Raw genomic sequence first — 71879 nt, 5'->3', positions numbered from 1 at the left:
GTACATAAATAAGTGTAAACCAGATAAATATTTGGGGAATTTGGGGAAGGTCCTAGGAGCTGGAAGAGAGTAGGGTGTCAGGAAAGGTTTTATGTAGAAGTTGGAGCTGACTCTTGAAGGAAACAAGTGATTCTAAGAGGAGGATGCAAGGAGGGAGTGGATTCCAGGCATGAGGTCAGCCCCATGTGAAGGCATTGAGATGGGAGATGGAACATTTTGTGTGAGGAGTAGCAAAGCCAGTTTGGCTGGATCATAAGGTGCAGGAAAGGGAGTGATGCATAATAAGGTTGGAAAGGCGTATTGGAGCCAGCCTATGAAGAGCTTTAAATGACAAATCAAAGAGATTGTGTTTAATCCTGGAGACAATTTTGGAGCCACTGGAGTATATGAATAGAGAAGGGGAGTGACAAGAGTTGGGTTGGCACTTTAGGGAAATCACTTTGTAGCTGTGTGGAGAATGAATGGAGAGGGAAGGGATTTGATACCGGAAGACCAATTAGAAGGCTACTGCAATGGTTCAGGCAAGTGGTGATGAAGGCCTAAAGGGGGGGGGGGGTTCGGTCATGTGAGTAGAAAAAAGGGATTACTGTGAGCTGTTGTGGAAGTAGAAATAAAAAAATTGACAATTAAATGGATATTTGGGATGGAGGATGCCCTAGGATCTGATTTTGGTATTGCTGTGTTCAATCAATCAAAAAACATTTAGTAAGTGCTATATGCCAGGTTCTGTGCTGAGATAATTCTCATCCTGAAGGAACTTATATATTCTTTTTTTTCTTTCTTTTTCTTTCTTTCTTTCTTTTTTTTTTGAGGAGGGGAGAGGGGGGAACAACATGTTTAAAGAAAATTAAATAAAACATATGCCAAGTAGGTACAAAATAATTTTTGAGGGGATGGGAAAAGCAACTGGGGAAGATCAGGACAGGCTTCTTGTAGTAGTTGGCACTGGAGCTGAGTCTTGAAGGAAGCCAGGGATTCTGTAGCATGGAGGGGAAGAAAAACTATATTTCATGTTTAATCTCTGTTCTAAAGTTCATTGGTATGGGATTGTCCCTATTGGTGGAGATGAAGGCCCTGCCCTGTGTGAAGGGTGGGAGGATTTGGTGAGAGAGCTACAGCCTTCTCCAGTTCTCTTTTGGGGCCAGTCCCCTTTAGGACTCTCCAAGCTTCAAGTCTTCTTTGGGACTCTTCAAGCATCAAGTCACTTTAGGGGCTTCTGGCTTTCAGTTTCAAGATGGAAGATGGCAGAGGCTAACCCCATTTCAGGTTGCTGAAGGAAAAGACTCTGGGAAAACGTGAGAGAAGCTGGCAGCCTCCATCATATCCCTATCTAGCTATACAAGAAACTCTGGGGAGTTTTCGTCTTGGGTGAAACAAAGACACTCTGAGCTGAGTTCAGCTGAGTGATCTTGCTCCAAATGGGACAGCTCCTTCACTTAAATATTGTCTGGTATATATTCTCCTGTGCATACCTTCTCTGCTTTCTGTTTTGCTACAATTGGGAGAAATGAGGTTTTTTTTTTCTTTTTTCTTTTTGCTTTTCACTATGTATGTTCATTGTGAAGCTTGTATTTAGCGGAAAAGAGGTCAAGCCTTAAATACAGAGTTTGGAGTTCTCCTTTCCCGCCAAAATGTCAGAGCCATCTGATGTTCACTCAAACCTGATCATATCCTAGATGAACAGTATTTAAGGGGGCAGATAGGTATACTTCTGCCCTGTCTCGGAGGAGAGCAGAGTGGCCCCAGAAAAGCCATCCTGCTTTTCCTCCTGGCAGAGAATGAACGTCTCCCTTGTTGAAGAGTTGGGGAGGTGTCTGTTCTGCCTCCCATTGAGTCTCTGCTGACCCCTAGTTTTTCATTTTTCACTGCCTATCAGACATCTTAAACTCAACGTATCCAAAACTGAACTGATTATTCCCTCCCCCTTCCAAATTCCCATGTTATTGTTCCCAGTCACTCAAGCTTGTAACCTAAGTGTCATCTTTACCTTCTCACTCTTTTTCATCCCCTCCACCCCAAATCCAATCTGTTGTCAAGGCCTATTGATTTTATTTTCCCAACATTTTTTATATATGCTCCCTTCTCTCCTCTGATACTGCCACCACCCTGGTATGGCTCTGATTACCTCATGCCTGAACTGCTGCAAAAGCCTGCTGGTTGGTCTTTCCCTACTTCAGTCCATCTTTCACTCAGGTGTGAAAATGATTTTCCCAAAGCATAGGTTCAACCATGTTATCCCCCTACTCAGTAAACTCCAATGGCCTCCTCCCACCTCTAGGATCAAATATAAAATCCTCTGGCATTCAGAGCCCTTTATAACCTATCCTTCCCCTTGCCTTTCCAATCTTCTTACACTTTACATCACCACATTGTACTCTTTGATCCAGTGACACTGACCTCCTTGCTGGTCCTTGAAAAAGGCACTTCATCGTATTTTCATTGGCTGTCTCCAATCCATGAAATGCTGTCTCTCTTCATCTGTTTCCTAGTTTCTCTGGCTTCCTTCAAGTCTCAGCTAAAATTTGACTTTCTTTAAGAAGCCTTTACCAATCTCTCTTAATTCTAGTGTCTTCCTTCAATTGATTATTTCATATTTATCCTGTATATAGCTTGTTTGTACATAGTTGTCTATATGTTTTTTCCCCTTTTAGGTTATGAACTCAAGGGCAGGGACTTTTTGCCTTTCTTTGTATCTCTAGTGCTTAGCACAGTGCCTAGCACATAGTAGGAGTTGCCTGACACACATAGCATTTCCCAGTGAGGCAGGTGCTATGATTATTCCCGCTTTACAGATGAGGAAACTGAGGATCAGAGAAGTTAAATGACTTTCTAGGGTCACATACCTGGTAAGGATATAATGTAGGATTTGAACCCAGTTCTTCCTGACTCTAAGTCTATCCTATCCCTTATACTGGGGCTCTCTATCAGAAAAGGATAATTCATGTAAACATTATTGCAGTTTTTCCCATTGCCCAAAAAAAAAAGATTAGCTCACCCCCAGTTTTCCCAAAATTGGATGCCCAGATCTTTTATAGTCCCTGATCTACAAGAGAGTTTCTGACTGAGTAATGATTGACCTGACCTCTCATTCTTAGTGAGCCATTTACAGGGTTCTTTATGGACCTACCTAGGTCCACAAGCTGCTTAGCTTCCAACTTTCCTTTGGTAATCATTAACCACTGAGACCATAGTGTGGAATGTGATGAAATGACAAGTAGGGGTAAAAAATCATACTTTTCATGGAATTATGCGTTACGGAGAAAAAAAATGGAATGGGTAGTTTTTGTATAATCTTGCTGTGGGCAATTTTTCTAATCAATTATTTAATGGTGATGAAAAATTTGAGTGTGCTTTTTCAAATCATAGTTTGTGCATTCTGCTTTTGCCTGTCTGGCAACGGGATAATATGTTACAAAGAGGTAAATGTTTTGGAGGAGAGTAAATGTTATGGAACCGACAAGCAAAAAACTGACAATAGTAATCAGAAGTTGGATGAGAAAGCAATTATGGCACTAAACATCTCCCTAAGGAACAGGAAAGTGGGCTCAGCGGAAGTAATGGGCCATAGCTGGGCATGAAGTATATTTTTAACATGACTACTGGTACGGGAGGTTAGTAAGTCAGTGACAAATTCCAGTGTTTCAGGTTTTTAATGACCTGAAGGCCACCAAGTATGGTGGTAGTAATCCTACTGGCTTTCTGATGGGGTCTTTGGCACAGGTACATTTAACTACATGATCTTAAGTAGTAGTTGACATATTTTCAAACTTATGACAACACAGATGATCATATGCCAGGTTTTTATGATCCCACTGTAGTGTCTGGATAGGCTATGACATACACAGAATACTTCCAACAAGTCTCTTCAGTGAGGTCAGGCATATAGGCACAGAAGCATACTGGAAATTGATGCCCTGGGTGTGTGGATTATATCAGTTCAGATGGTGGTCAGCTAGGTCTAAGTGTAGGCTTGGTTGTAGAGAGAATTCTAGTATGTCTAGACAGGGCTGTACCAGTGTTCAATAGTAGGAATGACTGCAGTGGTAGCTACTCAGTAGGAAACATGTGCTGTCTTACAGGACAACATACTGACTCACTAATTTTCTCACGTGATGTAGATGGTGAAAGTCAGATAAAAGTTGTGTTTATTGGATCTACTGGTTGAGTTTATAAGTGGTTTGTAATGCTCCCAATTTTTGTGATGTTTGGATGCTAATGGGGTGCAAGGTACCTTCCAAATGGTACCCCTGGGGTGCTGAGTGTAATCTTGACTGCAAGGAGTTTCTTTTTCCCAAGATGGAACCAATATCTACCAGGGTTCTTCTCTAACCCCTATTTGCTCCCCTCCTCCAATTAAGTTAGATTTTTCCCTAAAAGACAACAGAGACTTGACTGGCCCAGGGTAGGACAAGGTTTTATGCTATGCTTCCCTTGGCAGCTTCCTGGTAGTCATAATAGCAATTTCAAGTCTCTTCATTTTTACCACTTTCCTTTTCCATAGGAAAAATTGGGGACCCTCACAAGAGGACCCTGTATGCAAGTTTGTCTCTGTGAATAACTGAGGCTCTGATCTATTGGGAAGGAGTATACTCGGCTTTCTCGGATAAGGAAGCCTGGGACCAATAAGATGGTGTAGCTAAATTGCCGGAGAGGTGGCAACATACCCACTTCTATGCCCAAGAATCTTGGTATTGACTCAGAAGTCTGGTATTTACAACCAGGGGTGGGAGGGAAAGGGAAATGTTGGCTATAGTAAACCCTTCTCCTGGCAGTACAGTAGGCAGAGTAGAACCTGGACAACTTCGAACTCCAGTTCTGTTCTGCCTCCCATTGCGTCTCTGCTGACCCCTAGTTTTGCATTTTTCGCTGCCTGTCAGACATCTTAAACTCAGCGTATCCAAAACTGAACTGATTATTCCCTCCCCCTTCCAAATTCCCATGTTATTGTTGAAGGTATCAACCTCTTCCCAGTCACCCAAGCTTGTAACCTAAGTGTCATCTTTACTCCCTCACTCTTTTTTCTAAAGCAGTCTACCTTATACTTAACATGAATGTCTAATAAGAAATTACAACTTCCAAGGTTGAATTTGAGTTTGCTTAAACTCCTTGAACTCATATGGCTTGGTTTCATGCTGTGTTCATGTTCGTGTTGCCCTGTTATACTACTGTAATTTGTCTTTGCAAGAAAGCAAAATTATCTAACCTGATGGGCATTTATACAACGTAAACAGGCCAGTGACTAAAAAACAAAACCAAAAGCAAAACTGAAGGAATGACTGGTCTCATGTTATTCAAAGCTAACGATGTGTTGTAATGGAAGCACTTGTGACCCGTCAGGGTGTACCTAATCATTGTGGTGATGCTAGCCAAATCAAGAATGTAACTTCAAATGTGAATGCCCCATAAGAGCTTGTGACACACCTGAGGATGTTGTATCTTTCAGGGTGGCTGGAGTCTCCAAACCGTGGCTGTGTAGCTCCCCAGTATGCATGTCATGTGAAACGCTGTGGTCCTGTTATCCCTGTTCACTTCCTCAACATGCTGCTTCTGAAATGCTAGTAAAGGGAAACATGGGGAGAGTTCTTATAATTCCAGACCTCAAGATACCCACGTGCTCACGTCCCGTACTCAGAGCAGATCGCAAGTCCTGGTATGTGGAAAACGCCTTTGGAACTGTTCCAGGAGTGTTCAAGCAGATACGTAACAATAATAGACTGGGAGTCTGCGCCTCTGCTGCATGCAGTCAGCAATGACTTATGTTTACTTGCTGATGAGAGGATAAAGGAGTCAGAAACTCCCTGACTTTGATCAGTTATGACCAACTTTGAAGCGGCAGTGACCCTAGCTGTCGGAATTTAATTTCTAATTATGGAAACTTCCACTGTGGATGCTCCTTCACTTCTGTCCATGTGTCCAGGGATGTATATGAGCCTGCAGCTTAAACAATATGATGAAAATGATTGCACTTCACTTGGAAGCTTTGTCCCAACTCCAGTAGTGGTTGCTATTTTAAAAACACTCTACCTTACCCAAAGAAACAACGCAACAATTGCCTACATTTATATAGTGCTTTAAGGCTTGCAAAGCACTTTACATACTTTATCTTATTCAAGCCTCACAATAACCCTGTGAGGTAGGCATTGTAGGTATTATTATTGCCATTTTACAGATGAAAAACAGGCTTAGAGCAGGTAAGTGACTTGTCCATGGCATGTGGCCAGAGGTGGGACTCAAAGCCAAGTTTTTTTGACTCCAACTCCAGCACTCTATCCACTATGCCACTTGTCTCTCAATCTGTTATTGACTACTTGGAGGATATTTGGATTTGACATACAGTTACCTAGTTTGTTGTCCTCCAATATTTACACAGGAAATATAGAACTACTATATGGAATGGATTGAAAAAAAAAAGCCCAAACCCCAAACACAAAAACCCATTAGCTTTTGTTGTTGGTTTGGAGGTCAGCAACGTGGATCCCAACAGCTGTTGTCATCTTTTCCAAAGACAATGGAAAATCATTGCTGTCTTCAAGAAATAGTAAATCCTGGCCAAAGTATCACTAAGCAGCCCATGCCCATGGTCCAAGGTATATTAAGATTATGTGGAGCCTATGTGGTATGTGACTGAAGCCTGAATGGAAATACTATGACTACTTGCATGCACTTGTTTAGAACATTGCATATTGATGTTGAGGGTGGATTAGGGTGTTTTTTTTTTTAATCCTGTATTGCTTTATTTTAATGTTAAGGAAAATAAAGTGCAAAAGAGTTCAATATAGTTTTTTGTTGTTTTTTTTTTTGGGGGGGGTGCGAGACAATTGGGGTTAAGTGACTTGCCCAGACTTGCCAATGACTTGCAACTAGAAAGTTGCAAGTATCTGAGGGCAGATTCGAACTCAGGTCCGCCTGATTCCAAGGCTGGTAAGGACATCTATTATTGGCAGGTATAGAAGAGCTGCTTCATGGTAGAAATGAGGATACTGGTTATACTCCAACATGACCATTCCAGAGGGATACTGTCTTCCTTGGGTGTGTATCCTGGATGTTGCAGAAGCCTTCTGAGAAGTCTCAGATGACTAGCCACTTCTGGTGATACATGTGGAAATGAATGCCATGAGAAGAAAAGTAGAAAGAATTCTGGTGAAAAAAATTGGAGGACTGTGGGGGAAGGAGTGGCACACAGGGTCTTCACCACTACTACTGATTGAAAAGCAATGTTAGTAGAATAGAAAGGAGATAAACAAATGGCTAAAAGATGGACTTCTGGCCAAGATTGGCCAAGATTCTGGCCAACATTAGTTAATGTAGGACTGTATGAAACCTGGAGACTTGCTGGTCTCCTCTGAAAGGTTTTAAAGTGAAAATGAAGAGGGGGAAACTTCTCACATACAACTGCCAAACCAGATACCAAAGAGCACCAGGTTTGACATGGGAAGAAAAGTAGTGGAAGCCTCCAGTAATTTGCAAGGGAAAATATAGTATGAGTGAGATCTTAATACTGGGAAATAAACATAACTGACATATGTTGGGATGCAAATCATGACTGGAATATAAAATGAAAGAGGATATATAGCTTCTTTTTTTTTAAAAAAAGGGAAAAATACATACACATATCAGCAGAGAACTGTAAATGAAGAACCCCCATGTCAGAGAGATATTAAATTATGAATTCCTGATGTAGATTACAAAGCTGATAAAAAGTAGCGGCGGGGATTCAACTTGGACATTTGGAGCTTTCTTTGCTTAACTTCATGACTTGCCTTGCCAGTAATTTCAGGTAGAGAAAATGACAAAGAGAGCTTATTCTGATCAATAAAGAGAAACTAATCCAGGAAGTGCAAATTACTGACATTTCATCAGTGCTTTGCCAGCTTTAAGTTTGTAATTGATGAAGGGAACTCTACTCTGAAGGATACCTTTCACATTTAAGTTTTTCAGAGTTAAGAATAGGATATGTAATATCCCAGATGGAAGGTTCCCCAGAATGAAACTGATGGCACTGTGATAACTGCTTTCACTAAGAAAGCAAAGTGATAGGCATTATAATGAAAACAGGTCTTTGTGTATGAAAACTTTGGGGAGTGATCTAAGTGTTACAATGAATCATTGTCTTCTGAGTGATGGAGAAAACTTCAGTTACACGCAGGGTATCCCACATGTCTTAGTTCAATTTAAACAGCTTAAAAAGCCACTTAAAAGCTTTTAAAAATAGCTTTAAAATCCTTTTTATCTCATTCTCCTACTTTGGGTGGAGGAACCTTTCTAGTTTGCAAAATGATTATATATGAATGGGTGAAACACTAAAAGTCTATCAGCAACCAAAAGTTCTCTTTGTGGGCTTAGAATAAACTTGGGATTGAAAGTCATTGACCTTGGGCCACAGCACCCAGGTAGGCCAATTTCAAATTATTTGGGGATAGAGTGAGCCATTCTTGTATGTGGGGGTGTGTATAGTGGTCTCAACAAAGTCAAGATGTGCCAGGCAAGGGTATGTTAGTTTTCTTTTACACTCAACTCTCCGTTTGCAACTCACTCTGTCACTAATTTTTTATCATTAACACACTGTGAAAATACCATTAACCTATTAGTAGCATTAGATTATTCTTGAAGACTAACTGCTGTAATGTATGGGCAAAGATATACTCTAAAGGGAAACTTTAAAAACATGGATTTCTTTTTTACTGAGGAAAGATTTCAGTTCTTACCTCCAATATCCAATCAGTGGTCAAGTCCTGTCAATTCTACCTTTATGCCATCTCTCTCATTTACCCCTTCTCTCCTCTGATGCTGCCACCACTCTAGTGCAGGCCCTTATCATCTCACATCTGGACTACTGGTTGGTCTCCCTGACTCAGAAGTCTCCCCACTCCAATCTATCTTCCAAAAACATGGGCCTGACCTGTCATTCCTTTATTCAATAAACTCCAATGGCTTTGTTACCTCTAGGAGCAAACATAAAATTTTGTTTGGCTTTCTTTATAGTCTTCATAACCTGGCCCCTTCCTGTGTTTTCATTCTTCTTAAGACCTTACCTTTCCCCATCCCCCCAACTCTATGGTCCAGTGACACTGGACTCATTGCTGTTCCTCCACAAATTACTCCATTTCTCCACTCCAAGCATTTTCACTGGCTGTCCCCCATACTTGGAAATCCTGGCTTCCTTTGGGTCTCACCTAAAATCTCAGCTTCTGCAGAGGCCTTTCCCACTCCTTAATCTTAAGTGATTCATGCTGAGATAAACTTTAATTTATCCTGTTATCTAGCTCATGCACTTGTTGTCTTCCTCATTGGACTTCCTGAGGGCAGTGACTGTTTTTTTGCCTTTGTTTCCCCAGTGCCTGGCACATAGTAGGTGCTTGAAATTAGAGATGTCTCACTAGCTCAAAATAAAGGCAGCTGTGATGTAGAAGAAAGTGCACTGAACTGGAGAATATGAAGACTTGGGTTTAACTCAATATTCACTTACTATGTGCAAAGTACTTATGCTAAGTGCTAGAGATATATTGACAAAACAGTCCCTGCCCTCAAAGATCCTAATTCTCTTTGCCACTAGCAGGTGTGACTTTGGGCAAGTTGTACCATGTCTCGTACTATTTTCTTTCTTGTAAAGTTGATGGGATTTCTTTTCAGGGGGCTAGGCAATGGGTTTAAGTGACTTGGCCAGGGTCACACAGCTAGTTAAGTGTCAAGTGTCTGAGGCTGGATTTGAACTCAGGTTCTCTGGACTCCAGGGAGAGCACTGCACCACCTAGCTGCCCCTGTGGATGGGACTTTCTAAAGCAGGAGGTCTTAATCTGAGATCCAGAGACTTGGAAAGGGCCCATGAATAGATTTCAGGGGATCTGTGAAATTGTTTAACTATGTTGAGAACTGCATTTCTGTATCACTGATTTCCTTTATAATCCTATGTATTTCATTTTATTCACTTAAAAACATTATCCTGAGAAGGGGTCTATAGGCTTCAGCAGACTGCCAAAGGGGATCAGGTCACAAAAAAAGGTTAAGAACTCTGGATCTAAATTGATGTCCATCTCTTTCATCTCTAACATTCTGTGATTTAGAGTAGTGGTGATGGAAGCCTATCAGTGGTTGAAGTCTGTGTGGGTGATAAAATAAGTGACAATGACAGGGAGGGAATGATTTCTTGAAGGGACAGAAGGATGTTAGATAAGATATTGAGACAAATATGGAAGTTCTGAACGATGATGGCAGGAAATAGGGAGGAAAGATTGTAAGACAGGTGCTGAAGGAGCCAGGCCACTGAGAAAGGTGGAAGCACCTTAAGTCTTTTGTGACTAAACTCTAACAGTAAACTCTTACCTGGAATTTGTGATAAGACAACAATAAAAAGGAATGGGCATTTCGGATCAGGGACTTAGACACAGTAGAAGTGGCAGAGGGGAAAAAGGTATTTAAGAACTGGGTAACTTAAAATCTCTACACCCAAGGAACCACATAGACTCAGGGACTATGATTAAGAGGCCTCCTACGTTGAGTTATTCTTTTGATACCAGTTTAGAAATTAGTGAAGGAAGGAACCTTGAGTAAGATCACCTGCATAGTTTCTAAGGAGGAGCTTATGGCTCAGGAAGCTGGAGTAGTCATTAAGATCTATGGTCCAAGACAAGATCCTTGATAGAAATCTAAAGAAATTGATGTGTCCAGGTGTAGTGATTGCACTGTAATTCCTGCTACTTAAGGAGGCTGAGGTTGGTAGACTGCTTGAACTTGAGAATTTTCTGCTGCACTAAAGTCAATCTGGTGTCTACACTAAGTCTAGCTCTAATATGATGACACCTCTGGAGTGATGTACAATCAGGCTGACTGAGGGGCTAACCAGCCCAGGTTGTAAACAGAACAGGTCAAGCTCCTTTGCTGATCAGCAGTAGGATTGGGCACTGAGGAGCCACTGCATTTTCAGACTGGGCAAGATAGGGAGAACCAGTTTGCCCTACCTGCTTCTCTCCCCCAAAGATGTGGAAGGATAAGAAACTTATTGTTGAGCTTGGATTTTAGAAAGATGTGAAAAACAGATGACAAAGGCAAGTAATTAAGGATAAATACAAAAAGTATAAATTATAGTCAAAGAAGGTTAAAGCCTAGAACAAAGTCTTGTGATAAATAAATACTAAGAAAAAATTATGTTAGAAGCAAGAAGAAAAAGGAATGAGTACTCCTTGAGGCAAATGAGAAGATAACTGACCATAAAGGGAGAACACAATTACTCACCTTCCATTTTATTACAGTTTTCTCAATCATGCAGAATGTTCTTCAGAATGGAAGGCCAGGAAAAAAAAATGGTTGGCAGTGGATTGGAAATCAGGATATAAGGAGATAAGAGCATTTCTAGTTGACCTTAATTAATTTGAGCCATTATGTTTTAACAAATCACATTTTGTAAGAATATGTGTGTGTGGTTAATCTCTAACTGCCAATCATCTTTTAGGAATCATGGAGAATGGATGAGGTACTATGAGAATGGAGATGGGAAAATTGGCCAATTTTCAAAAGAGAGATTCTTCAAACTATGAGCTTAACATTTATTTCCAGCAGAATTCTAGGATGGATCATCAAAGAGATAGCTCATGGGGTCTCAGAAAGCAAGGGTGGATTAATTATGGACAAAACATGCTGGATTAACAATTTCTTTTTTCTTTTTTTTGGAAGGGGTCATTAGATTGATAGATAAAGGAAATGCCATAACCATTATAACCTGTAACTCAACAAGGTATGTACCAATGTCTTTCACGGTAGTCTTGTGATCAATATGGAGAGCACTGAATAGTAACAAAATTAGATGAGTTTAGAAGTGGATAAATGACAGGACTCAAACAGTCAACCTCTATGTGACTTTGACAAATCACTTTAACTTCTCTGGGTCTCATATGTAAAATAAAGGGGTTGGGTTAGATGAATTCTAAGGTCCTTTCCAGACCTAACCGATGACCCTGAAGGTAGGTCACTAATGGAATGTAACAGGGCTCTGTCCTTCATCAACTTGTATTCAACATTTTAATCAATGACTTGAATGAAAGTATAGCTAGCAGTTATCATCTTTGTATTTTAAAGCTGAGAGGGACAGATAATTCACCAAGTAGCAGAATCCTCATCCAAAAGATTTCTATAGGTTGGGAAAATACAGCACATGTAACAGAATTAAATTGATTAAAGTTCTACACAGGTTAAAAAAATCAAGTGCACAAGTACAGGATATGGGAGACAGTACAAAGATCATGTGAAAAAACAAAAAGAGCTTGTAGTGAATTGCATGGTCAATATGTGTCAATAGTGTGACAAGGCAAATGGAAAAACTAGATTTTGGATTGGAACCCTGAACATAATCTCCCCAGCTAAGTCACTCTGTGTTGTGTTCAGGTCTGGGCACCACATTTAGGAAGGGCATTAATGAGTTAAGAGCACAAACAGAGGAGAGGCAGCTAGGATAGTGAGGATACCATATGAGGATCTACTCAACTAACTAGAGATGGTGATCCTGGAAAAGTGAAGACTGGGCAAGGGACATAATGGTTTTCTTCAAGAATCTGAAGGGTTGGTGTTTGCAGGAAAGATTAAATGTATTTTGCTTAGCCCCAGGGAACAGAACTAGGTCCAATGTGTGAGTTAGAAATATTTTAGTTCAACATAAGGCAAAACTTCCAAACTTCCTTGGACAAGTTCACAGCCTCTGGAGATCTTCAAGTAAAAGTTGACTGAACATTTGATATTTTTTTTAGTGATTGCTGTTTTAGATAAAAGACTAGAACAACTGACCTTCGAAGTCTCTAATGTATCCATTATATCTCTTCACCCTCAGTCTGAAAGATGATGCCTCATGAATGAACATTGAATACATGCTAATTTTATTAACAGAGCTCCCATTTAAGTAGTTCTGATTGCAAGCCCATTTGCTACTCTTTCTACTATTCCACACTGCTTCTCAATCAATAAAGTGGTAAAATATACAAGGGTAGATAAAATGGTAAACATCTTCAAAAGGTCTGGAAAAATGCATAAGGAGTTAAGACCATCCTGTCCTATATGAAAAGCTGTAAATTTGATAAATATTTGATTTAGTTAGGAGTATCCTTAGACATTGTTAACAAATCTTTAAAGTGCTCAAAATGAGGTGAGACAAAAAAGAAGCAAAAATGCTTATGGAGGCTAAAACCACAAACAGGTTACACACACAAAGTTGTGCCAAAATGCTTAATAGGTTTAGGTGAATTGATCATTAGGCAAATTGGCATTAGGCTAATTAGTTTCAGGCAAAATGGCTTCAGGTACATTGATCTGATAGGCTGAGGTAAGACTTGGGAGGGAACATATGGTAACATAGAGAATATGGTTTTAGGCAAACTCATTATTAGGCTACTTGGCTTTAAGCAAATTGATCAGCTTTCCTAACAACTTAGTTGTTGGTGGGTGGGAACAGAAGATAGAATCTGAGGAGGAAAAAAAGAAAACAGCCTAAATATCTCCTATTACTGAACTAAATCATAGGACACTGTTTTTCTACCTTTCTAGTACCTTAAATGCCTCATGGAATGAAGGAAGAGATCTTACTGCTAAGGAGAGGGAGGAAGACATTGAATTTCCTTTCTGAATGTCTTTCTTGGCCTACAACAATAAATGAGGCTCACAAAGGTGCAGAACTGGGAGGGTCATCTGATACAAAGTTAAGTAACTGTGACATGTGTTGTCACTACTACTGATACCTTCAAATACAAACTGCCAAAGCAGTTAAATGAACTTCATCTAATACAACAGAATAACACACACAAACAAAAAATTAAACAGGATAAACTGCTGTCATCATGATGTTATTGAAAAGTGTCACATCTTTCTCCCTGTGGCCATGTACAAGGATAAAAGATAAAGAACTACCTAAGGAGGAAAGCTACCTAACTGAAGCCTGGAAATTGGTTAACAAATGTCCTCTAAAATACTGTGTTTAGTTAGATATAGTGTTTCTCTAAAGTCACCTAATTTACCTTAGTTAATCAAGGTTTTTCAAAATATAAAATAATGCTGAAATTCATGCTGAAAAAATGTGAGAAACTTTCATGAATATGAAGCCTGTAGTTCAAATTCATCTGTCAGCCAGCACCATACAATCACTGAGTGGGAGAAAACATCAATCACGTATGACACATGTAGTGTTTGAGGAGTTAAAATACCCTCTTACATGAGCCAAGATTACCAGGACATGAATCCTCTAAGTTCAGTTTATGTGGCAGACACCATCCAGTCGCAGCATACTTAAATCACATAGGCAATATTTTGAGAAGCAAAAGGACCTTCTCTATAAGAGCTTAATTTGCAAAGTGAACGTTATTACTAAAAGTACATCACAGAATTTTCTTCTCCAGAAAACTTTTCTAATAGTGAATAAGACTGAAGTGCTGGATAAAGACTTGATCACTATCATTATTATTATAAAAGTTTTGTGGTTCTTTTACAACCATATGATTTGTTGCCAATGTGACTTTTCTGATGCCCAGTAATGGAAGAATGTATACTGAAGGCTGTCCCACAAAGGTGTCTTCCTTCACAAGGTATCTCCAGAGTGAATTCTCTGGTGTCTAATGAGGTAAGACTTCAAAATAAAAGTTTTCTCACATTTTATGCATTCATAAGGTTTCTCTCCAGAGTGGATTCTCTGATGCTGAATAAGGTTGGAAGATGCACTAAAAGTTTTTCCACACTGATTACACTCATAAGGTTTTTCTCCAGTATGAATTCTCTGGTGTGTGATGAGGCTTGAACTCTGGCTGAAAGCTTTCCCACATTCATTACACACATAAGGTTTTTCTCCAGTGTGAATTCTCTGGTGGTGAATAAGGGATGTTCGGTCACTACAGGCTTTTCCACATTCATTACACTGATATGGTTTCTCTCCAGTGTGAATTCTCTGGTGTCTAAAAAGGCAAGATTTTAGAATGAAGGCCTTTCCACATTCATTACACTCATAGGGCTTTTCCCCTGTATGAATTTTCTGATGTTTAATTAGGATTGAACTCTGGCTGAAGCATTTTCCACATTCATTACACAGATAAGGTTTCTCTCCAGTGTGAATTCTCTGATGATGAATAAGGGATGTTCGATCACTACAGGCTTTTCCACATTCATTACACTGGTAGGGTTTCTCACCAGTGTGAAATCGCTTATGCTGGATAAGGTTTCCTTCCTGGCTGAAGGCTTTCCCACATTCAGTACACTCATAGGGTTTCTCGCCAGTGTGAAGTCTTTGATGAAGAATAAAGGCAGTGCTTCGAGTGAAGGCTTTCCCACATTCAGTACACTCAAATGGTTTCTCACCTGTGTGAAGTCTCTGATGTCGAATAAGGTTTCCCTTCAAACTGAAAGCACTTCCACATTCATTACACTCAAATGGTCTCTCTCCAGTGTGAAGTCTCTGGTGTCGAATAAGGTTTCCTTTCAAGCTAAAAGCTTTCCCACATTCTGTACACTGATAGGGTTTCTCTAAAGTGGGGATTTTATGGTTTTGAATAAGGGATAACTGTGTGTTAAAGGTATTTCCACATTCATTAAATTCATAGGGTTTTTCCCCATTAAGCACTTTCTCCTTCTTGATAAGGATTGATGTTTGGTTGAAAGTTTCTTCATTGGCATCATACCCACCGGGTTCCTCTCTGGTATGAATTCTCTGAAGTTCAATGAGGTTTGAATTCTGAGTAAATGCTTTCCAATATACTTTAGCTTTATAGGGCTTTTCTTCTGTTTGTTCTTTCTGATATGTAATTAGTTCTGAATTTTGTTCAAATATTTGGCCCATTTCATCACATTGCTGGGGTCTCCATTCTGAATAAACTCTTTGATACCTTACAGGAGTCATACTCAAACTGAGACTTTTCCCAAATTCACTACATTCCTGACCTCTTTCCAATATGAGGGGTTTTTGATGGACCACTGGCACTGGCCTGAAGCCTCTCTTCTGGGAAAGGAATGTCCTTAGGTTCCTCCCTGCAGGAGATCTCCACATTTCCTTTAATGTGTCCTCATTTTCAACAGCTTCTCCAAATGTGGGTCCTTGAGGCACAAGTCCTCTGAGTCTATGCAATATCAGATTTTGGCAATTCATCTCGTCAGAAATTTCTTGCTTTGGAGACAAATCCTCACTCTCAGTCTGGGTTTCACAATCTGAAACAGTGAACACAAAATATAAATATTATCTGCTTTATTCTAAGACTAAGGACATTTTGTGGGGCATAAATAAGACAATTACATAACAATCTTCTAGAGGGACATGCTACTGACAAATTTCAAGCTAGCTTCACAGAATGGAGAGGTAGAATTAGAGATGTATAAATAAGACCATCTAGGGGCTGGTTTATCTTAGATATTTTGTGAACAAGATATTCTCATCACAGTGTTTTAATATAAACACACCTACCTGACACTCAACAAATACATATTAATTGAATTGAACTGAAGATTTACTAGAGACATGAGGCTAAAAGAGGATAGAAAACCAAACTTCAGACAAGGACAGGTCTAGAACTATAGTCAAGACCATATGATAGCTAGAGTGGTATATGTATATCTGTGTTAAGAATAACTTATTTGGGAATGTCCAAAAGGCAATTGAGGAATTAGGCTTCCATAGTTTTTGTTTTCTGCTTTTTTTTCTATTAATTTATTTTGATTTATCAATAATCACTTCCATATGCTTTTGAGTTTAAAATTTTTCTCCCCCTTCCTCCCCAAGACGGCACATAATCTGATACAGGCTATACATTTACATTCATATTAAACATATTTTCATATTAGTGATGTTGTAAGTAGAAATTAAAACCAATAGGAAGAACCATAAGAAAGAAGAAACAAAACTCAACAGAAGAGAAAAAAATAACAATTTGGCTTCCATAGTTCTTTCTTTGGGTGTGGATAGCATTTTCCATCACAAGGCCTCTGGAGATGTCTTAGATCCTTGTATTGCCAGGAAGGGTTAAGTTTATCAATATTAGTCATCACACAATGTGGCTGTTATTGTGTACAACGTTCTCTTGGTTCTGCTCACTTCACTCAGCATCAGTAGGCTTCCATAGTTTGAGAGGCTGACAATGACCATGGAATTTTCCTGCCCTTCCCCCGATCCCACTTCTATCAGTCATCCTCATCTCCTACTCACAGAAACAAATCACAGAAATTTACCTGGTAATAGGACACATCAGTCTAGAACAAATAGAGCTTAGGAGGCCATGAGGGGAGAATGGAAGAAATGACATCAAATTTAAATTTGCCTCCTTGTAATTTCTACCTATTGCTCCTGCTTCTTCTTTCTGGGGTCAAACAGAACTAGTCTCATCTTTTCTCTACACAAAAGCCCTTCAAATACTTGAAGACAGTTATCACGGCCCCCTTAAGTCTTCTCTTCTCTAGGCTAAACATCCCCAATTACTTCAGCTGATCTATGTATGTGGTGGACTCATGGCCTCTCTGATCATCATTCTCTTAGTTCTCACAATCTGTAACTTTCACCCCACCTAAGCTGCCTACAGAGGGCAGTCACATCTTAGACCTCAGAATCTCCCCTAGTTGTGTCATTTCCATGACCTGAACTCTGAAACTCTCCTCTCTTTATCATAATCTTTATCATTCCATCCTCTTTTGTCTCATTCTTCTAAAACCTGTTCTTTGTTTTCATTGTGACTTGAGGTCCCTCTAGTTCTTCCTGTTCTACCAGTCCATCACCCCTACCCTGGCCTTATTTCTTTTATGCTCAGTCTTGACCCAGTAAGTTAATTAGTTTCACTATGTATTCTCATCTAAGTTTAATATTTCTTGTCCTGCCCTTCACATCGTGCTAATCCTCAACTCTGAGCCACTTCCAACAGCTGCTTTTTCTGCTTTTACTCTTGAGCTATTACATGCTGCTGAATGATGTCATGAAACCATGCTGACTGGGTCCCACCGCAGACTGATGTTATTTAATCTCAACTGCTCTTCTCTGCTACGTGGCAATCTTTATATTTTTCCTTGATTGAATCTCTATTCTGTTACCCAAAGCAGGTGTTTGAAACCTTTTCCTTTTTTAAGTCTACAGTACTACCTCCTGAACCTCCTCCTCTCAACAGATGACTCTGCCTACCACTTTATTGATAAAAATGAAGGTCATTCACAGTATGAGATCCCTTCTTTTCCCTTACTCCATCTTTACCTCACCTCCTATGCACAAAATCTAAGGAAGAAGTGGAATTTTTCCTTATATTGGCTAACCTCTGCCTACCTATAGCCTTGATTTCAATTACTCCTGTCTTCTTCAGGAGTTTGCCCCATCAATTACTCCCTTACTTTCATCTTCAATTTCTCCCTCACTCCTTTGCCCACAAATATAATGAGCTCTCCCATTCTTATTAAAAACAAAAAAGAAACTCTTCACATACCATCACTCTCAAGTTAATCACCTTATATTTTATAACCCTTTCACTGCCAAACTAATAATGTTGTCTATACTCACTGCCTCCACTTCACCATTTGTTTCTTAAGCCCTTTCAATATGGCCACTGACCATACCACTAAAATTACTCTTTAAAAGTTACCACTGATTCTTTGTTCTTTAAAATATTGATGACTTTTGTTCTTATATCACAACCCTGCAAGCCTTCCCTTGTAACAAAGATTTAAAAAAGGGGGAAGGACAACTTAATAAAACCAACCAATATGTCACCTTGAACTAAAGTTATATGCAATATTCTACTGCCTCTGCAATGAAGGGAGGGAGGTGCATTTTTTACTCTTCTCTGGGGTTAAATTTAATTAATCAATTGTGTTAACTTCTTGGATCATAGAATTTGCAGGTCTGAAAGGACCTTAGAAACCATCTAGTCCAGACCATCCCCAAACAAGAATTCCTTCTACAACATTCCCAACAAATTATCATCCAAACCTCTGCTTGAAAACCTCCTGTGAGGGGCAACCACATATCTTCTGGGGTAGCCCATTATACTTTTGGAGAGCTCTAATCATTAGAAAGGTTTTCTCACACCAAGCCTCAGTGGGTCTCTTTACAGCTTCCACACATTATTCCTAATACTGTTCTCTGGGATTAAACAAAACAAGTCTAATTTCTTCTATATAACCCCTTCAAATACTTGAAGACTATTATCTCTCCACCAAGTCTTCTCTTTTCCAAGAAAAATATCTCCTAGTTCCTTCAACTGATCCTCAAAAGGTATATCTTTAGTCTTCTCTTCATCCTAGTCACTCCTTTCAAAGAGGATATACTCCAGTTTGTCTATGTCCTTCCTAAAATGTGGTGTTTATGACTGAACACAATATTCCAGAAGTAGTCTGACTACTGTAGAGAGTATGGCAGGACTATTTATGTCCCTTATCTACTAACTGTGGTTTCTGAAACTGTTGACTGACCATCCCCTTTCCCTCTGTATACCACTTCCTCCCTCAATTTCTGTAATACCATTCTCTCTTGTATTTCCTAATACTTTCTGAGCATCTTTGTTGGATCTTCATTAATTTCTTTAAAATGAATATCAAAGGATTAATTTGTTCTCGTTCTCTCTGTCTCTCTCTCTGTCTCTCTCTCTCTTCCCCTCTCCTTCTTTCCCCTCTTATATTCCTATAGGTTCAATTATCTCTATGCAGATAACTCTTAACTCTACATACAGTTTTAATACTTCAGGCCTACATCACCAACTATGCAAATTCTTTCCTTGCAGCTGCTAGCCAGAGCCATACAGGCTCAAAGTACTTAGACAAATCCACAAATCCATGTTTCTTCTAGGATATTCCTGACCCTGGAGGGTCATGAGGAGAAGAGGGTAAGGGAATAACAATGATGCTGTTAAACTTTTTATGCCTGGGATGACATAGCAAGTAAAGGGTTCCCAAAAATATGAGATTATCTTAGAAGTGTAAATGAGCAGGGATTGGATGACAGTCCTGTTGTGGATTTTACCCACAAAGAGCATGCTTTCTATCGTGCAGGGATTTATGGACTACATCTTTTTGCCAAGGCAATCTGCCATTTAATGTCCTGTATATCCAATAACTATGTACAGCACATTGTTGAGCATATAGAAGACATGTGGTAAATATGTGTTCAATGACTGAATGAAAGAAAGGTTCTCACTCACCTAAGCAGTCACCTCTTAGGACTTTTTTCTCTTCAGCTCCTTGTGTGTCCAGGACCCATGGCTCTTCCCCTCGTTCCAGTTGAGATATCACATCAGGCTTAGTCACTTGAAATCCTGCTCATGGAGAAGTAAACTGGACCTGGTGGATTGTCCTGCATACACAGACCTTTCCCAAATTCATTCTCAGCCTCTGGGTATACAGAGGCTAGCTAAGATGTCAAAGGCAGTGTACGTGGAGATTATGACAAGAACTTGAGCACCCTTTGGAAGGATCTTAAGAATCTGTCCCTCTGAGAATTCATGGGGTGTAAGTATATTGCTGATGTGAGCCCAAAAGAACAATTAGCTTATGTGTCCTCTCCATGCTAGCTGGACAGGAAATTTACACCTCTGGGGATGTCCACATCAGACTCTGGTAAGCGTCCTGGGCCAAGGGCAGGGTAGAGTTTCTTACAAGAAGTTTAGAGAAGGGAGAAGGTGCAGATTAAGGAAAAGCTCAAGGAAACTACCCACTTCTACTATATCCATCAGGCGTGTTTCTTGGTATGAGGAACAGAAATACTGTATCTCTCAGCCTGGACTAGAAACTCAAATGAATTCTCCAGACTGTTAAATATTTAATGGGGTCTATTTTGTTTTAAAACAGATAATACTAATAATAAGTTTACTAATTAACGGTTTTCATTTGAAAATTTTTGGCAATCACTTATAAAAATTATGAAATATATAGGGTGGTTTAAAGATGTAACTTCAATATATTAATATGAGTCAACTATCAGGTATTTTCTGTATGTCTGAAACTCCAGAATGTGGTTAGTTTTAATTTATAAGTAAAAGATAAATGAAATGTAACTATTAGGGAACCATGAGAAATTAATAGTTTTTAAGCCTTAAGATGTTGTTAGTGAAATTTTGCTATCTGAGACAAAAACTCTTGGGACCATAGTTTACTATTGTTTTGAGTTTTGACTACAGGAATGGTTGTCTGAATTGTCATGAAACCAATAGCAGAAAATGGCATAAGGTGCAGTTCAGCTGTCTGTCCCTGGGAAAAGTTGAGGGGATGACCTTGGTATGGCCTAAGGATCCTATTGACTTAGTTGTCCCATTGTACCATTTCCTTTCAGAACAGGAAATTTCTTCATCTGATTAATCCTGATCCTGGCCTTTGATATGCTGTGACTACATGACTGGCTGTCAGATATGACTGATGTCTGGAATCGAATCAGAGCTAAGGGAATCCCCCCCCCCCATGGTATATGTCAAGTCAATCTGTGCTCTTGAAAGGACAAACCTTGACACTGTTATAACTATAGCCCTCCTTTTCCTTTCATAGCAAATTTCTATAATCTGGGCAAGTGAGCAGTAGAAGTTTTGTAATTACAATATTAAATCTACTAATTAATAGACTGATGCTGGAACATCTCTGAATTGTGAAGTATGAAAGTATGAAAAAATCTTATAATTTTAATCTGTATTTGTGGTCAAATTATAATATAGGAATGACATCCTCTTAAAGGGGGAAGTTAGACAAAGTAATAAGACAAAGATATAATGGAAAAGTTTCCTATTAATTGGAATAGTAAAATTTGAGAAAGTAACAAGATAAGACTGTTTTCTTTAAGAACTATATACATATGTATATGACTGGCTTCCAAATGTATCTAGTATGGAAATTTAGACTTTGAGTATGTTTTAGTAATAAGGTCTCAAAATTGGAGTAAGATTTTTACATATAAAATTGTATTTATAATTGTAAAGAAAGTGAAATTGTTTCCTCATTTTAAAGTATCTGTCTGATAATTTTAAAAGACAGAAGAATTAATTTTACAGTTAGAACCTCATGAATTTTTTTTTTCAAGCTATTTCGATTTGTAGAAAAGACAGATCTGAGTCCTAGGAAAGCCTTACCCAGTGAAACAATGTTGCCATAATTCTCCAGCATCACATCCCTGTAGAGATTCCTCTGATCAGGGCCCAAAAGATGCCACTCCTCCTGGGTGAGATTCACAGCTACATCCACGAATGTCACAAGGGCCTGAAATAAGAGATTCCTGCTGCAGCCCAAGAGAAGTTTCCAAGGTTTAGCACTAATGACAGGTGGAGAACCTTAAGCAAGAGGAACATCTGATGGCATGTAGGTTCAGTAGCAGTGTGTATGTGATTATGAAAGTATGATGAGAAAGGACTATTGAAATAGTACAGGCAGTGGCAAAGAATTGGAAATTAAGGGGATACCCATCAATTGGGAAATAGTTGAACAAGTTGTGGTATATGATTGTGTTGGAATACTATTGTAGTATGAGAAATGACGAGCAGGATGCTCTCAGAAAAACCTGGAAAAACTTACATGAACTGATGCAAAGTGAAGCGAGCAGAACCAGTAGAACATTGTACACAGCAATGGCAATATTGTATAATGATGAACTGTGAATGACTTAATTTTCTTAGCAATACAATAATCCAACATAATTCCAAAAGAATTATGAGGAAAAGAACTTTTTTTAACTTTGTTTTTCTTGTGTTCTTTTTTGGTTTGTGTTTTCTTTCACAACATGGCTAATATAGAAATATGTTTTGCATGACTACACATCTATAACGTATATTAAATTGCTTGCCTTCTCAAGAAAGAAGGGGAGGAAGAAAGGAGGGAGAGAATTTGGAACTCAATTTAAAAACCAATGTCAATGACTAATGTGGAAATATGTTTAACATGATTGCACATATATAACCTATAACAGACTGCTTGCTGTCTTGGGGAGGGAGGAAAATTTGGAACTCAAAATCTTATAAAAAATGAGTGTTAAAAAGTATCTTTACATGTAATTGGAAAAAAATAAAATACTATTAAAAAACCAATATTAAAAATTGTTTTTACATGTTATTGGAAAAAAGGTATTAAAAAGAAGTAGTACAGGCAGGCAGTGAGGAGGTATGTATACGTGCTTCTGCATGTGTGCTGATTATAGGCAATGGTACATATATGTATAGGTGAATAAGTATCTACATACATGTTAATTATGGAAAGAAGTGTGATATAATATGAATAAATATTTGCTTGAATGTATATTAATCATAGGGAAGTGTATGTGAAACCCTGAGTAAAAGTGGTGTTTGCATGTATGTTAATTATAGGGACAGGGGAACTCCCTTGCTCAGATGAGGTCTGAGATGCAGCAGTGATGGGTTGCTGGAGAGAAAGAGCTCACCTTTGGCTCAGCTGGCATAAACTTGGATGCCATCATCTGACCTCAGCTCTCCTCTAGGTGTTCAGCAGGAACTCTCACTGAAGGGAGAAAAAGGAGAGAGGTAGAGAGGAGTTCTGTTTTACAATTCCCCAGTCCTCCCCTCAAGAGGTTACAAGGTGAGTTATTGACTTGACAGCTGTCAGTTTTACTTGATGATTGTCAGTTTTAACTAAGCATTCTAACTGTGATAGACTATGCACCAATTCTGAGTCTGACATACTACACATGCCTACTGTGGGTCTGCCTAATTGTAAGCACCCTGAACTGGATCTAAGATACAGAGTTAGGGGGAATACATAAGGAATGTTTGGAGGAAAATAAGTATACTAGTTTGGTGAGAGTGAGAAGTTCAAGTCCATTTTGGACCTATTCTACATGGGAGGCCCTTAATAAATACTGATTTGATCCCCTGCATTCACCTCATCTCATCTCATCCCTCTGCCACCACTTGAGTATAGGCCTTCATTATCACTTGCCCCTAGACTATTAAACAGATCCTTCCAGGTCCAATCAATCCTTTATAATACTGCTAGAATAATTTTACTTATGTGTAGACTTGGACATGTCACTCCTCTGCTCAAAAATCTTTAGTGGCTCCCTACTGCTTGCCAAATAAAGTTCAAATTTCTTTGCAAGGCAGTCAAGGCCCTACATAAATTGATGCCACTCTACCTTTCCAGCCTTCTTAGATTACACTGTTTCATATCTCTTATGGTCCAGTCAAACTGAAGTGCTCTCTGTCCACCCTGAATATGCATTCTTTCTCTGGGGTGCGGTCCTTAATGTCCTGCCCTTCACATATGATAAAGTTAAGTGAGACATGGAATTTCATGTGAAGGACAGCACAACCCTCCTCCTTCCCAACATCCCTACTACTGTTCAGTACACCACCACCCAATGCCCCAGGCTCACAACCCAAGTGTCACCCCCAACTCCTGACTATGTTTCACTCCTGTTTCCCACATGCAAGCTGCTATCAAGGCCTGTCAATTTCACCTTTGCAGCATCTCTCAAATATGCTTCCTTCTCTCCTCTGACACAGCCATCCCTCTAGTGCAGGCCCTCATCACCTCATACTTGGACCACTGCAATAGCCTGCTGGGCAGCTATGTGGCATAGTGGATAGAATACTGCACTTGGAGACAAGAACTCTCCTTGAGTTCAAATCTAGCTTCAAGACACTTACTAGCTATGTGACCCTGGGCAAGTCACTTAACCCTGTTTGCCTCAGTTTCCTCATCTGTGGAAAGGGAAATGGCAAATCACTCCAGTACCTTTGCCAAGAAAACTCCAAATGGGGTCACGAAGAGTCAGACACAATTGAACAACATCTGAACACAATAGCCTGCTGATGGGTGTGCCTGCCTCAAGTCTCTTTCCTTTCCAATCCCTCCTCCATTCAGCTACTAAAGTGATTTTCATAAAGGGTAGGTTTGACCATGTCATGTCACACCACAGCCCTGGACTCACTTACAGGATCCTCTAGACAAAATCTTTTGTTTGGTGTTCAAAGCCCTTCGTAACTTAGACTCCAACCCCACCTTGCCCTTTCCAGTCTTCTTACACCTTATATAACTCCTCCCCATCCATACTCTTCAATCCAGTGACACTGGCTTCCTTGCTGTTCTTCAACAAGACTCCAGGCTCCAGGACATGGGCCAATTGTCATGCCTAGAATGCTCTCCCTCCTCACCTTTACCTCCTGGCTTCTTTCAAGCCCTAACTAAAATACCTATAGCATACTTTCTCTCTCATTAGATTGTGAACTCTTAAAGGGAAGGGAATTTCTTTTGCCTTTCTTTGTATCCCAGCATTTAGCATAGTGCCTGGCATATATAAAAACTTACTGACTGACTGGCTGAATTGCAGAATTTGTGGAAAGGAGTAAGGTGTAAGGTAGAAAGGGGCCAGGTTGCAAAGGGTTTTAAGTGCCAGATGATTTTATATTTGATCCTGGAAGTAAAAGAGAGTCATTGGAGTTTATTAAATGGAAGTGGGGGTGGCTTGTGTGTGTGACCTGTTCAGACCTGACCATCAGGAAAACCACTTTGACAGCTGAGTAAAAAATAGACTAGATTGGGAAGAGACCAACCAGAAAGCACTTGCCATAGTCCAAGTGAGAGGTGAAGAGATTCCAAACTAGAGTAGTGGCTATATGAATGAAGAGGATACACATGTGAGAAATGATACAAAGGTAGAGATGAAAAAATATGGCACATAGAGACTGGATATGTAGGGTAAGTATAAGTAAGGAGTTGAAGATAACACCAAGGTAGTGAGTCTGGATGACTGGAAGGATGGTAATACCATCAACAGTAATAAGAAAGTTGGAAAAAGGGCAAGTTTTGGGGAAAAGATACTATGCTCTGTTTTGGACATGCTGAGCATGAGATGCCTATAGGACATTTGAGATGTCCAAAAGATAGATGGTGGAAGACAGGAATTCAGGAGAGAGATTAGGGTTGGAATTAGGAATCATTTGCATAGATGTAGTAATTGAATCTACAATAGCTGATAAAACCACTAAGCATGATAGTATAAAGAAAAAAGAGAGGACCCAGGACAGAGTTCTGAGGGACAAAATTAGTGGGCATAAAATGGATGCAGATCTATCAAAAAGACTCAAAGAGAGTGAGTGGTCATGAGGCTATTTAACATTATAGCCATTCAGTATTAAAGATCTGTGTCTGTGTACTGCTTTGGATGCATCCCACAAATTTTGAAATGTAGTATCTGTGTATTATCATTTGATAATGATTTGAGGTAACTCACTACTGTTTCTTTAATTACTTATTTGATTATTTAATACTATTCAGCTTTCATGTGGGTCTATACCTTTTTATTTTTATTTCCCACTAACCTGACTGTCTAAATCTGTGATTTTTTTCTAATTACCTGTTTTCCCATGTGGACCAGTGAACAATCAATTTCTGGGTGATTTACACGTACAGTAGAAAAGACTTGTTTTTTCCCTTTGAGTTTTCTTCAATTAGAGATATCCTGAGGCAGTGAATAAAGTACTGGACATGAAGTTCAAGACTGGGTTCAACTTCTGCTGCTGACATAAACTAGCTGTGTGACCTTAGGGTCAGGGTAGATATGTTACAAACCAGAAGTTCTCACATAGGAAATACAATCTAAAGAGGAAATCACAGATCCATTGATTCACTTATATCATACTATTCATTAATATTAAGTTTGCAATACTCTAAAGTCTATAGATCTTTTCCAGTCAAATTATTGTCTAGTCACACCTACCTGATCTTATATTTATGAAGGAAGTTTCTGAATCCAAGTATAAGACTTTATGTTTATATTGATTAAAATCCATCTAAGAACCAGGCCTACTTTCTAGCATTTCTGGATCTTTTTGGATCCTGTCATCCAATACATTAATTAAATCTCCAAGTTTTGTAAAATTTTGCAAATCTGGGAAGTAGTGCCATTTATGCTTTTATTCAAGTCACTGATGAAAAATGTTAAATACTAGGGGCCAAGCTCAGAACTTGGGACTCTCCACTGAGAGCTCCTCCCTAGATGATACTGAATAACTGTTAATAATTACCATTGGGATTTAGTTATAGGTCTAAATCCATCTAACTATTATTGTCCAGTGAAATTTCTACATCTTTCCCACAAAACAGCCCCAAACCTTTTGTCAAATAAATTATAGGAAACTCTATCTCCCCTCCTGCATACTTCCCTATTACTGCCCAGGCAACTGCCATCCTCCAAGTCACCCAGTCTCTCAACTTAGGTGTCCTCCTTGACTCCCTACTCTTTCACCACTGACATCCAATCTGTTGCCAAGGACTGTCAATTTTACCTTTGCAGCATCTCTCAAATATATCTTCTTTTCCCCTATGACACTGCCACCGCCTTAGTGCAAGCCTTCATCATCTCATGCCTGAACTACTGTAATAACCTACTGGCTGATCTGCCTGCCCCAAATCTCTCCTCACTCAAGTCCATTCTTCATTTGGCTGTCAAAGTAGTCTTCCTAAAGAGTAGGTATGACCATAAGACTATTCAATAAACTTCAGAGGCTCCTTATTGCTTCCAGGATCAAATATAAAACCATCTGTTGGTGTTTAAAAGACCTTCAGAACCTGGCCCCTTCCTTTCTAGTTGTCTTATACCTGATTCCCCTCCACAGTGATACTGACCTTGCTGTTCCTCCCACAAGACACTCCATCTCCTAACTGTCTTTTCATTGGCTGGAACTTTGTTTGAAATGTTCTCCCCCTCCTCACCAAGTTTCAGCTAAAATTTCACCTTCTGCAGTAAGTCTTTTCCAGTCTCCTTTAATGTTCACATTTTCTGAGAGATTATCTCCAGTTTATCCTGTACATATCTTGTTTGTACATAGTTGTTTGCATGTTGTCTCCTCTTTTAGATTGTAAGTTCTTGAAGACAGAGACTTTTACCCTTCTTTATACCCCCACCGCTGAGCATGGTGTCTGGGACATGGTATGCTTGTTGACATGATTTGTATCATTGCCCTGATCTACTACTTTTCTTTTGTAAGAAAATGAAATGAGATTAGCTGTTCTTGATGGAGGATGCTTCCTTTACTCGATATTTTCTAGCCATCCTTGTTAATAACTCATTCCAGGATTTTGTCAGGAAATTGAAAAGATGCTTATGGGTTTATAGTGTGCAGATTCTATATGTTTCAGCTTTAAAATAAAAAAAAATCAGGGCAAAATCTGTCCTTTATTAGCTCAGCACCTCTCCTATTCTCCATTATCTTTCTGAGAATATCACTGATAGCAGTTCTGTTACCACATCTACCGATTCTGTTAGTATCTGGAATATAGTTTGTCTGGTCCTGGTGACCTGAAACGAGTGCAAATAACTATTCTCTTTCTACTTATCTTGGATTTCAAATCCCTATTATCCATGTTATTCTGATTTTTTCATTTTACACAAATCTTTCTTCTTGGCAGAGAAAACAGAATTAAGCATGAGCTAGTTCTATCATCAGTTACTTTTCTATCCATTGTGAACAACAGTTCTATTACTTCTGTAATTCTCTCTGTTCCTCTACATGACAGAGCTCAAAACAAAACATAAAACAAAAAAATGCTTTTGTTGTTCTTAGTATCACATGCTAGCGTCGGCAATTTCTAAGAGTCAGATCTCCTAACTCAATTTTTATAGGATCATGCCAGGGGTTTATATTCATCCTTCATCATCTGGCCTTGCTTTTACTTTCTGTATATGTCTTTAGAAAAATTAAATTAATTTGTTGTTGTCTTTTTTTTTTTTTTAAGGGAAGGCTCATATGGGGGGAGGGGGCATATACACATCTATAGATGTGGAAACAAAAGACACCAAAAAAAAAGCAAAGTTAAAAAAATTAACAAAGCAAACCTAAGTTGCTTTAAGTTCCTGCCTACCCACTCTGGTTACCAGGATATTGGTGGAGGTGTGAGTTAACCTCTTACCTCCCATAACCCTGGTCTGGTGGTACAGACCTAGACAGTAGGGGCAACTCTAGCTTCCCAGGAACACTGAATGAGGGCCCAGCTATCAGCTCTTGGAGCTCCAGACAAGAGCTTTTTAGATCCTGAGACCTTGGAGAGTTGCCTTTCTACTTCTAGCCTGGGGCTATTAGCTGTTTTTATCCTCTGGACTGCTTTTGAGCCATTCTGAGAAATGTTTCTCCCAGTGGGTATTCAAATACAATTTTAGTAAAAAGGATTATTTGTTTAAATGCCATCTCAGAGTGATCTATTGCTCCTGATGCAGAATACTGACGCTGACACAAAATCTTTTTGCATTTTCAGAATTTTCTTCTTGAGAGCTTCCCATGCCTCATAGCATGACTGTCCTAAATCTGCTGTCCCCAAATCTATCCTGCAGGTTAGCCTATTACCAGCTTGCTTTCTTCTTCTCTATCACAAATGGAACGGTTATTTCCTCCCAAAGTTCCTGTCATTTCTACCCCAATAACCAATTCCTTTTCGTTGATAAGAACTGGGTCCAGAAACTAAATTCCTTGCATTGTTTCTTCCGCCTTTGAAAGGATGAAATTATCACTCAGGCAAACCTTTAAGGAAGCCAGCTGCTCTGCTTTGCAAAAAGAGAGAACTCTAGCAAATGTTAGGATCATTGAAGCTCCATTACTCTACTGTCTCTCCGCACCCCCAACCCCCATCACTACTCAATCCCTTCATGCCAAACTAGCCAGCTCTTTCCTGAGACTTATTAATTTCTTCTTTTTTGTCTTGGTAGTCTATAACATAGGATGGTGTTGCTTTTTCTGTCTCTCGATTATCACTCGAATGCTCCCTGCCTGTTTCTCTCCTTTAGTTCCTGGATCTTGTTCCTATAACTGTATTTCCCGAATATACAAACTAACTTTGTCTCTACCTCCCCTACCCCTTGGCTTTTATCGATCCTGTTTCTTCTGAATAAAGTATACTCTTTTTCAAACCCATATTCCTGCCATAGGTCTCATCTGACAAATACAAGTGAAAATGAAAAGGCTAAATTTGCTTCCTTTCATTAGGATATCTAGTTCACCTTATCTGAGGAGGACCTGTAGAGGATCTTCACCTATTTTGTGTCATAGACACCTTTGGTAGTCAGTCTGAAGAAGTCTACATTTTTGGAATAATGTTTTTAAATGCATAAAATAAAATATATAGGATTAAAAAGGAAGCCAATTATACTGAAATGCAGTGATTAACACAGTGAAAAAAACAAGTTCACCTATTTCAAGTTATGAACAGAGAAAAACAACCAGGATGCACCTGATTAAGTCAGATAAGGGTCTTGTGGCTGTACCATGTAAGGATTCATTGAAGGAAACTGGTGATGTTTAACCTGGAGAAGAAATGACTAAGAAGCTATCATATGATCCTAAATATTGAAAAGACTGGATTAGATTTGTTCTGCTTAGCCCCTGAGTGCAGAACTAGGAGTCATGGCTAGAGTTTCAAAGGGGCTGATTTAGGCTTGATGTCCTAACAATTAAGAGCTCTCCAAAACGGAACAGGTAGCTTCAGGAGTCTCAGTCTCTCCTTCATAAAGTAGAATGACATCACTTGTACTGCCTGTCCCCTAAGGCTGTTGTGAAGAAAATCTGACTTTGTACACCTTAATGTACTTCAGAAATGAAAGATAGTAGTACTATGGTTATTTGGGCAATGAGGGAGCAGAGAGAAGGGATAAAAAACTATGAAAGCTCTAGCCTTAAGCTCTGTTCACCTCCAAGACTAGCAATTAAGGACAGGTAACTCTTTTGCAGTTAAATAGATGAGTCAACATACAGGTCAGACCCATACATTGATTCTGGCAAAGTGTTCCATGAATTGACTTTAAAGTTGTCCAAGGTGGGACTTGAGCCCTGATCTCCCCAACTCTCAGTCCAGCCCTCTTTCTATTAAGCCTCTCACAACAGTGATGGGAGAGTTCAATTATCCAGGTTCCTGCAGCAAAAGCAGAGAAGTTAATCATTGCTTGGCTTGCCTTAGTGATAATTTCATTCTTCAAAAGGTGAAAGAACTAATACAGTGAAATTCCATTTGGGATCTGATTCTCACCAATGAGCAGGAACTAGATGTTGAGTTGAAAATGATATGAATGTTGGGGCAACTAGGTGGCGCAGTGGATAAAGCACCAGTCCTGGAGTCAGGAGGACCTGAGTTCAAATCCAGCCTCAGACACATGATAGGATAGGATGTGTGATCCTGGACAAGTCACTTAACCCTGATTGCCTTGCAAAAAAAAAAGAAAATAATAGGAATGTTGAGGGAAGTAACTATTTCTCTTTTAGATGATATGTGAGTGAGGAAGCTGGGAATGTCTGACATGCAACCTAGAGTTTTTAGGGAGGACAGAATCCAAAGAATTAAAAAAAAAGTATGAGTAGGATTCTGTGGACTAAAATTTATCAGGGAAGTAAGCCTAGGAGGGATGGGAAGAGGATTTCAAGAACGAAACATTGAGCATACAAAGACACAAACAATTCTGAGCAGAGGAAATGAATCAGCCTTTTAAAAAGATTGATGAGAGGGGCAGCTAGGTGGTGTAGTGGATACAGCACCAGATCTGGAGTCAGGAGGACCTGAGTTCAAATCCGGCCTCAGACCAAACACTTGACACTTACTAGCTGTGTGACCCTGGGCAAGTCACTTAACCCCAACTGCCTAAAAACAAAAACAAAACAAAACAAAAAAAAAGATTGATGAGAATGCAAAAGAAACTCATCAACCAACATTTTCAAGACATGACCAGAAGATGGAAGTAAAGGCAGAGAGAGGAGAAAAGACAGTTAAGGACAGAATATTGGGGAACGTGAAAATTAAGCAGTCGGTAAGAGGAAAAGAAAAAACATTTATTAAGTCAACTATATAAAAGGTTTACCCTTCTTGTCTGACCCTACTGGTAACTATGTGTCCTTTTTTTTTTCTTAAATGAGCAGATGAGGCTTCCAAAGTATTTACAAAGGGTATTCCCAAAGAATACCCTTTCTACCTTTTTTGTGCATATTTTCATCCTAGTGTCCCCTATACTCAGCTTGCCTTTGCTCTGGAAATAGGTACTGGCAACTGAGGATCCTTTGCTTTCCTCTCCCCACTCTCACCAGTCCAAAAGACTGAATTGGTATACATCTGGGGTGAACCTTAGGTATTCATATTCACAAAGAATTAAATTCACATTCAAATGAGACAACAACCAAAATAGGAATTATAATATCAGAGACTACACAGAAATGGTACCTTAAGTCTGAATGCAGATAGAAGCATACTTTTTTTTTAACTTTATTTTTCTTGGGTTTTTTTGATCTATGTTTTCTTTCAAAACATGACTAATATCCAGATATGTTTTGCATGATTGCACATGTATCACCTATATCATATCGCTTGATTTCTTAATAAGAGGGAAGTGGAAGGAGGGGGGAGAATTAGGAAGTTAAAAATTTTAAAAACAAATGTGAAAATTTTTTTATACGTAATTGGAAAGAAGAATAAATTACATGGAAAAAAAAAGAAATGGTACCTTAAAAAATGTGACACAGAGGAAGGAAATTGAACAAGATGAAAACCCTGAAGTCAACTGTACAGAGAGGGAAAAAATGTCAAAGGACCCCTGTTCTTCTGCTCAGGCAGGTAAGGAAGGGAAACTCAATCCAGTGAGGAAGTAGCTAAACAGAATCAGATGATTTGTTCTCAGTAGTCACACTGTTAATATCCAACTTCTTGGTGTTGAAAGGATCTAAGTAGTTCTAAAACAATAAAAATAGCCTTTTATTTCATTTGAAAAGAGATCTGACAACGAGGTACAGTAAATTTGTATGCAATGAATGAATGTAAGTTCTCTCTCACTCACCTGAGCAGTCACCTTCTCATGCCCTCTCCCTTCAGAAGCTTCCTTTGTGTCCACATTTCCAGGACCCACAGTTCTTCTCTTCACTATTGCTGGGCGCTCACACCAGGTTGTAACATTTAAAATCCTGCTTGTGGGAAAGACAACAGGATCTCTGGTGGTTTGTCCTAGGTATCCAGGGCTCAGTCCTAGCCCCTGGGTCTTCAGGGGACAGAGAGGATGAGAAGAGCATCATATTAGGAAGGTTGAGGGAAGTCCTGAGCATCTTTTGTTTGGGGTTTCAGGACTATATTCCTAGTATCCTTCAATAACTTTTCCTCCCTTAAAGTCCATGCAATCTGGTTATATATTATGCTCTTTCTGTCCTTGTGACCATCATTTCCACAGAGGTTGTAGCCAAGGCTCTGACCAGATTAAAATGTAATTGGGAAATAATTAACAAAATAAAAACAATATGATGTAGATAATGTTAATTTGTGGTTTTCTAAGTCAATATGTGGGCAGTAGGGACCTCTTTCTTTTTTGAATTTGATACCACTGCTCTACAGTCACTCTATTCACTCTTCCAACTTCCTTAATGACTTTAAACTGGCTTATAGCATTCCTCTTTATTCTAATCCTAGTTTTTATCCCTGGAAACCTCAGTATGCATTTTAACAACTCCTCTAATACCATAAACACATAATTCCTTTACCTATGGGGCTCTAAATTTCTTCTTCACCCTTATGCAGCCATATGCTGGCATAATCATACCCTAGAGAGTTACCTCAGAACTGCACCTCTAAGACCTTAGACTTTGAAATTCTATTCTCAAGTCATAACCTCTAATTCTTCCATCTCTTCATCTCTCTTACTCACAATAACCCTATTCTTCATCTCATTGTGATCTTTAGTCTCTTTACAATCTTTTTATCTCTCTCACTTCACTTAACTCCAAATCCAGCCTTGACTGCAGCCTTAGTGATTCACTAGCCACCGTTTTAGAATTTTCCACCCTAAATGAACCTCCACAGTTCTGAACCTAATCCCCAACTCTACGTAATTCCCATCATCCGATTTCACTTACTCACTCAATAAGCATTTAGGAAAAGTTTACTATGCTATGGACAGTAGCTACAGACATCGTGTTATGTGCAAATTTCTCTGTTCTTGCTCCAAGGGCACCAGACACTGCTGGAGGAAGTCACACAATTCCACTGATTCAGCTACTGTACATTTACAGGTCATAATCTCAGCTGCGGTTTCATTGCGCCTCTGTAATCCTCCTATCTGAAACCTTTTCCTCTCTCAAGTACCCCAAACCCAACCTCAGCCCCGAGTCAGACAGATCAATGACCTCCAACTTCAAATCAACTGCCCTCTTCTGCTTCTCGGCATCCTCCCCCTTTCTTTCTCCTCTCTGGAGATGTCACTATTTCTGACCAGAGCTAATCCATCTCCCTTTACCCATCTCCAGGCTCGCATGCCCTGCCTCTTGTGCGTCTTTACGGACGACCTCATGGGTGTGTTGAAAGGGCAGCACTTGGTCAACGATAAAGTTGGACGGGGGCTCCTATGAGTACAACGTAAGGGCCAGACTCGAGGAATGACACCTGGCATTCAAGGCCCTCCGATGTGGGGCCACCCTCCCTGTCCAGTCACATTCCTTCACTAGGATAAGAGGAAGAGCGCTCACCTCTAACCTCACGCCTGGAGACTGTGGGAAAGGGGAGCGGACCCGAGAGGCGGCGGGGCTGGGGCTCAGACTCCGCTCCGAGGCCCCGCAGACAGGGGACAAGGAGGTACCGGCCACTAACTGAACCCGTAGGGTCCGGACCCGGAAACCCCTCCTCATCGGTGAAGCCGGACCCCCCCCCCCGGCCCGGAAGTAACGCTTCGATTCCCACCCCCACCGTGAGATCCGCCCAATCCAAGCCCCGGCCTGGCCCAGAGCCGCTCTAGGCCTTGCGGAGGACCAGCGAGCTCTCTCTAGTCGCCCGACGTTTCCTTCCGGCCGTGGGAACAAAAACGGCTCCTTGCCCAGTCCCGCCCCTCCCCTGTCTCCGCCCCCCCTCCCAGTGACAGGACGCCGAGCCGATCGGCCGAGGGCGAGCCTGCGGCCGCTGAGCTGTCGGTGCCGGGGAAAGAGGTCCCCGCCCCCGGCCAGTCACCTCCAGCTCGCAGCTCCGGGCGCCCGCTGCGTGGCGGCTTGTGATCAGGGTTCGGAAGGTGAGTCCTCCCAGCCACTGGGTCCCTTCCACCCCCTGCGTCCCCTCCCCCCACCCTCACAGGGTCCCCGCCCCCTCCTCCTCACCGTCTTCCACGGGGTCTCCGCCCCCTCCCCTCCTCCATTGAGTCCCCGCCCCCTTTTCTCTTCCTCCTCCTCCTCCTCCTCCCTCCCCTAGATCCCCGCCCCTCCCCCTCCTCCACTGGGTCACTTATCCCCTTTCGCACCCGACCCCGGTCCATGGGGTCTTCTTTCCCTTCTTTACCCTCTCCCAGCCATGGGGTCCCCTCCCCACAGTTCCCTCCTGCAGGGTCTCCTTTCAGTCCCCTTTTCGCACCATGAGACAGTCACTGCTAAAGGGGACTAAGCGTAGTGTCCCTGTGACAACCTCAGTCTTAAGGGTCCCCTCCAGAATATTAAAATACTCCCCTCTCCCCAATGCCCCTTACCCCAACAACATGCTATTGTGGATGAGTAACTTTTATTTTTAATAATTGAATATGGTCGGAAGTTGTAATACACAGGATCAACTTTATCTTTCATTACCAATGACGCCAATTACAGATTCCGTTATTAGAACGTCATTAAATTAAAATTCCATTAATAATAAAAGTCGCTGATTGCAAAGTGTAGTTAATGGCAGATAGGTTAGTGGGCTGTTCAGATCAAATCAGCGTCTTGAATAATGAAATAAAAGAGAATTATGTAACCAAAGTTAAACAGAAATCAGGAAGTTGGCCGTGCTGATCTGGGTAGGACATAAATTGAAGTCCAAATTGAAATGTGTGAAAAATGTCTGGGCTGCTAAAGATATTTCACGCAGCATATGTTAAGGAAAGCTGCTAGTTTTCCGACATTCTTTCTCGCAAAATCGAGGCTCGTGATGTTTGAGTTGCCAGGAGAGCTAGCAGCTTGACGCACTATTGATGCATAGTTAGTTTGTCATGAAGCCCAGGCTTTGAAATAGGATGTTTCCCAGTGCATTTCTCAATCACCAGGGAAAGGTTGTGTTGTAATATGATGTCAACATTTGGAAACTTACAACATTTGGAATGAAGCAGGTTCGTTCTTTTTTTGTTTTTCAATCCATCACCACTCCTTGATCCTTTGAAAAGAGCTGAGAGAACTGACATAATGATGATGCGGTTGCAGATGCTTCAGTATCTGATGAGTGACGATGGTATTAGAAGCTTTTCGGCATCATTCTTCCCTTGTCTGTATAATCAGTCAATAAAAACCAAATAAATGGCATTGTCCTCCATTTGTATTAGGGAAACAAGTTTGCTTTGGAATGAATGGAAGAACCCCTAAAAGTATATCCCAGAAGTAAGAACTAAATTTTACATTTTTAGTTTTCATTCCTTATGAAAATTATGATGTTGTGGCTTATTAATATCATATGGCTTGTTTGCTAAGATATGAACATGTAATATCTGTGTTGTAGTTTTGGCTTAAAAAACCAATTAAAGGTATAGGTTGCTATTTCTGTATTAATGCCAGCTTTCAATATCTGTTCATAATCAAAATACCAGAGTCAAAGAGCTTTCGTTTTTGTTGTTGTTGTTGCAATTTTAAAGCATATTATGAGCTTGCAACAGATTGTTGTAATGAAATATAATACAGTGAATAACAGAATAATTATTATTAGGTATCGTTCTTCAAACAAAATTATAACAGCGTTTAAATTTTATTTTGTCATATGTATTCATGGCATCTTGACATAGTTATTTTAAATAATGCCACAGTGGAAGAGAGAATTTACTTAATTTGAAAAAAAAATCCCATTCTGTTGCTTTTCACAGTTTCTGGACAAAAAAAATAAAATTATTAAATAATCACAATTGTATTAAAAGATTTGCTGTGATTTTTGGTCAGTGTCTTTATATGTAAAACACACATATGTAAATATATATGTAATAAAATATATAAATAGTTTTTAGCCAAAATACTGAAGCCTTCCCCAAACATTACTGAAAATTTTCTTTAGAAACATGTTGAAATAATATTAAAAACAAATAATATTTAAATTTAAATTTTTCTTGAACATGTGCATGGTTTTGGCCAGTAGTGCATATTTAGAAATAAAGATTTTGCTGGGCTTTTTTGTTGTTTGTTTTTGGTTCAATTATTTTTAGCCCCCTGCTTTTTTGAGGTTAAAGATCTGCTGTTTTTCCCCTCCCTGCTATTCTATTATTATTTTTTTTTTTTTAGTAAGGCAATCGGGGTTAAGTGCCTTGCCCAAGGTCACACAGCTGGTACTTGTCAAGTGTTTGGTCTGAGGCCGAATTTGAACTCAGGTCCTCCTGACTTCAGGGTCATTGCTCTATCCACTGTGCCACCTAGCTGCCTCCCTGCTACTTTATTAAAGCTTAAGGGTAGATTTTAAAATACAGAAACTCTGAATGAGTAGAAAAATATATGATACAGTGTAACTAGAGGAGCAAAATTGTTGCTCGTTTTCAAATAAAAAAGAATGCTAAAATCTGCAGTAAGCAATATATAATATCCCAAGCATAATTGAATGCAAGAAAAATGTAACATTTGCAACCTTGATGACTGTTAACCAGATGTATATTTCTGCTTAGCTAGTAGATATGTTGACTTTGGTCTTGCACAATAAGATTGTTGATGATTTTATGCACTAAGTACTTCTTTTCTGAATTAATTTTTTCAAAAAGCTTATATACTACCATAAGACTTAATAACATTGTAGAAGATGAATTGTAGTTTATCAGCGAGATATAGATAAATGATAAACCATTCTATCCTAGCAGTCAAGATGCCTAGAGTTTGCTATTGTAAGGACAGCTCAGTCGGCTATATTTTCAAGACTTGAAATGAACTTGTAATTACATATGATGACCTCTGTGTCACAGCTTTTGATGTTCAGTACAGAGTTTCTTAACCCTTTTGTGTGTGTCATGGATATTTTTGGCAGTCTGATGAAGCCTGTGGACTTCTCAGAATATTGTTTTTCAATGCATTAAATAAAATGTATAGAATTGCAAAGGAAACTATATTGAAATAAAAGTTTAATTTTTTTTTCCCATCCAAGTGTTTGGACTCCCCTGAAATCTATCTGTGAATCTGTTGGTGGTCCATGGAACTTAGATTAAGAACTCCTGATATCTAATCTTGAAGAATTAATGCTTATTATTTACTCAAGACATTGTAAAATTACACTTAAATTTATTGTTTCATTAAACTGAATTTTTTTTAATAATAAAAAAAAGATATCCTAGAACTCTGAAGGCCCTTTTAACTATTATATTTATTTATGTTCCCCTTTCCTTCATGATTCTGGAATTCTTCCATTCTGCACTTCAACCCCATGAAGAACCCAGGATATAGTAGAATTAGGGACTGATTTTGCTACAAGCCCTTTTTATCCTTTAGCCAAAGAAATGTTATATCTCAGTGTTCCTTCACCAAATGTTTCCTGAAGTCTGTAGAATGATGCTGAGCATCAGAGAGAAGATCTGGCTTTTGCCTTCAGGGGATTTGTAGCTCAATAGGGGAAGTAGAAGGCAGGGTTACACATAAATATGAGGCAGAATATGGTCATTGTAAAAGAGAAGTGCAAACACAAAAGTGCCATGGAGAGAGGGATCATTTTGTCTGAAGGAATTAGGAAAGGCTTCAAGGAAGACATACCACGAGATGGGCCTTAAAAGATAGATAAAGTTTCTGCGGAGTGGGGTTGGGCTCAAGGTTGAGGTGATGAAGGCAGGGAGGTGGAAGTAGTCAGGGTTGTTGGGATGAAAGGTAAAGGAAAAGGAATAGTTTTAGATAAGGCTAGAAATGAGGCTGATGTCAGATTGTGGAGGGGATTGAACATCAGGTTACATTAATGGGGAGTAAGGAGCCATTAAAATATTTCAAGCAAGGTGATGACATGATATATTTCAGAGAGAATAATCTGACATGTAAAATGGATTGGGGGGGGAGAGAGACAGAGACAGATAGACAGACACTGTCGGGATGGAAAAGAAATAAAAAATGACAGATATTGTAGACGTAGAGACTTGGAACTGGTTGAGGGAGGAGAAAACTACATTTTTGGCAGCTGCTTTTGGCACCTAACCAAAACTAAGGCTGGTTACTCCTTCTGGACCCATAATTTCAGGACATGGGAGAAGGATGTGGTCAGCATACCCCTTTCCCATTCTGTTGCTTCCAGATCCTTGCTCAACTGCTCTCTGCCACAGCTCCTTCTTTGAAGTTCATGGCCATTCAATTATACTACGTTCTCATGATTGTTGTCACTGCTACCTACTGACCTCAAGGACATTGTCCCATTTTTCTCAGTGATTTTGGTACTAGGCTCACCATTTTCCTCTACACTACATGTTTTGCTGTCATTCTCAGAGACTATAGTTGTCATTTTAATTATTATTCTAATACCCTAGACTCACAGTTCTTCAACTTTCTCAACTTCTGTGACCTCCACCTCTACTTCAGCTATCTACCATTCTACCTCACTTTCACACAGAACTATGTGATATGAAGATCTTGACTTCTGAAATCCCCCTCTTTGACCACAGTCTCTTCTTGATTCCTTCCAACTTGCTCTTCACTAGCATGGAGAAGAGAGACCTCTCCTTCCTTGATTCCTTCTTCTGAGTCCATTGCCCTTGTTTTGCTTTAATTTTCCTCCCTACTCAAATTTCAACTAATGTTCAGCCATTTTCATAATACATTTTCTTGTATCCTTGATTCTTTGGTCCCCTTGACATTCTGCTATTTCTGAGCTGGTAGCCATCAACTTTGGGTCACTCTTAACATATATCTTCTTTATTCCCATTCTCAAACAGCTAAATAAATACCCCTGGAGAAATCATGCTGATTTATTGCACTATTAAACTGTGTCACCCAGCCTCTCTTCCAACAAGGTATCTTTTATCAGGGAAGGGAGTAAACATTAAGTACCTACTATGTGCCAGTTACTGTTGCTAAGCACTTTGCAAATATTAACTCATTTGATCAGAATCATTCAAGATTCTTTGAAAGACATAATAATAGAAATAACCCTGAGAAATGGCCCTGAGAGCGTAAAAGTCAGGTGACTCATAAAACAAGGAGATGTATACTTGCCAAAGATATTCGCCACGGTGATGAAGGAGAATTCGGCATAGAGCCTAGGTTGAAGAGGGATTCCCTTTGGATGGTGAGATCCTCCAATGCTCCTATACTGGTTTCTTTAAGCCTGGAAATATTGTAGAACTTCCTGGATGGGGTCTCAAACCACTCAAAAGAGTTTGACCTGGTTATCTTCATAGGAAAGATGAAGTAGATAAAGAATGTCTATTTCCCAGATTGTGACTTGAAATTGGATGGACAAACTGTAGAGATATTGGCATCCAATATTATGTATCTGGGACAGACAGTACAAATGAATGATTTGGGCCCAGAATTAAATAGGAGGAGGAGAATAGTCTGGATTATCTTTAGGAAATTGAAGAGCTACTTTGACGACTCCAATGTTTTCCTAGAAGCAAAGGCCCACCTTTTTCATATCTATCATATCTATCATTGTGTATACCTGAGAGACATGGAACACAATAGTCTCCGAATAACTGAAAAATGAGTATCCCATAGAGGGCCATGAAGAGGTGCAGTGGTAAGTATGAGCCAACTGTAGTATCACCAGGGAGGAACTCTGAAGAAGAGAAGTTAGAAATCTCATCAGAGAAATGTATAATAGAAGAAGAGGGGTTAATCCTGCAAGGGTGAGGGATGCCAGATGGATAACCAGTGTTCTGACTAGTAGTCTCGTGATATCAGGAGAAGTTGAGGAAGGACTCCAGCATATTGGGTGGTCCCCCTGTGCAAACGTATGGGAAGATATGGGCAAGAGTAGTATAGATGGGTTGTGATCTGCATTACTGAAGGAAAGTCCAGTCAAGAGATCACAGATCCATTTTGAATATCAAATAGGTATAGTGGGAAAAGAATCGGACATGGAGACAGAAGACTTAGATTTGAGTTCTGGCTCTGCCATTTATTAGTTTTGTGACCTTTGGTAAGTCACTTAACATCTTCACACCTCAGCATCCTCATCTTTAAATAGGTATAGTACTTGTATCCTGTAATTCATGGAATTATTATTAAAATTAAAAAAAAATTTTACATTTTTAAAACATTCATTTAAAATTTTTTTGAGTTCCAAATTCTGTCCCTCCAAGCCCCTTCCCACCCATTGAGAAGGCAAGCAATATGATTCACATTGTAAAAGTTCATGGGATTATTGTGAGGATCAGATAGAAATGTCATTAAAAGTTCTTTGCAAACTTTTAAGAGTTGTGCCAGTGTAAACCATGACTATTCCTCATAGCACTTGTTCCAAAGCTTTCTTTCTTAGGCCTTCACCCTCAGCCTATCCTTACTCTCTTTAATCAGATGACCTCGCCTTCTTTCCAGAGGAGATTGATCCCATCTGATGTGAGTTCTTCAAGCTCTTCTGTTTTCCCTACCTCTAAACCAGTCCTCACCAAAGAATCTGAATTTCTGAATGGAAAAGAATCTCAGAAATCATTTAGTACAGCCTGTACTTGAGGGAGAATACCCTCAGCAACATCCATGTGAATACTTTAAGTGATGGGGAATTGACTTTCTCAGCTCAGTCCAGCTCTAGATAGTTCTAATTGTTAGTGCCATATATGTATACATGCACACACATACACACACACACACACACACACACACACACACACACACACCAGGCACTGTGCTAAATGCTTTATAGATGTTATCTTATTTGGTCCTCACAACAACCCTGTGAAGTAGATGCTATTATTATCCTCATTTTACAGTTGAGGAAACTGAGGCAGGCAGATGTTAAGTGACTTGCTCAGCTTCACAGACCTAATAAGAATCTGAGGTCAGATTTGAACTCATTTTCCTGACTCCTATCCTGGTGTGCTATTCTTTGTGCCATCTAGCTGCCTTGGTCATCCCATTCTATATTCTCTTATTTGCCAGCATCCTTTCTAAAATGTGGCATCTATAACTTAATTTAGTATTGCAGAAATATGCTTCAATTCACACAACTTATGATTGAATTAGCCTTTTTGGCTGTCATGCTGTAGTTTTGTTGTTCATATTGAATTTGCAGTCCACTAAAATCCACAAGCATTTTTCACATGAAGCATTGAATATGCGTATAGGTCTATCTGTACTTGTATAGTTTGTGCCCAGGTACAGAACTTTACATTTATCCTAATTACACCCCATCTTATTAGATTCAGCCCATCTTTTTAACCTTTCATTGATCTTTGAAAAATGCTAGAGAATGGGAGACACAAACACTGCACTAGATTTTTAAAAAAAAAAAATGGAAAAGTTAGATTCTTTAAACTTTAGACCAATGAACTTGACTTTGGTCCCTGGCAAAATTCTCTAATTAAAGAAATGAATTGTGAGCACTTGTGAAAGTGGTAATTACTAATAACCATCTTGGGATCAGGAAGAAAAGATCATGATAGACTAAATTCATTTTCTTTTTTGACAGGGTTATTAGACTGGTAGATCAGGGGAATGCCATAGACATAGTATATTTCAGCAAGGCATTTGGCGGTTTCTCATGTATTCACTCTTTTTTTTTTGTGGACAAGATAGAATGTGGACTAGTTGATAAATTAGGTTACTTTGAGACTGGTTGAGTAGCAAAAACTATATCCAGGGAATAGTGATTAATGAATTAGTGTCAAAGAAGAAGGTCTTCAGTGGAATGTCTGTGAGATTTGTCCTTGAGCCTCTAGTATTCAGCTGTTATATCAGTGACTTTGGAAAAGGCTTGGGTTATCAAATTTACACATGACAGAAACCTAGGAGGGATAGCTAACATGTTGGACAACAGATTTGAAATTCAGCAAGATCCTGACAGGCTAGAATGGTTGGCTAAGTATGGTTGGAGATTTTTGGAAGGAGGGAATTTCTGAACAGGCATAGGTTGGAGATTCTGGGATTCTAGGATTCTTCTAAATTTGTCTTGTATGCTTTAGGTGGCTAGCATGATGAGCCAATTCTAATAAGATTCAACTGAATATAGGAAGACATAGATGAAGAATTGCATAGAAGAGGGAAACATGAGTGCTTTGTGAACCTTAAAAAACTACATAGGTGTTTGCTATTATTATTATTATCATTATTTACATTGTCCAAACTGTATATGGAGAGCTGAGTAAACACAAAATTAGGAGCTATCAATGTGGTTGTGGGGAGGATGGATTATTTAGGGAAGGCTTGTTGGAGAAGACAAATATTGAACTAGGGTATGAGACATTCCAGACATCCCAATAAGAGTGAGGGTCTTGAGGCCAGATTGAAGCTGGAGTGAATCAGAGATCTGATGACTAGGAAGAAGGAGGATAGAAGAGGAGATAAGAAAACTGCCCTAAAACTTTTGAGAATCATAGAAACAAAGAGTTGGAAGGGACCTCAAAAGTCATCAAATCTAGTTGGTCTCTCAGCAGGAAGCCCTTCTATGGTAGCCTTAACAAAAAGCTATTCAGTTTCCCTTTCAGATCTCCAGGGAAAGGGAGCCCACCACCTTCCAGGGCAGTCCATTCTAGTTTTTTTGAAAGTTCTCATTATTGTCCTTACGTGGAGCAGAAATCTTCTGAGCTTCAGTTTCTACTCATTACTGCTTTTGAACCAAATGAAAGAAGTCTCATCCCATTCCCATTTCATAACCTTGCAAATATTTGAAGATCTCTATCTAACCTCTAAACACCAACCATTTCTTTTTCTCTCAAAGCAAAACGTTACTGGTTATTCATATGGCACGGTCTCTAGTCAACTCACCATTCTGGTCTCCCTCCTTTGGATATGTTCCAGAGTGTCGGACTTGGAGTCACAAAGACTTTAGTTAGAATCCTACTTCAGACAGCTGTGTGATCCCAAGCAAGTTATTTATCCTTTCTCAGTCTCAGTTTTCTTGTCTGTGGAGATGTTATTTGTCCTTTGTTCTTGAAGAGGACCATGACATCAGTAAGGTGATGCCATGACGTGCAAAGGTATTGCACTTAAGTGAGGGAGGGCTGTGCAAAGTCACCAGCCTCACTTTCTCTTCTGGAGTCATCTGGGTCCAATGGCAAGATATAGATCAGGATGACTGGAGATGGCTCCCTGTCTGTGGAGATAATAATAGTACCTACCTCACAAGGTTGTTTTAAACAGGGGAACAAACATTTAGTAAGCATCTACTATGTGCCAAGCACCATGCTAAGTGCTTTACAAGTATTATGATTATGATTTTACAATTGAGGAAACTGAGACAGGCAGAAGTTAAATGTATTAAGTATCCCAGGAGAATATAATGTGAGTTATGTTGTTGCTGTTGTTCAGTCATGTTGTACTCTTCATGACCCCATTTGGGGTTTTCTTGACAAAGATACCTGAGTGGTTTGCCATTTCCTTCTCCAGCTCATTTTACAGATGAGGACACTGAGGTAAACAGGGTTAAGTGACGTACCCAGGGTCACACAGCTATTAAGTGTCTGAGGCCAGATTTGAACTCAGATCTTCCTGACTTCAGACCCCCATGCACTGTCCATTGGGCCACCTAAATGAGATCAAAGAGATAGTTTATAAAGCACTTTGCAGAGTGTAAAGCACTGAGGGGCGGAGCCAAGATGGCAGAGGGAAAGCAGTGAGTTGCTTGAGCTCTCCCCCAAACCCCTCCAAATACCTATAAAAAATGATTCTAAACAAATTCTAAAGCAGCAGAACCCACAAAAAGACAGAGTGAAACAAATTTCCAACCAAAGATAGCCTGGATGGTTGATCAGAAAGGTGTATCGCGCTGGGCGGGGAGAGGAGCACAGTGCGGTGTGGGCACGCAGGCCGCAGCGACCCTGGAGCAGGCCTTAGAGGGCTTCTGAATTGCAGGCAGCTGTGGCAGTTTCCAGACTTCTCAACCCATGAACGCCAAAGACAACTTAGAAGGTCAGTGGGAAAAGTCTGTGACTGCGGTGAGAGAAGGAGCGAGGTCTCAGCCACCCCCGGGGCTGCAGCTGTTTCCTGAGCTTCTGGCCCACAGACTGAGGGGGAATCCAGTGGCTGATCAGAAGGGGATTGCAGGGATCTCTTTGCCAGTGCTGAGGCAAGAATCTCTTGCTTTACCAATGCTTGGATCTGGGTCACAGTTCTGAGGGGTGGTCCTGGGGCGAGGAGGAACACTGGTGTGGTGGAGCTTGTTGTGGTGGTGGAGAGGAAACACCTCGCCCTTATCATAGCACCTTGGAAGAACTGAAAATTTTCAGGTCCCTAGAAGTATCTCTGAAAACAGCTGTACAAACCCCCGAAGCTTGGGACAGTACGTTCTCCACATTGGAAGCAGACTTTTATCTTAACAAAGAGTTTAAAACTCAAGTAATTGGATGGGATCATGAGTAAGCAGCGCAAAAAGAGTCAGACTATATTATCTTACTTTGGTGACAAAGAAGATCAAAACATACAACCAGAAGAAGACAATGAAGCCAAAGCTCCTACATCCAAAGCCTCCAAGAAGAATATGAATCAGTCCCAGGCCTTGGAAGAGCTCAAAAGGGATTTTGAGAAGCAAGTAAGAGAAGTAGAGGAAAAACTGAGAGTTTTGCAAGAAAATCATGAAAAACAAGTGAACAGCTTGCTAAAGGAGACCCAGAGTGTAAAGCACTGTACAAGTGCTAGTTATTATTATTCCAGTTTACTACAGTCTTTCCTAAAGTGGGGTGCTCAGAATTGAATGCGATATTTCTAATATGGTCTGATTAGGACAGAGTAGAGTGGGACAACGAGCTCCTTTGTTCTGTGTACTATGCCAATGCATACTATGTAGTCTAAGATTGTGTTAGCTTTTTTGGCTGCTGTGTCACATTGTTGGTTCATGGAGGACTTGGGGTTCACTAAAACTCCTAGATCTTTTTCATACAACTGTTGTCCATGCCTCCCCCAACCTGAATTTGTGGAGTTGTTTTATTTGAACTTAAGGGTAGGACATTACATTTATCCCTAATACATTTCATCTTAGATTCTGCCTGTCATTCTAGCTCCTCTTGGGTTTTTGGACCCTGAGTTTATCTTCTAGTGAATTACCTATGTATTTTCTGCCTACAAAATAGGTAATCATGCCTATAAAACAGGTGGAACTCAGAGAGGGACTTAGGGCAGTTAGGTGGTGCAGTGGATAGAGAGCTGGACCTGGAGTCAGGAAGACCTGAGTTTAGATCCAGGCTCAGATACTTACTATCTGGGTTACCTTAGGTCAGCCACTTAACCCCTTCAGCCTCAGTATCCTCATCAGTAAAATAAGCTGATGAAGGAAATGGCAAACAACTCAAGTGTCTTTGCCAAGAAAATCCCAAATGGGGTCATGAAAAGTCGGTCAGAATTGAACAACCCAGAGGGGGGAATCTTGCTTATAGCTTCCATTTACAATCAATCAAAATAAAAATAGGAACCCAGATTTATAAAGTGCTTTAAGTTTTAAGAATAATAATGACAAAAGTAATGAGCTCACATTTGTGTGGTGCTTTTAAGGTTTGCAAAGTATTGTCCTCATGCCAGCCCTGGAAGGAAGGTAATGTCAACACTCTCATTTTGTGGATGGAAAATAGTTTCAAAGAGATGAAGTGATTTGCCCAAAGTCACATGGCTAGAGCCAGTGACCCAGGATCTCCCAACTTGAAAGTATAATACTCTTTACATTATGTCATGTTACTTCCGATAATGTTATAATTGATGGGCTACATAGTCTTCTGCATGCATTAGGTTCTGAAATGTTTATTGGATGAATGAATGAAGCTATGACAAGTCTGGTTTTCTATGCTTAAATCTTGTTAATTTTACCTCCACAGCTTCTCTGGCATCTTTTTCCCATGAATGCAGCACCATTCTAACATCATCATCTTTTGCCTAGACTATTGTAATTGCTCCCCAATTAGTCTCTCCCCTCTCCAATCTATCCTCCTCATAGCTGCCAGTGATTTCCTATTTTCCTAATTTTCTGATCATGTCACTTCAACCCCTTCCACCCCCACCCCAATAAACTCTAGTGGCTCTCTATTACTTCTGGGATGGAATATAGGATTCCTTTGTTTGTCATTTAAATTTCTTCACAATCTGTTTGGAACTTACCTTTCCACCATTATGCATCTTACTCCCCTCCACACAGACTGCAGTCCAGCCAAATTGCCTATGCTGTTCCTCATACAGGGCATTCCATCTCCTGTTTCCTTCTTTTGCATTTGCTGTCCCCCATGCCCAAAATGCATACTCTCCTCACCTCCATCTCTCAAGATCTCTAGTTTTCTCAATACTCAACTTAAGTACTACCTCCTACATGAGCTATTTAGTGACTCCACTAACCTAATAATACGTTCCCCTCGCATCAAATTATTCCCCTAAATTCCTTCATGTGTATTTTGCATATTCTTGTATATGTATACATGTGGTCTCTGATAGGATGAATGCTTCTTTAAGAGAGGAATTATTTCACTCTTGTCTTTGTAGTCCCAGCACCTAGCACAGTGTCTGGGACATGGTAGGTATTATCTAATAAATGCTTGCTAATTAGTTGACTGATTTGATATTAGTCAGGGCCTTAAAGGGTTCCTAGTTTCCCTGAAGCACTGGTGAGGAGGACTAGGGAGGTTAGGTAGAAGGGAAACCGCAGGACATGATTGGTCTCACTCATGATTTCCTTCTCTTCCCTCAGCCGTATCTCCCAAAGGGGTATCTAAAAGACCAGGCGATGGCAGATGAGCTTCTTCCACCCAGGCCTCAGGTAAGTTTTCTTTTCTGAGATCCCGTTGTTACTGTCTCTAGAGTAGGCTTAGCCATGGTCCCTTGCTAGAGTTTCTCTAGCCAGCTACTGTCTTGCACCTCCCACTTCAACCCCAGGGATATGGGCCTATATTCCTTCCCTTGGGAGCCTAGTAAGGTGAGGGACTTCATGGACAGAGCTCATTTGTTCTCTAGGCTAGTTTGCTCTCAACCTTCATAAATATACTTACTGACTTTGCACACCTGGGCTCTGGGGCCTCCTATTTGACTTATCAAATTGGAGATAAGTCTCTCAACCATGTGTTCTTATTGTTTGGGGATTGGAGAAGATTACTTTTTTTTTCTTAAACCCATCCCTTCCTCTTTTTTTCTGAATCCATTTTGTCTCCTAGCCCTTTCTTAAGAATCCCTCAAAAAGCACATGCAAACCCACGTATTTATACATGCACATATATTCTCACACTTTCATAGTCTGTTTCACAGACTCAGACCCTCTGCCTCATTGGATCACCTTCCAATGGCTACCAAGTTGGTAGCCTTTCCAAGGCTACTAGCTCTTTTGCTGACAATTTGAGATGTCCCAAAGTGTACCAAAGGGCTGCCATAAGAGGTGGTAAGTTCCAAGACCTCTTTCCTTAGAGGTTTTGGAATAAATGTTTGACAATCATTTTTCCACTATATTGCATAGAGAATTCTTGTTCAGGAACAGGCCTTGGCACTCCCTGCCAACCCTGACCTTCTATGATCATATGATTCATCCCAGGACCGAACACTGGGCTTATCGCTGGGCTGCCGCAGAAACATGTTTCAGGCATCCATGATGTTTGAAGATGTGGCTGTGTATCTCACCCGGGAGGAGTGGAGCCATCTGGGTCCTGCTCAGAGAAACCTCTACAAGGATGTGATGCTAGAGAATTATGGGAATGTGGTCTCTCTGGGTAAGGCTTCTCTCCCCAGGACTTAGATCTGAGTTCCTTTGCTTCTTGCTTTGTGAATCAGTGTAGGGTATGAAAAAGTTTTGTTAGGTTTGGGCTTGAGGTTCAGGGACTACAGATTTCTAATCCTTTTGAGATTCACAGATAGGACAATTCTGTTTCCCTTTCCCAGTTGACAGACGTGGTATATATAGAATTAGAAAAAGAGATTCCTTAACTCTATCTAAGTCTGTACTTTTTGATGCCTCTCAGTCCCTTGTAGGAAACTCAGACTTTTTCCTGATTTAGGACCAGGCATCTCATCTGAGATCTAATTTTGACTCCCTAGAAGTAGAAGTTTTCTGCCTTGTAAGAGTGGATAGCACATACTTAGTTAATTGACCCACGTAACTACTTCCCCAGGTCCCCATTTCCTTTTGTAACACAATTCTAAGATCCCCTCCAGAAGTTTCTTAAGACTTTTCTAGGCTCTTCTATCATGGCCTTTCTTCTCTTCTCACCTACCTGAAAACCCAGGCCCTGGAACTGAGGTTGGGACAGCTCTGTGTATCCAGAACAAATCACCGGCCCCCATTTCCTTCCTTATGCACAGGATTTCCAGTATCCAAACCAAATGTGATCTCCCAGCTAGAACGAGGGGAAGAGCCATGGATCCTAGACATTCAGGAAGCTGAGGGGAGAGAGATGCTGAGAGGCGACTGTTCAGGTGAGTGAGTGAGTGAAGTATCTTCATTCAGTTATTGAACACACAGATTTACTGATCATCTCCTGTATGCTCAGTGGTATGCTGGGCACAGTGGTTAGGTCTTTATTCTAGAGATGTAAAAGAACAAATTCTCTTTAGGAAGAGGATGCATTGCATACATTTCTTCAGAGCAGAAAGCCTTCCAAATGATAGATACAATTTGAAATGAAGTTACAGCCTGGTTCTTGCTCATCCTTGTTCTCTGACCAGACTTATAGTAACCTTTTAGCTGCTCTTTTATCTCAGGCTTGTAGAAATTTAGCAGAAACCACTATTTGGTCTTATTCTCTTATAAGATATCTTTTTCTTTCTTTCTTTTCTTCTTTGTCTCTCTCTCTCTCTCTCTCTTTTTAGGCATTAGAGATTGTCTGGACCTGTGATTTCATTGGTTCAGGGAATTTCTGTTTACATAAACTTCCACTGATACAGATCAGCAATTCAAGTGACAGGAAATTTGTCACCCTACAAGGTAGCCCATTGCATTTTGGGCCTGCTGTTATTACCAGAAAGTGTTTCCTTATGCTGAGATAAAATCTGGCCCACTGTCACTTCTACCCATTCATTCATTCAGTTCACCAAATATTTATTAAATACCTACTATGCATCAAGCACTGGAGATACAAAGACAAAAACAAAAATAGTTCCTCTCCTCTAGGGTTATAGTTTTATAAAGAAAAGTTTAATTTTGCCCTCTAGAATCAACATAACTAAATCTAATCCTTCTTCCATGTAATAATTCTCCAGGTATTTGAAAAGAATAATTATGTTACTCCTAGGTCCAGACTGAACTTCCCTATTTCCTTCAGTTGACACTTATTTTTTTTTTAATGGTAATTTTTATTTTATTTTTTTTGTTTTAAACATTTACTTCCACAAGATTTTGAGTTCCAAATTTTCACTCCATCTTGCCCCTCCCCCCACCCCAAGATGGCATGCATTCTAAATACCCCTTCCCCTAGTCTGCCTTCCCTTCTATCTCTCCCCCGCTTCTCTTATCCCCTTCCCCTTCAATTTTCCTGCAGGGCAGGATGGATTTCTGTACCCCATTTCCTGTATTTCTTATTTCTCAGTTGCATGTGAAAACATTTTTTTTAAACATGTGTTTTTAAAACTTTGGTTTCCAGATTTTCTCCCTTCCTCCCTCCCCACCCACCCTCATTGATAAGGCAAGCAACTAAATATAGGTTATATATGTGCAGTTATGCAAAACACTTCCATAGTAGACATGCTCTGAAAAACTAACTCTATTTCCCTTAATCCTATCCCGCCCACCCATTTATTCTATTCTTTCTTTTGACCCTGTTCCTCCTCAGAAGTATTTACTTTACTCCCTTTCCCAATCTGCCCTCCTCTCTATCATCCCCCTACTCTCTTGTCCCCTTCCCCCCCTATTTTCCGGTAGGGTAAGACAGATTTCCACATCCAATTGAGTGTGTATGTTATTCCCTCCTTAAGTCAAATCTTATGAGAATAAGATTCACTCATTCCCTCTCACTTTCCCTGTTTCCCCTCCCCTGTAAGAGCCTTTTCATTTCTGTTTTTTTTTTCTTATGGGATAATTTACCCCATTCTACCTCTCCCTTTCTCCTTCTTCTAATATATTCCTCTCTCATCCCTTAATTTTATTCTCCAGATATGACCCCTTCATTTTCAACTCACCCTGTGCCCTCTATATCTATCTATCTATATCTATATATATGTACATATAATTTTTTCCCCTCCAACTACCCTAATACTGACAAAGGTCTCATGAGTTACAAATATCATCTTTCCATGCAGGAATGTAAACAGTTCAACCTTAATAAGTCTCTTATGATTTTCTCTTTCCTGTTTACCTCTTCATGTTCCACTCAAGTCTTGTATTTGAAAATCACATTTTCTATTCAACTCTGGTCTTTTCATCAAGAATGCTTGAAAGTCCTCTATTTCACTGAATGACCATTTTTTCCCCTGTAGGATTATACTCAGTTTTGCTGGGTAGGTAATTCTTGGTTGTAATCCTGTCTCTTTCGCTGTCCGGAATATTATATTCCATGCCCTGTGGTCCCTTAATGTAGAAGCAGCTAAATCTTGTGCTATCCTGATTGTGTTTCCACGATACTTGAATTGTTTCTTTCTGGCTGCTTGTAATATTTTCTCCTTGACCTGGGAACTCTGGAATTTGGCTACAATATTCCTAGGAGTTTTCCTTGGGGATCTCTTTCAGGAGGAGATCTGTGGATTCTTTCAATTTCTATTTTGGCCTCTGGTTCCAAAATATCAGGATAGTTTTCCTTGATAATTTCTTAAAAGATGATGTCTAGGCTCTTTTTTTGATCATGGCTTTCAGATAGTCCAATAATTTTTAAGTTCTCTCTCCTGGATCTATTTTCCAGGTCAGTTGTTTTTCCAATGAGACATTTCACATTGCTTCCTAATTTTTCATTCTTTTGGATTTGTTTTACAGTGTCTTGATTTCTCATAAAGTCACTGCTTCCAATTGCTCTATTCTAATTTTTAAGGAAGTATTTTCTTCAGTAATCTTTTGGACTTCCTTTTCCTTTGGCCAGTTTTGCTTTTGAGTGCATTCTTCTCCTCATTGGCTTTTTGGACCTCTTTTGCCATTTGGGTTAGGCTATTTTTTAAGGTGTTATTTTCTTCAGTATTTTTTTGGGTCTCCTTTAGCAAGCTGTTGACTTGTTTTTCATGATTTTCTTGCATCACTATCAGTTTTTCCTCTACTTTTCTTACTTGCTTCTCAAAATCCCTTTTGAGCTCTTCCAAGGCCTGGGACTGATTCATATTTTTCTTGGAGGCTTTGGATATAAGAGCTTTGGCTTTGTTGTCTTCTTCTGGTTGTATGTTTTGATTTTCTTTGTCACCAAAGTAAGATAATATAGTCTGACTCTTTTTGCGCTGCTTACTCATGATCCCATGCAATTACTTGAGTTTTAAACTGTGTTAAGGTAAAAGTCTGCTTCCAATGTGAAGAGTATACTGTCCCAAGCTTCAGGGGTTTGTACAGCTGTTTCCAGAGGTACTTCTACGGACCTGTATATTTTCAGTTCTTCCAAGGTGCTATGATAAGGGGTGAGGTGTTTCCTCTCCACCACCACACCAGCGTTCCTCCTCGCCCCAGGACCGCCTCTCAGAACTGTGACCCAGATCCAAGCATTGATAAAGCAAGAGATTCCTGCCTCAGCCCTGGCAAAGAGATCCTTGCAATCCCCCTCTGATCAGCCACTGGATTCCCCCTCAGTCTGTGGGCCAGAAGCTCAGGAAAAAGCTGTGGCCCCGGACTGCGCCCGAGACTTGTGACTGAGACCTAGCTCCTCTCTCACTGCAGTCACAGACTTTTCCCACTGACTTTCTAAGTTGTCTTTGGCATTCAGGGGTTGAGAAGTCTGGAAACCACCACAGCTGCCCACGATTCAGTCCTCTGAGGCCTGCTCCAGGGTCGCTGTGGCCTGCGCGCCCACGCTGAACTGTGCTCCTCTCCCTGCCCGGCGCTATATACCTTTCTGATCAACCATCCAGGCTGTCTTTGGCTGGAAATTTGTTTCACTCTGTCTTTTTGTGGGTTCTGCTGTTTTAGAATTTGTTTAGAGCCATTTTTTTAGGTATTTAGAGGGCTTTGGGAGAGAGCTCAAGACAGTCACTGCTTTCCCTCTGCCATCTTGGCTCCACCCCCCCAGTTGACACTTATATGGCATGGTTTGTAAAATCTCTTCACCATTCCTGGTCACCTGTATTTGGACTCACTCTAGTTTCTCAGTGTACTTCCTAAAACATATTTTCCCAAACTGGACATAATAATGTAGATGTGGTCTAACCAGGGCAGAAATGCATTAGTAATGTAACCTTCCTTCTATTGGATACAACTTATGTTAATACAGATGAAAACTGCATTGGCTTTTTTGGTTGCTACGTCACATTGTTGACTCATAATGGGCCTGGGATCTATAAAAATCTTCACTGTTTTCCTTATGAATTACTTTCCAGCTAACTGGTTCCATGTTATACTTGTGCAGTTTATGTTTTTTTAAGCCAATTGAAGGACTAAATACTTTTTAAAAAAAATTTAATCTTAATAGCTTCAATCCACCATTCCAATCTTTTGAAATCTTTTTTGGATCTCGATTTAAGCAAGCAAGCCAGGAAGCAGGAATTTGCTAAGCACTGGGAATGGAAAGAAAACACAAAAACAACTCCTTCCCTCAAGGAGCTCCTACTCTAACATGGGGGACAAGATGTACATAAATAGGCATATGCAAGATACAGGGTAGATGGCAGGTAAGCTTACAGACGACCATAATTCAGTTATCTATTTCCCTCCAGTTTCATGTTTTCCACAAATGCAGTTAGCACAGTCTATCCTTTCATTGCAGTCAGTGATAAAAATGTGGACCAAAGCATGGAGCTGTCTGCTCTCCTAGGTTTCTAGGGGTAGCTTTGGTTCCTTATTACTTATTCCCGTCTTTTGCTGCTGCCAACTGTTTCTTTTTTTTTTTCCAGCTGTTTCTTGGTGCCCTAGTTCTAGCCACTACTTTTTGGTTCCTTTTTATGTTCCTGCTCGTTTTGTTGTCCTTATTTTTTGTAAGCCTTGTTCAGTCTGGAATTTAGTATTTATGATACTATTCTGAAGGTCCATGTCACTCTTTTGTATTTTTTTCTTGTTCACAAGTTTCTACTAATTTCTTTTTTATATGTCCTTTCAAATTTTTAACTCATTAGAAATGTCTTATACCATAGGATCATAGATTTAGAGGTGAAAGGGACATTAGAGGCCAACCCTCTCATTTTACAGATAAGAAAACTGAGACCAAGGGAAGTTAAGTGACTTGCCCAAAGTCACACAGGTAGTATTAGTTGTGGAATCTGAACCTAGGTCTTCTCTCTCCGGAGACAATGCTCTCTCACCTATACCACTTTGCCTCCTATTCTTGTCATATTCCTCCTTATACTCATTCACAATTATTTAATCAGAATTTCATAAGAATCTCCTATTTCCTCTGTGCTATCTTTTCTTCTAGAATCTTTGGTTGTGGTATATCTTCTCTGTACTATTTGGAATATGTCTGCTCACAGTCTAGACTAAATGTCTGATCAAGCTCTGTTTACCTATTAGTAAATAAAAACAAGGCAGTTATGTCATGCTGGGCTTGAATCGAGTTTTAATCTGTCCTCAGACAGCTTTATGATGCTGGTCAAGTCACTTAACCCTGTTTGCCTCAGTTTCCTCATCCGTAAAATGAACTGGTGAAACAAATGGCAAAACCACTCTAGTATCTTTGCCAAGAAAACCCCAAATGGAGTCACAAGAAGTCGGACATAACTGAAATGACTAAAAACAGCAACAGCAAACAAAAACAAGCCCTACATTGACATGGTCATCTTTTTCTCCAGGTTTGAATAGTTTCCACATCACTAATAATTTCCTCCTCCTTGATCAATGAATAATTAAGTCAACCACAAACATTTATTGAGAACCTACTATATTCCAGGCACTGTCCTAAGTGCTGGGGAAACAAAGAAAAGCAAAAACATTATCTGTCCTCATGGAACTCACAATCTAATGAGGAAAAGGAAGGAAATGTAGGAAGGGAGGTCGGTGCTATTATTATCCCTATTTTACAGTTTAGGAAACTGAGGCAGGCAGAAGTTAAGTGACTTTCCCAGGGTCACATAGCTAGTAAGTGTCTGAGGCTGGATTTGAACTCAAGTCTTTCTGACTCCAGGCCCTAGCCACTGCCCTACCTTGCTTCTTCTGGATCACATGCAAGCAAACATGTATAAATAAGATTGATAATAATAATAATAATAACAACTAGCATTTATACAGCATTTGCTATGTGCTAGGCTCTGTGCTAAATGCTTTACAATCATTATCTCATTTGTACCTCACAACCCTGGAAGGTAGGTGCTATTATGATCCCTGTTTTATAGATGAGGAAACTGAGGCAAACAGAAGCTTAAGTGACTTGCCCAGGGTCACACAGCTAGTAAGTATCTTAGATTGAATTTGGACTCAGGTTTTCCTGACTCTAGGCCCAGAGAGGACCAGGAAAAGTTTCTTGCAGAAGGTAAGATTTTAGCTAAGACTTGAAGGAAACCAGGAAGCCAGGAGTTGAGGATTGATGAATAGTGAAAAAGTGGGAATGATAGAGGGCACAATCTACTGGAGAAGAAGGTGTCGAATGAGATCATTTGTCCATATAGAGAGGTTCGCCTTAGCTGACAGAAAGGCCACCTCTTCGCCTGAGATAGTGGTGAAGGATGAGATAGTGAGGGTAGACCGTCTGTGTGATGTCAGATGAGGAAAAGGAGAAAAGAGGGAGCTCTTGGCAAATGTCCTGACCTTTTTCAATGACGTATGAGGCAAGGTTCTCAGACTGGTGCCCAAGCTTTATAATATAACTTCCCTGGACCCTGCTTGACTTTTTAGGAGTCCACTTTATTACATATGCCTCCTTTATGACCCTGGAAGAAAATTCGGTCTTTTGCTACAGAGCATCTCCATGCTTATTTAGACATTTGTCCACCTGGGCAATGCCGAAAGGGTTTATTCACCATTCTGTAATACCTGCTTTATTCTTTACCAGTTGGGGGTCCTTGCAAGTGCGTCAGAGGTTTTTGGTGCTCTATACATATTTTTTTTATCAAATGTAAAATTCATGTTTGCTAATCAAATGAGAAAAAAAAATTAGACTAGTACAAGCAAGCATTCTCATAAGCTCATAAATTCTGAAAAATTCTATCTAATATACAAGTCATCCCCTAAATTGACAAAAGACTACCTTTTCTTTAGTTTATAAATTTAGTTACCAGGCTCTGTGCTTTAGGAGGTAACTTTGGTTATAGAAGCAACACTGGGAATCATTCTGTACCAGTCTGAAAAATGTTTTTCTACCCTCAGCCTACTCCAATAGACATCTCTCTCTCTCTTTTTCTTAATTACATTTTATTTTATTTTCAAACAAAGTTCATGCTTCTCTCTCCTTCCCACTTCCCTCATACCCACCCCTCCATTGAGAAAGCGAGAAAGGCAAAACCCTTGTTACAAAGATGTATAGTCAAGTAAAACAAAATTTCTCATTGGCCATATCTATATCTATTCATTTATTACAGTATAGATATAGATATTGATATGGAGTGGATGAATACACACACACATACATACACATATATGTATGTATATATATATAAATCTTTGTATACACACACACACACACAAAATTTTTTTTATTTGTTTTAATCAGCCAAGATCACCTTCTCACTCTCTCTCTGTCCTCCCCGTTTGTCCCCCGCCCTAACTGAAAACACAAGAAAAACAAAAACCACACTGGCCATGTCCTAAAAAAATTTGCTCATTCTGCATTCTGAGTCCTTCGTCTCTCTATCAGGAAATGGGGAATCATGTTTTATCATTGCTGATAAGAGTTCAGCACAATAGTTTTCCATCACATTTATATACCAAAACTCATTCATTCTTCAGTTGATGGTACCTCCTAAGATTGCCATTCTTTACCACTTCAAAAAGAGATTTAGACATTTTTATACATCTTCAGGATTTGTTTTGCTTAGGACTAATCCCTCCCTAAGTCTGCCCTCTCTCTAATTCCCCCTCCTTGCTTCTTCCTTTTTCTTCCTATTCCTCTGTTGAGTCAAATGTATTCCTGTATCCAACTTTGTATGTGCATGCATATGTGTGTTTGTGTATTCTTCCTTCTTTTGACCAGTTCCATGTGAGATTCAAGTGTCCCTTACCCTTTCTTCCTTTTTTTGTAGGGATGTCTATTCACACATCATTCTTAACATATATCTGATCCTAGTGTCAGGGACCCAAAGAACTCCATGTACACTTTAGGGTTGAGCCTGGATCCCTGATTGCAAGCACGTAGTTCACAATATTACCAAAGAAAATTTTATTGAAAGAAGGGGGAAAATAAAACAGCCTTATTAATGAAGGATGTTAGTCCTCAAAATGTATGTACGTATCCCCAGTAATTTGTAGTCTTTTAACATGAGTAGAACCCTGGTGAAACTCCAGATTAGATTGGGAAGGGAAGAGAATAGAAACAAATTAGTAGGTTATTACAATGGTCTAACTGAGAGGTGGCAGCTAAGGGGGCCCAGTGGATAAAGTGCTGGGCCTGGAGTCAGGAAAGCATCTTCCTGAGTTCAAATCTGGCCTCAGACATTTACTTGCTATGACCCTGGGCAAGTCACTTAACCCTGTTTGCCTTAGTTTCCTCATCTGTCAAATGATCTGGAGAAGGAAATGGCAAACCACTCTAGTATTTTTGCCAAGAAAACTCCAAATGGGGTCACAAAGAGTCAGACATGATTGAAAAAAAATGACTGAACAACAGCTGAGAGGTGATGAGGGCCTGAATTATAATAGTGGCCAAATGAATGGAGGGAAGAAAACAGATGTGGTGGTAATAGTGATGGTGATAAGATTTGGTAAATGATTGGATATGTGGGTAATAGGGAAGAGTCAAAGATGACTTTGAGGTTATTAACCCAGGTAACACCCTACTGGTGCTTTCAGCAGAAATGGGGAAATTTGGAAGGAGGATTAATTTAGAAGGAAAAGATAATGAATTCTTGTTGGATGTAGGTTTGATATGCCAATGGAATATCTAGGTATCCAGGTGGAGACATCTAGCTGGTGGTTAGTGATATGAGAATGAAGTTCATTAGAAAGATTTGGGTTAGATGTATGGATTTGGGGAGTCATTTATATAAAGATGATAATTGAACTCATGATAGTAGATAAGGAGGGAAGGGAATTACATTTTATATAGTGCCTACAATGTGGCAGGCACTTTGCTAAGTGCTTTACAAATATCTCATTTGGTAAAGTTACTTAGGGAGAGGGGCTAGAGAAGAGGGCTTATGACACAGCCTGGAGGGACTTCAGTACTTAGAGGGTAGGAGGTCAATGATGATTCAGCAAAGGAGCTTGAAAATAAACCATCTGACAGGTAATAAGAGAAACAGAAGACAGCAGTATCCCAGAAACCAAAGGAGGAGAGAGTATCTAAAGAGGAAGGGTTGGTCAACAGTGTCAAAAACCAGAACTATCAAGAAGGATGATTAAGAAAAGGCCATTGGAATTTATCAGGTAAGAGATCATCAGTAACTTTGGAAAGACCCTTTTCAGTAAAGTAGCAGGGTGGAGTTGTAACCCAGATTAGATTGCAAGGAGTTGAGGAGTGCTTGGGAGGTGAGTAAGTGGAGGCAACAAGTTGTAGATAATGCTTTCTAGGGGGTTGGCAGTGAAAGAAAGGAGTGATCTAGGATGGTGGCTTAGTAGGATGGAAGGGTCAAATGAAAGTGTTTCAAAGATGTAGATAACCTGGCCATGTTTGTAGGCAATGGGAAAGGAACCAGTAGTTAGGAAGAGGTGAAAGGTGAAAAAGAAAAGGTTATGTTCCTATGAGAAATGGAGGAAGCTGTGAGAAAAATGGGAAGGAATGGGGTCAAGGGTAAGGAGGGCCACGTTTGACTAAAGTTGGAGCAAAGGAGAGGATGAGTGAAGCTATAGAGAATTTTTGAAGTGCTGATTAGGAGAAATGTGGACACATATCAGATGGTTTCAATTTTCTGAGCAGGGGAAAGTTATCTGCTAATAGAGAAGGAAGGGTAGAGGTGGCATATGGTGCTTGGGGAGAGAGGCAAAGATTCTTTCATCTTTGGATCAGCTGCTTCAAGGATCATGATAGGCAATCATTGAAGAATAAAAGGACGGCTGTGCAGTGCTGAGGGTCCCCTGAGATTAGGTTAATATGAATTTGTAATGGACCCAGTTAGCATGACTGCATGGTTGCCTGACTTCCTTCAGTAGCAGTCAGCAGCATGAGAGTAGGATAAAAGAAACCAGATGGTGAGGGTGAACTAGCACTGAAAATTAGCAGGGTATGAATGGTAGTAGGATAAGGAGGTATGGAATTTGAGGGTAAAATAAAGTGCATAGTTGAACTGGTTGACTGTAGAATCAAGATTGTGAAGGAAGGAAAATGAGGCCAGATCAAGAAAGCAGGTGGAGATGGAGGGATTGGAGGCTACAGTGTGGATGAAGAATAGGTTTAGGAGGAGTGAAACAGAGAGATATAAGGATAAGAAGTAGTAGTCAGAGAGAAGAATTTCAGTGTCATGGAAGTAACATGGTCTGGGGTGATGTCACCAGCAGTTGTCATGGAGACCATGAGCTAAATGCTATACTTCTTAGAGGTAAGGAGGATGACCTGGAGGCTAATGGAAGATAGTAGTAAGGATCCTGGATAGGGTGATATAGACAACTAGAGTGAAGTTCAAAGGAGAAGTTTCAGAGTCAAGGTTGTAAAAGTCTGGAAGTGGCAGTGATGAATGAGGAATAGGCCAACTTTTCTTGCTGTGTGCCAGGGGACATGAGAAAGTAACTAGATAGCACTATTGAGGGGGCCTGGTTTCTAGAGAAAACTAGGTTTCTATAGGAGGAATGTGAGTGTTAAACTGAAAAAAGGTTTAGTGAAGGAGTGGGGGTTCCAGGGATCATGTGGCAGTTGTTTTGTTTGTCCTTCATTTCTTTTTTCTTTTTTCTTTTTTTTTTTTTTTGCTAGGCAATGGGGTTAAGTGACTTGCCCAGGGTCATACAGCTAGTAAGTGTTATGTATCTGAGGCCGGATTTGAACTCAGGTCCGCCTGAATCCAAGACCGGTGTTCTATCCAGTGCGCCACCTAGCTGCCCGTTGTCCTTCATTCTTGAAGAGGACCACGACATCAGGAAGATGATGCCACGACTTGCAAGTGAATTGGATTTAAGCGAGGGAGGGCTGTGCAAGGTTACCAGCCTCACTTTCTCCTCCAGAGCCATCTGGGTCCAGTGGCAAGATACAGATTTTATATAAGATATAGATAGATATAGATAGAGACAGCACCTCTAGGGATCATAATGAAAGGGAGGATAGAGAATGATAGGGGGAGGAAGGTTAGGACTAAGCTGGATTAGGATGAAAGTCCAGTGAATAGTAAGCTGGGGCAAGTAATTTTTGCTTTAGCAGACTTCATTTGAATCAGAGTGATGGAAATCGCAGGAGGAAAGAATTTGCTAACCATAGGAAAGCAGCTCCCCACCCTCCTGGGTCCTGGGATAATAGACCAGGTGCCTTGGGTGCATTCTCTGTTCACACTTGGGATCTGGGCGCCCAAGTGATCGGACTTTCATACTGGAGTGCAAGCCCAGTAAGTATCCCAGAGACCTGACTAACTCACACGCGTTGCTAGCTCTGTGTCCTTTGTGGTCACATGAGAAAGGAAGTTAGTGCAATAGTAGAATTTCCAAAGTTACTAACAGCCTGAAGTTACTAACTTCCAGTTAGTATGCCCAGGAGCTTTTTCTTTTTCCTAGTGGCATCAGCCTTTATGCTCCAGAATATGGTCACCCAGGCTTCCAGGTTCTCAGGCAAAATGAGTAAGGGCAAGTTGTGAGTGTTCCCTGTTGGCTTCTCTTCCCAGCTTGCTAGGGCTGCTTTGCAATCAGCTCTTTTTCTTTTCTCCAGCATAACTACAAGGAAGATAGTGTTTGCTTTCTCACTTATCAAAATGAAAGAGGAAGGATGAAGAGGAAAATTTATGTACACTTCAATTCAACTAGTATTTGTTGATCAACTGATATCCAGTTAACACATGTGAAGTCATTTTAGCCTATCTGAGAAGATAGGAATGTCTTATATAAGCAGAGCTTATGAAATAAATATATAAAATTGGAGTGCTTTTCTCATACCTTCTCCTTGTCATTCTCTGGGTTATCTGTCCCATAGACCCCAAAACCTTATCTCTTCCTTGTTGATATTTAATATTCCTATTTTGCATTTATTGTTTTAGATTGTGAATCAAGGACTGAGAGAAATGAGCTGTCTCCAAAGCAGGAAATTTCTGAAGAGGTGGAATCACAATGGGCAATATTGGAAAGACTCACAGGGAATGTTTCCCAAGGATCCAAGTGGGGAGAAGTCTGTCAATATGAAGGAAGACCAAAGGAAAATTGGGAATCCTCTGTGGGGAAGAAACTCCTTTCTCATGAGGGAGGTTTCAGGACAGTTCCAGTGGTCCACCAGTTGTCTCCAACAGGAGTGAGAGGCCAAGAATGTAATGAATTTGGAAGAAACTTCAGGCTAACTTCTAACCCTGCTCAACTTCAGAGAGATCCGTCAGGAGGGCGACGACAGCAATGGGATGAAATGAGCCAAAGAGTCAAACAAAATTCAAATTTAATTAAATATCAGAAAGACTATGCACAAGAGAAACCTTGTGATAATACTGTATATTGGAAACAATTTGGACAGAGCTCAAATCTTATTGAATATCAAAAAATTCACACTAGAGAGGAAACTTATGAGTGTAATGAATATGGAAAACACTTTATCAGAAGGTCTTTGCTTATACAACATCAGGGGATTCATGCTGGAGCAAAAGCATATGAATGTAGTGAATGTGGAAATACCTATGGTAAGAAGTCTCTTCTTAATGATCACCAGAAAATTCACAATGCGGGCAAACACTACCAGTGTAATGTATGTGGAAAAGCCTACAATAAGAAGTCTACATTTGTTGATCATCAGAAAATTCATACGGGAGAAAAACCCTATGAGTGTAGTGAATGTCATAAATGTTTTATCAGAAAGTCTCTGCTTATTCGACATCAGAGAATTCACACAGGAGAGAAACCATATGAATGTACTGAATGTGGGAAAGCCTGCAGTCAAAAGTCTGCCCTTCTTGATCATCAAAGACTTCACACAGGAGAAAAACCCTATGAATGCAGTGAATGTGGTAAGCACTATATTAGAAAGGCTTTGCTTATTGAACACCAGAGAATTCATACAGGAGAAAAACCCTATAAGTGTAATGAATGTGGGAAAGCCTATAGAAAGAAGTCTACTCTTGTGGATCACCAGAGACTTCATACTGGAGAGCGATCCTATGAATGTAATGAATGTGGTAAAATCTTTACCCAAAGCCTAAATTTCATTCAGCATCAGAGAATTCACACAGGAGAGAAACCCTATCAGTGTAGTGATTGTGGAAAACCATTCAGTCATAGATCTGCCCTTATTCAACACCAGAGAATTCATACTGGAGAGAAACCCTATGAGTGTAATGAATGTGGTAAAGCCTACTGGAGGAAGTCTACCCTTATTGATCATCAAAGACTTCACACTGGAGAGATACCTTATAAATGTAGTACATGTGGGAAGGCTTTCCGACACAGGCCATCTTTTATTGAACATCAGAAATTACATAATGGAGGCAAACACCATGAGTGTAATGAATGCAAAAAGCAATTCAGTACACGAGCATCCCTTATTCAACATCAGAGACTTCATACTGGAGAGAAACCTCATGAATGTAATGAATGTGGAAAAGCTTTCAGTCAGAAATCTACACTCATTGATCACCAGAGACGTCACAGTGGGGAAAAACCCTATGAGTGTAGTGAATGTGGCAAATGCTTTATCAGAAGAGCTTTCCTTATTCAGCACCAGAGGGTTCACACAGGAGAAAAACCCTATGAATGTAAGGAATGTGGGAAAGCCTATAGAAAGAAGTCTACCCTTACTAGTCACCAGAAAATTCACACCGAAAAGAAACAGGAGTTAATTGATATTGAAAAGCCCTCAGTCTTAAAGCCTGCTTTTATTGATCACCAGTGACTTCATATTGGAGAGAAGACCCATGAATTTAACAATGTAAATGGTTTATTAGAAGGACTTGGCTTATTCATCAGAGAATTTATGTAAAAAAACCTTATGAAAACAGTGTAGTAAACACTTAAAAACATTTGCTTATTTAGCATCTTAGAATTCACACTGGAGAGAATTCCTATGATCATGGAATGTGGTAAAACTTTCAATCAAAATTTCAACCTCATTACACATAAAATAATTTTCGGAGGAGAGAAATCCAGTGTGTGTATGAGAGAAATCCAAAACATGCCTGTATGGTGGGAAATCCTTAACTGAATCTGCCTACTGTCATCAACATTTGAAAATTCAGAATGGAGAGAAAACCATTTGAGGATAGTGTATGTGAGAGGCTTTAAAACCTTCAGTCAGAAACCTTCTCTTGTTCAACATCGTAGAATTCCTACTGGAGAGAAATATTATCATGAGTGCGTGAATCTGGGGACGCTTTCACATCCGAACTGTCCTTAAACACCAGACGATGCATACTTTCGTAGATTTGTGGTAACTTCTGCCCCTGCAGACTGAGATTCCTCCATACTTTCTCATTTATGTTCTTCCATAAATCTTCCAAAGAGTAGCCTCCCACTGTACTGAAGGTTTCCTTTGATTCTTTTATTATCTTAAGGATACCAAATGTGCCACTCAGTGTGCCTCTCCTTTGTGTCTCACCACCTGGCCAGCTCCCTCCATTTCCAGGCATACATGTCTTCCATAACATTAGTTATACTACTTCTCTAATGTAAATCATGATTGGCAACATGCTGCTACTTTGAGTTCATTACTTTTTGAGTCACTTATAATTTGGAATCTAATTAGATCATGGTGTTCCATAATCTGAAGCCACATAATATCTAGAATATTGGTTTTTCAAGAGATGGATTTTTGCAATGGGAAGCATTTGGGGTTTATTGAAAGCAATGTACAGTTTCTCAAATGTATTCCAATCCAATGAGATTCCCTTCTGCTACTTAAAGACACACACAACACACACATAAATGTATTATGTATATATTTATATCTTTGTGTGTGGGTGTGTGTATATATATATATATATATATACATATATATATATACACATAGACACACAAATAAAAAAAAATTTGGACTAACTTGATGCCTTGCCCCTCACTGTGTTTTTAATTCATTTTGTTTTGAGAATTTAGACAATTAAATCAATTTCTTTTTTCATTTCTGTAGATTTCACTGAGGAAGCTTTATAGAATTCTGAGGCTTAATGTAATTACTAAAGAAATATGCTATGATTGTAATGACTGTGAAAAAGTTTTCTGTGTGTCCTCACCCAAAATTTAGCATCATAAGATCCACATTAAAGAGAAACCCAGTGAGTGTAGAGAATTTGGAAAAGCCTTCAGCCAGTGTGTAAATTTAATTCCATGTTAGCTTTCATACAGGTGAGAAGTCCTAATGAACGTGGCAGTCTTTATTCTCAGAGTGTGTTATTTAATAACAGAGAAAATATAATTGGAGAAACCTTATGAAAGAATGAAATATGGGAAAGCTTTTCCTCAGACCAATTTTTATTAAATATGAAAGAACTCACAAATAGGGAGAAAGTACATGAATATTATGGTTGAGTCAATCCAGCTTTTCAGCTGTATTTGATATCAGAGGAGTAATATTAGAGAGAAATCCTGTGACAAATATGAGATTCATGGTTTGCACAGTGATTAAACGAGATCATAGTCTCTTAGAATTGGAAGAGACCTCAGAAGGCATCTGGTTCAATCCTCTCTATAACATCCTTGACAAGTAATCATCTAGTCTCCCCAGGGAACTTTCTTGTAGTAGGAAACTAATGATTTCCTGAGGTTCACACATTTGGCTTTTAGACCATTCTAATTACTAGGAAATTTTTACTTATATCCAGCCTAAATATTTGCAGCTTCCTACCATTAATTCTAGTTTTGCTTTCTTAAATAAAGTGAAACAAATCTAATCCCTCTTCCACATGACGGATCTTCAGATAATTAAAGACCACTATCCTGTCCCTCTTTCCTACCCTGCTGCCTGAGCTTTTTGAACTCATCTTTATACCACATCTCAAATTCCCTCACCATCTTGTTCATACTTTTCTGAATATTTGTCAGTGTCTTTTCCAAAAGTTGGCACCTAGGACTGAAGGTAGTACCACAGATGAGACCTGAACTACAGAGCACAAGCAAGACTATAACATCCCTCATTCTGGGCACCATGCTTATATCAGTGGAGTCTAAGATAGCATTAGCTTTTTTTTTTTTTTTTTGCATTTGTGTAATGTTGTTGGCTCATATTGAGCTTTCATTCCACAAAAAACCCCTGGATTCTTTTCTCATAGTTGCTGTCTAGGTGCTTCTCCCCAATTCTGTACTCCTGAAGTTGGTTTCTTGAACCCAAGTGTGTAACAACACACTTGGTTCAGTCATTTCAGTTGTGTCCAACTCTTCATGACCCCATTTGGGGTTTTCTTAGCAAAGAATGGTTTGCCATTTCCTTCTTCAGCTAATTTTACAGATGATGAAACTGAGGCTAACAAGGTTAAGTGACTTGCCCAGGTCACACAGCTAGTAAGTCTCTGTGGCTAGATTTGAACTCAGGAAGATGAATCTTCCTGACTCTAGATCTGACACTCTATCTAGTATGCCATCTAGCTGCCCCTTGAACCCAAGTATAGGACTTTACATTTATCCCTAGTAAATTTCATCTTATAAGATCTGGCCCATCATTTTTATCTCAGTTATTTTTGGAATCTGATTCTGTCATTCATTAGATCCCAGCTTTGGGTCAACTAAGTTTTATGGGTCCAGTCATTCAACCAGTTCCAAATCTACATAATTGTACCATCATTGAGCAAATTTACATCTCTTTGCCTTGTTCACAAGGATAACATGATAGTTTTTGTTAAATGCCTTGGTGAAATACAAGTGTACCATGTTCACCACATTCCCTTGATCTATCAGATTAGTAATCCTGTTAAAAAAAAAGGAAATAAGGTAAGGTTGCTGTAACTTGTTTAGAATGAGCTCATGCTAGCTAATAGTGATCACTGGTTCTGTTTGCTAAGTGTTCACAAACATTCCCTTTAAAAATGTTCAGTAGCATTTTGCCAGGAATTCAAGTTGTTACCGATGTGATCAAATAGATCAAATGGAGCAAGCACTGGATTTGGAGTAAGAGGACCAATGTTCATATCCCGAATCTTTTACTTCCTACCTTTTTGGGCAATTTGCTTAACTTTGGATTTAGTTTCTTTGCCTATTAAATTAGGGGATTGGGCTAAATGAGCTCTATGGACCCTTCTACGTCTTAAATCTATTAACCTGTGACCTTGTCTTTACTTGGGGCAAGAATTATGAGGGCTCAAGGAGATTGCTTATAAAGTTAGTGATTTTTAAAGACTGGTCTCCCTATCCCATCCATTTGAGTCTTCAAACCCACAAATTTCAATAAAGAGTAGAGTTTAAAATACCTGATCAGTACCTATTGTACTACTGAGTTGAGGGCAGGAGTGGGGGAGTCATGAGGTCAGCCATTTTGGAAGGTTTTTAATGTCAATTTGGGGCATCCTCAGTTTGGAACAAAACTGGCTAGGTTTATGAATAGGGTCATAGATTTGGAGCTGTAAGTGATTTTCACTTCCTGCCAATCCCTGATTTTACAGATGAGGAACTGAGGCCCAGAGAATTGCCCAAAGATTGCCAGCAAGTGGCAGAGCCAGGATTTGAGCCTATTGGCGCTCTCCACTGCACCATGCTACCCCCATTTATTAATCCTAAATATAATGCACTGTGCCAGAACCTGATGATATAAAAATCAATCATGACTTAGTCCCTGTCCCCAAGAAGTTGTTAGATTGTGAGAAGTTCCTAAGTGCTAAAATAGCTGGTGTTTATCTAGAATTTTAAGATTTATGGAACATTTTACATACAGTGTCTCCTCAGGAGATCCCTATGAGGCAGGTAGGGCAGGTATTACTATCCCTCTTTTATAGGTTATGTAGTTAGGAGAACTTAAGAAAAGTTTACCCTTAATCACACACTTAGTGCCAGAGGTGGAATTTGAATTGATCATCATACATTTATTAAGCACCTACTATGTGTCAGATATTGGTGCTAGTGGTACAAATGCAAAAATGAGACAGTCTGCCTTTGAGTTTATAATCAACTAGTTTGAACCTAGGTCTGTTTCATCTGATGCCAAGTATGAATCTCTTCTGGAACTCAGTCATTAAATTCAACCACAAATATCAAGCGTCTACTATGTACAAGGTATGTGGGATACAAAAACAAAACAGTCCCTTTCCTCCTGGAATTTATATTTTGGAGTGGCAACTAAAGGTAGGTAAGTAAATGGGTAATTTAAAGGGGCAGGAAGGATGGTAACATGGTCAGAACTGTGCTTTAAGTACGGTTATTTTGGCAGCTATGTGAAGGATGAATTAGAGAGTAAAGAGATTTAATTAGACTTTTCCAAGAGTCCAGATAAGAAGTGATGAGAGCCTGAATTATATACAAGGAATGAATACAGATATTGCGGAAGTAAAATCAAGACCTGGCAATTGTTTAAATGTGGGTGTGAGGGAGTGGGTGCCTCGCAAGATAGTAGTAATCTTAAAAACAGAGAAGCTAGGAGGAGGGCCTGATTTAGAATAAAAGATGTGAGCTCTCTTTTTTAATATATTGAGTTTGTTTGCAATGGGTGCAACATTTGGATTATGTTTAGGAAGTAGTTGGCAATATGGGACTGAATTTCAGGAGGGAGATTAGGTTTGAATGTATGGATTGGGAGGCATTTGTGTAGAGATGACATTTAAACCCATGATAACAGATGACCTCACCAAAGTAGAGCATATATATAGGGGTGTGAGGTCTGAACTTTGAGATACATCCATACTTAGGGGTGGAATTATTAATGACTGCAAAGTAAGACACTAGACAGGTATTAAGGGAACCAGTAAAGTATAGTGTCACAAAAAACTGGGGAGAAGAGAATATTCAAGGGAAAGAGGATAGTCTGGCAGAAGCTACAGAGAGGTCAAGGACAGTTAGGACTGAAAGCCTTTGGATTTAGCAGTTGTAAGAGATCTTAGTGTTCTTGGAGCAAAGTTTCATTAAAATGATAGGAGTGGAATTGGAAACCTAAATAAAAGGAACTGGAGTGGGAAGGGGGAAGGCAACAGGAGTAAATAACTCTGGGAGCTTGACAGTCAGAGACATAGGATGATAGCTTGAGGGAATGACTGGATCAAGTGAAAGGTTTTTTTTTTTAAAGGATTGGGGAGATCTGGGAATGTTTACAGGCAGCAAGGAGGAAGCCAGTATGTAGGGAGAGATCGAAGATAGAGTAATTAATGTGACAAACTCCTAGAGAATATGGTAGAATCAAGGGCACAAATGGCCTTTTTTCTTAGAGATGGTAGCAAAAGGGGACACAATGGCATTAGAGAAGAGAGAAGGATAGGGACTGGAAGAAGTACTGAAGTTGTCAGGGATGTGTTCATGGAGACATGACAAGGAAAAGACTTTCTCTTTATTTTTTAAAATTTCTTATTTTTAGGCAATTGGGGTTAAGTGATTTGCCCATAGTCACACAGCTAGTAGGTGTCAAGTGTTTAGTCTGAGGTCAAATTTGAACTCAGGTCCTCCTGAATTCAGGGCCCATGCTCTATCCACTGCGCCACCTAGCTGCCCCAAAGATTTTCTCTTTAGCAGATGTAGACCCTGAAGTTCAGGAATAAGAGGCGCAGTAGGTGAAATTGTAGGACTAGGGAAGGACCTGCTGATTGTGTCCCTCACTCTCTATGGTCCTGTGATGATTGAGTAGTACATGGATGGTGCATTGTCTTTCACAGATTGATATTTAAAGTACCAGGGATCTGGAAGGAAGGGCAGGGAATTGTGGTAGTAGTTTAGGTGAGTAAATACTTGGTAATTGAGGGCCTGATTGAACTCAATCTCATCAACAGCTCCTTAACCTCATTCCAGAGTGGTGAGAGATGAAACATGAATTTTTCCCAAATTGGAGCATGCACTAAGTTCCGTCTCTTACAGGAGGGTAGTAAGGACTGGCCCTGGCACTCTTAAGATTGATTGTGAGCCTGATCTAGGTACAAATTTTTTACACTCACGCTTGTTTACATTTGACCCCATGTATTATTTCTGAATTTATAGTCTCTTTTTAAAACTAATATTCCTGCTTAATTCTAAGGTGGCTCAGATGTGGTCAAAGACAAGGGACAGATGCTCAGAAGTATAGTCTTTCCCTAGGATTTATATGAAAAGGATTCACTGCCCCTAGAGAGTGAATTTCAGGGCCTTTGAAACAGTGGGAGAACCCCAAGTGAGCAGGCCATATAACCTAATGAATGAATGAGTGAAAAGTCGTTTATCAAGTGCTTACTGTGTTAGGCTTTTTGCTAAATGTTGGGGACACAAATTCAAAAAATGAGGGAATTCCTTATCCCAAGGAGCTTACCTTTTAATAGAGTGATGGCCTGGGAAGGAAGTTTTTGTCGGGAGAGACAAAGATGGTGAATTGATCCATAGGACAGTCATTTGACATGCCCTTTCCAGAAGCAAAGGTACTATTGATTTGATTACTGTGCCCAGAATTGTTGGCATGAATGGCCCAGGATTTCCTCTGCATCATGACCCTAGGTTTGCCATGCTCCCCCTACTCCGACCCAGCCTTGATTTTCCTGATGTGTGAAGAGTAGGAAAGTTCAGCTTATAATATTTTGTTGCTTTCTTGTAACTGATGAGGTTTGCAGAGCACTTCATCATAGTTCTGGAGAGATTTCATTTTTAGGAAGTATTTTCTTGCAACAAACCTAAATTTGCCTGCATGAAACTTGTGCTCATTGCTCGATTCTGTCTTCTGGGGCCAAATGCCTAATGCCTCTTCCATATTAGAACCCTTAGAATACTTGAAGAAAAATATTCTTCTTTTCCTAAGGCTAAGCATCCTGTTCCTTCAAATGATCATTAAAATAGCATTTCAATTGTTTTGCTGAAATCTGAATAAATATGTCTGCAACATTCCCTAATCTACCAGGCAAGTAAACCTTTCATAAAAAGACCACAAATTTAGAGCTGAAAGAGACTTAAAAACCATCAAATCCCACTCCCACATTCTACAGATGAGAAAACTAAGGGCAGAGAGGTTAAGTGATTGCCCAGGGTCTCATAGTAAGTGTTGAAGGTAGGACCTGAACACAGGTCTTCTTGACTCCAAATTCAATGCCCTATTCATCATATCAAGTTACCTCCATGAAAAATGACGTTAATCCGGCACAAACCTTTTTTTTTTTTCCAACCACTTTGTTTTTTTTTAGGCATTGGAGTTAAGTGACTTGCCTAGGGTCACACAGCTAGCAAGGGTCAAGTGTTTGGTCTGAGGCTAGATTTGAACTCAGGTCCTCCTGACTTCAGGGCCGGTGCTCTATCCACTGTGCCACCTAGGTACCCCGTTCTTTTTTTCTTTTTACCTTCAGTTCAACATAATTTTTTTTTAAACTTTGGATTTAACACAAAACCAGCAGGGTTGGTATTCATAGCAGAAAAAAAAGATTGTACATAGTTGTACATATTTTGATGAGAATGAAAGTATCCAAAGTGAAGGAAATTCTTCCCTTTAATGCAGCTCTGAATAGCAGACCTGTTTTTCTTCTTCTTTTTTTTAAATGTAAAGGTGAATGACTGAGATAGCCCATCCATTACTCCCACCCCACTTAAACTAAGTGATAAAATTCTCTCCCATATACCTGAACCAGGTGAAAACTCATTTCAATCACTAGAAGACTTTATGTGCAAGAAGTCCTTGCACATATTTTTTTTATTACATTTGCTAAAAGTTTATCAGTCGTATAGAACTTTAAAAATAACTTTTACCTATCAATTTAATTATAGGAGTGGATGTTTTTGCTTTCAGTTTTGCTACTTTCTCTTTTAATTTTGACATATTCTTATTTGAGATGTTTAGGGTAAGTTAAGTTGTCGAATCAAAAGTTCAACAAATTAATAAAAATAAAAAGAATTAACTCAATTACCTTTTTTTTCCTTTTTGGTTTGGCAATCGGGGTTAAGTGACTTGCCCAGGGTCACACAGCTAGTAAGTGTCAAGTGTCTGAGGTCAGATTTGAACTCAGGTTCAAATAGAGCAGAGATCTATCTACTGTGCCATCTCTTTTTTCTTGTAAAATGTATTTAGGAGAAGGGAAGGGGAATAAAAGTATTTATAAAGCACTTACTATGTGCCAGGCACTGTGCAAAGCAATTTTTAAAAATACAAATATCTCATTTGATCCTTTCAGCAAACCTTGTGAGGTAGATGCTATTATTATCCACATTTTATAGTTGAGGAAACTGAGGCATGCCTGTGATCCTTGTCAAAGGGTATCTGAATCGAGATTTGACTCTAGGTGTCCCTGACTCTAGGCCCAGCACTCCGTCCATTACATCGCAATATATTTACTTCTGAGAACGTCTTTAGCTGTTTCAGAAATGTTGATCTACTCTAACTCCTTCCTGACTTTCTGGTCTTCTTACACTTTACTCCCCTTCATGTTCTCAATGATCCAGTAACACTGGCCTCCATGCTGATCCATGAAACTCCATCTCCAGAATACATGCATTTTTGCTGGCTGTCAGCCATACATAGAATGCTCTCCCTCTTCATCTCTATCTCCTGACTTCCTTGAAGTCTCAGCTAAATCCCACCTTCTGCAAGAAACCTTTCTCAGTTCCCCCTTAATGCTTGTGCCTTTCCTCTGAGATTATCCCCAATTTACCCTGTATTCATGGCTTTTTAAAAA

General features: G+C 39.7%; 2 protein-coding genes across 4 annotated transcripts; one reads left to right on the top strand and one right to left on the bottom strand.

Annotated features, from left to right (window-relative positions):
• Positions 1-14453: 14453 nt before the first annotated feature.
• On the bottom strand, positions 14454-34562 carry LOC114039800 (zinc finger protein 383-like). Its single transcript, XM_027857676.1, has 7 exons — positions 34380-34562; positions 32708-32905; positions 32378-32603; positions 23327-23403; positions 22029-22155; positions 20118-20231; positions 14454-16161 (listed from the first exon to the last, which is right to left on the bottom strand). The coding sequence occupies exons 4-7, from the start codon at positions 23360-23362 to the stop codon at positions 14549-14551; spliced, it is 1890 nt and encodes a 629-aa protein (XP_027713477.1). The 5' UTR covers positions 23363-23403; positions 32378-32603; positions 32708-32905; positions 34380-34562; the 3' UTR covers positions 14454-14548.
• A 254-nt stretch (positions 34563-34816) lies between these two features.
• LOC114039899 (zinc finger protein 883-like) lies at positions 34817-64057 on the top strand. Of its 3 annotated transcripts, XM_027857818.1 has the most exons (5): positions 34817-34912; positions 47611-47679; positions 48442-48616; positions 49206-49319; positions 61209-64057. In XM_027857818.1, exons 2-5 carry the CDS (start codon positions 47647-47649, stop codon positions 63035-63037), a joined length of 2151 nt encoding a protein of 716 aa, XP_027713619.1. In that variant the 5' UTR covers positions 34817-34912; positions 47611-47646; the 3' UTR covers positions 63038-64057. The 3 variants fall into 3 exon arrangements, with proteins under 3 accessions (XP_027713619.1, XP_027713620.1, XP_027713621.1); XM_027857819.1 differs by lacking the exons at positions 34817-34912; positions 48442-48616 and having other exon boundaries at positions 47609-47679; XM_027857820.1 differs by lacking the exons at positions 34817-34912; positions 47611-47679; positions 48442-48616; positions 49206-49319 and adding an exon at positions 60100-60131.
• The last annotated feature ends 7822 nt before the right edge of the window (positions 64058-71879 follow it).

This window comes from Vombatus ursinus, unplaced genomic scaffold (genome assembly GCF_900497805.2).
Source record: "Vombatus ursinus unplaced genomic scaffold, bare-nosed wombat genome assembly UNPS02012319.1, whole genome shotgun sequence".
Lineage (NCBI taxonomy): Eukaryota > Metazoa > Chordata > Mammalia > Diprotodontia > Vombatidae > Vombatus > Vombatus ursinus.
The sequence above is the reverse complement of the archived record's forward strand: the minus strand, read 5'-3'. Positions and strand labels throughout refer to the sequence as shown.

What these genes read in the sequence shown, in the direction of transcription:
- LOC114039800 (XM_027857676.1), bottom strand. Translation starts at nt 23,362, where the DNA reads ATGATGGCATCCAAGTTTATGCCAGCTGAGCCAAAG. An exon ending in TGGCAACATTGTTTCACTGG is followed by an intron (nt 20,232 to 22,028) that starts GTAAGGCTTTCC and finishes CTCCATGAGCAG; the next exon opens with GATTTCAAGTGACTAAGCCT. An exon ending in CCTAAGAGGTGACTGCTTAG is followed by an intron (nt 16,162 to 20,117) that starts GTGAGTGAGAAC and finishes TCACTGTTTCAG; the next exon opens with ATTGTGAAACCCAGACTGAG.
- LOC114039899 (XM_027857818.1), top strand. Translation starts at nt 47,647, where the DNA reads ATGGCAGATGAGCTTCTTCCACCCAGGCCTCAG. An exon ending in TGGGAATGTGGTCTCTCTGG is followed by an intron (nt 48,617 to 49,205) that starts GTAAGGCTTCTC and finishes CCTTATGCACAG; the next exon opens with GATTTCCAGTATCCAAACCA. An exon ending in GCTGAGAGGCGACTGTTCAG is followed by an intron (nt 49,320 to 61,208) that starts GTGAGTGAGTGA and finishes TTATTGTTTTAG; the next exon opens with ATTGTGAATCAAGGACTGAG.